This window comes from Vitis riparia, chromosome 16, assembly GCF_004353265.1.
Source record: "Vitis riparia cultivar Riparia Gloire de Montpellier isolate 1030 chromosome 16, EGFV_Vit.rip_1.0, whole genome shotgun sequence".
Taxonomy (NCBI): domain Eukaryota; kingdom Viridiplantae; phylum Streptophyta; class Magnoliopsida; order Vitales; family Vitaceae; genus Vitis; species Vitis riparia.
In genome coordinates this window covers 16,898,108-16,956,758 of record NC_048446.1, presented here as the reverse complement: position 1 = coordinate 16,956,758, position 58,651 = coordinate 16,898,108, and the positions used below count along the sequence as shown (strand labels likewise).

At 33.6% G+C, this 58,651-nt stretch overlaps 4 protein-coding genes and 2 pseudogenes across 4 annotated transcripts; 3 read left to right on the top strand and 3 right to left on the bottom strand.

Annotated features, from left to right (window-relative positions):
* Positions 1-7,694: 7,694 nt before the first annotated feature.
* On the top strand, positions 7,695-9,311 carry LOC117932991 (transmembrane protein 161B). The gene has a single exon (XM_034854335.1). The coding sequence runs from the start codon at positions 7,807-7,809 to the stop codon at positions 9,145-9,147; it is 1,341 nt and encodes a 446-aa protein (XP_034710226.1). The 5' UTR covers positions 7,695-7,806; the 3' UTR covers positions 9,148-9,311.
* Positions 9,312-18,940: 9,629 nt separating this feature from the next.
* LOC117932902 (heat stress transcription factor B-2a-like) lies at positions 18,941-20,857 on the top strand. Its single transcript, XM_034854211.1, has 2 exons — positions 18,941-19,404; positions 19,490-20,857. The coding sequence occupies exons 1-2, from the start codon at positions 19,168-19,170 to the stop codon at positions 20,039-20,041; spliced, it is 789 nt and encodes a 262-aa protein (XP_034710102.1). The 5' UTR covers positions 18,941-19,167; the 3' UTR covers positions 20,042-20,857.
* A 3,262-nt stretch (positions 20,858-24,119) lies between these two features.
* On the bottom strand, positions 24,120-28,255 carry LOC117933124 (leucine-rich repeat receptor protein kinase EMS1). Its single transcript, XM_034854516.1, has one exon. It carries the CDS (start codon positions 28,134-28,136, stop codon positions 24,231-24,233), a length of 3,906 nt encoding a protein of 1,301 aa, XP_034710407.1. The 5' UTR covers positions 28,137-28,255; the 3' UTR covers positions 24,120-24,230.
* An 11,191-nt stretch (positions 28,256-39,446) lies between these two features.
* On the top strand, positions 39,447-40,591 carry LOC117933523 (CEN-like protein 1). The gene is made up of 4 exons (XM_034854910.1): positions 39,447-39,660; positions 39,750-39,811; positions 39,893-39,933; positions 40,017-40,591. Exons 1-4 carry the CDS (start codon positions 39,460-39,462, stop codon positions 40,232-40,234), a joined length of 522 nt encoding a protein of 173 aa, XP_034710801.1. The 5' UTR covers positions 39,447-39,459; the 3' UTR covers positions 40,235-40,591.
* Positions 40,592-40,962: 371 nt separating this feature from the next.
* On the bottom strand, positions 40,963-49,139 carry LOC117933522 (annotated as a pseudogene).
* An 8,241-nt stretch (positions 49,140-57,380) lies between these two features.
* LOC117933338 overlaps positions 57,381-58,651 on the bottom strand; it is a 2,643-nt pseudogene continuing 1,372 nt past the window's right edge.

Genomic DNA, 58,651 nt, shown 5'->3' with positions numbered 1-58,651 from the left:
AAAAACATTTGAAAGTTCTTCCAAAGAAATTTGAACCCAATGAACGCATTGGGAACCCCATTACATCTTGTGAAGTATCAAGCCAAAAACTTTCAAAAACTTAGCTAGACAAACACATGATAGAAAGCTTAGTATAAAACCTAACACAAGTGAAAATATGTACATTAAAGAACTTGAAGATGACACTAGTGGGGAAAAAATGTCACTGATGAGGATGAAGAGAGTGCAACATCAAATTTAACTATAACTATTTTCATATCTCTGCATTTTGCATGCTCCAAAAAAAATGTATCTTTCAAGTGAGCAAGAATGGACACAAGCTACTTACAATTTAAAGTTTTATTCATTCAAACAAGTCATTACTAAAAATGTTTGACCAACTAATTGTTGAAGTAAAGAGAGAATTGTTGAGAAACAATGGCTTGACTTTTTCATTGATTAAGAATAGAATATATACACAAACCTAAAACACAAAAATAGGAAACAATCTACCCAAAACACAAAAATAGGAAACAAACCTAGAATTAGGGAATTACAACAAAAATAGGAAACAATCCTAGAATTGGGGAATTACAATAGAAAATAGGAAGTTACAACTAATCACAAGAATTTGAAAATAGAAATAAAATTTATTGTAATGAATTCTCTAATATGCCCTCTCAAGATGGAGTTCCAGAGGAGACGCCAATCTTGACCCGTAATACTTGGAAGCGGCTTCGTGGAAAAGGTTTAGTAAGAGCGCCGACAAGTTGACCTATTGAGGAAACATGAGTAACACGAAGAGCACCTGATTGAACTTGATCCTGAATAAAGTGATAGTCAATTGCCACATGTTTCATGCGCGAATGAAAGACTGGATTAAAACAAAGATAGGTGGCACCAACATTGTCACAATAGATAACAGGCGGTGTAGGTAGAGTGACGCCAAGCTTTGTGAGAATGGAACAAATCCAATTGATTTCTGAAGTAGTAGTGGCAACTAATCGATACTTAGCCTCTGTGGATGATCGAGCAACTATATGTTGTTTCTTGGATGACCAAGAAATTGGATGACGACTAAGATAGACAATATAGGCACTCGTAGAGGTATAGTCTTCTTTGTTGTCAGCCGAATCTGCATCTGAGAAGGCATGAAGAGAAAGTGTATTTGCCTTATGAAGAAATAATCCATGTGTTAATGTCCCACACAGATATCAAAGCAGTCATTTTGCAGCATTCCAATGTTCAGACGTCGGGCGATGCATGAATTAGGATAGCTTGTTAACAACATATGATATGTCTAGGCGAGTGAGGCAAATATACTATAGACTGCCAACAAGGGTTCTATATTATGTGCAGTTAGTCAGAGCTGTACCAGAATGAAGTGTGAGATTTCCATCTATAACAAGTGGTGTAGCAACAGGTTTTGAAGCAGACATTTTTGTCCAGGCAAGAAGATCAGAGATGTAGCACCTTTGAGTAAGTAACACACCAGATGGAGTGGTAAGAACCTCAATGTCAAGAAAGTAAGACAAGACGCCAAGATCCTTGATTGAAAATCTTTGTGTCGGGAGGTCAATATAGCGTTGAATAATATTAGTGTTGGTACCTGTGATAATAATGTCATCCACATAAACAAGTAGATATATAGTAATGTCACTTGAGTGGAGAATGAATATAGAAGTGTCTGCATGAGAGTTTGTGAACCCAGACTCAATGAGGAACTGGCGAAGTTCAATATACCAAGCCCATGGGGCCTGCTTGAGTCCATATATAGCCTTCTTTAATTTGCATACATGTGTTGGATTGTCTCTATCAACAAATCCCGGAGGCTGGGCCATGTAGACATCTTCGGAAAGATGGCCTTGAAGAAAGGCATTATTAACATCCAATTGTCGCAATTGCCAACCTTTACTGACTGCCAGACTTAGAACAAATCGTATTGTTGTTGGCTTGACAATCGGACTAAAGGTGTCATGATAATCCACGTCAGGTCGCTGACGAAAACCTTTGGCAAGTTTGGCTTTGTACCTGTCAATAAAGCCATTAGGAAGCCGTTTAATATGAAAAACCCACTTACATCCAACAAGATTCTACATAGAAGTAGATGGAACAAGCTCTCAAGTTCCATTCCGAATAAGAGCATCAAATTCATCATTCATGGCTTGTCTCCATTTGGGATCGGTTAGGGCTTGGTTAACAGTATGAGCTCAATGTCTGATGGTTAAGAAAGGACAACAGAGAGATTCATCTTGATTAGGGGTTTGTGGATGTTGTTTTTGGCTCTAGTGGTCATGGGATGGGTATTTTGATGGGTGAATGGAGGTGTATGGTTGAAGCAGAAGAAAGTCTCATAATTGTGTGGTTCTGGTGGTAAACGGTCGATTGGTGAGGAGGAGCGATCGACTGGTTGGGCATTTTGGGATGGATGTTGACATGAGGAATCCCTTTGTGGAGGCGTATTAAGTAAGCCATTTGAAATTGTTAGAGTTTGGACCGGTGAAAGCCAGTTGGAAGTGAGCTCTGGGGTGGGACGAGCTAGATGGGATTGATGAGTGGTAAAGGGAAAAGTGTTTTCAAGAAATTTGACACAACAAGAAATATAAGTTTTAGAGGTGGACAAATCAAGACAGATATAGGCACTTTGTGTTGAAGAGTAACCAAGAAAAACATAAGGAGTGGAACGAGAGTCAAGTTTATGTTGAGAATAAGGACTAAGCCATGAATAACATAAGCAACCGAACACCCGAAGTTTAGTGTAGTTGGATGGAAACTCAAAGAGTTTGTCAAAAGGAGATGAGAGATGTAGTATGGGTTTGGGCATACGGTTGATGAGATATACTGCAGTGGCAAAGGCGTAAGTCCAAAAAGTTAGAGGCATCGATGCATGAGTGAGAAGAGATAAACCGGTTTCAACAATATGGCAATGACGTCGTTCAGAAATACCATTGTGTTCAGGTGTATGTGGTGGTGTAGTAAGATGAGATATATCATTGGTGGAGAGAAAATTATCGAGGGCTTGATATTTGCCACCATTATTTGAATAGAGGGTAACAATTCGATGTTTAAATTTGTTTTTCGACTAATGCCTTGAAGCGCACAAAGACATCATACACATGAGATTTCCGTTTAAGGGGATAATACCAAATATACTGTGTATAATGATTAAAAAAATAACATAGTACTAAAAACCATCAACAGAAGAAACACGAGAGGTCCATACATCAGAAAATAGAAGTTCAAGTGGATGGGATGAGGTTAAGGTAGAAAAAGAAAATGGATTTTTATGACTTTTATTACATGAACAGGCATTACAATGGGTAGAAGAGAATAACGAACTAGACAATGGTAAAGAAAACTTAGAGACAATATTTTTCATAATAGTAAATGATGGATGACCTAGTCTAGAGTGTCACTCGGACGAAGTGGTCTTAACATTGGAAAAAGCAAGCAACGGTGAAGAGGTAACAAAAGGGAATGTAGTCGACCACTCATATACGCCATCATTAGGTTCACCCATCAAAAGGATTGCCCCCGTGTTTAGATCCTTCACTGAAAAGCAAAGGATGAGAATTCAACAGAAACATGGTTATTAATGCAAAATTGATAAATTGAAATTAAGTTATTTTGCATGGAAGGGACACAAAGGACGTTTTGTAAAGTAAAGGTGCAAAAGGAAGTAGGTATGGTGGTAGAACCGATATGTGTGATGGGAAGGGCTGATCCATCGTCGATCATGATATCATCGGATCCTTAATACAGGTTATGAAGAGAGAGATTGCTCAAGTTAGAGGTAACGTGGTGAGATGCTCCATTATCCAGCAGCTAAGTAAGAGTAGTATTGTTGACCAAAACAGCATGATTGGCTCGTGGTTGCTAGGGTGTGGAGGGGCGATATCCTTGGGTGCCTTGAGGACGAGGTGTTGGGGATTGTTGATTAGTGACAAGCTGAAACATCAGGCATCGCTTGGCAATATGTCCTTGAATATTAATGCTTGACAATGACCCAAATAGGGTTTGAGTTGGAGTTGATCATGAGGAGAAAACGCAATGGTAGGGCCTGATTGTTGTGGAGTGATGGCTGGTGGACACCAATTTGGACAATGCCGGAAGGTTGTAGGATTTGTCGTTGATGGTAGTGATAGAGGATATGGTTGAGCGGTCTAAAGAGATGCTTCTTTGTTAAGAAGTTTCTCATGGAGCTCAACAAAAGAAATTGACGTGTCATGGGCATTAATTGCATCAATGACGGATTTGTACTCATCACTTAGTCCTTCAAGAACCCGATCAATAAGATCCCCATCATCAATTGGCTTCCCCAAAATGGCAAGTTCAACGGCACGAGTTTTTATCGCCTGCATATATTCACTAATTGATTTTGAGCCCTTGGTACACCGCTTTAAGTGTTTCTTCAATTGTTTAATATGGCCACGAGATGGTTTGGCATAGGTATTGGCTAAGGTTTGCCATGTATCAAGGGAAGTGGTGGTGCGGGCAATAAGCGGTTGTAGTGAAACAAAGATAGCACCAAGGAGAACGTTAAAGATAAGACGATCCTGACGCTTTCAAGTTGTGTATGCCGGATTTGGAGATGCAACACCAGTGATGGTGACGGTGGGTGGTGGTGGAGTATGAGCGTCATCAATGAAGTGATGAAGATCATAACCTTCAAGAAGAGATTGGATATGAAGGCTCCATGTGAGATAATTGGTGGATGACAATTTGATGATATTGGAGAGATTAATTGTAAGAAGGGGATGTTGAGGATCTTGGGAGTTTTGGATGGTGATAGGATCGTTGGTGGAAGAGAATGATGCACTAGAAGCCATTGAGGAGAAGGAAAAAAAAAAATACGCCCAAGAAGATTAGGCTCTTGATACCATGTTGAAGTAGAGAGAGAATTATTGAGAAACAATGACTTGATTTTTTCATTGATTAAGAATGAATATATATACACAAACCTAAAACACAAAAATAGGAAACAATCTACTCAAAACACAAAAATAGGAAACAAACCTAGACTTAGGGAATTACAACAAAAATAGGAAACAATCCTAGAATTAGGGAATTACAATAGAAAATAGGAAGTTACAACTAATCACAAGAATTTGAAAATAGAAAGAAAATCTATTGTAATAAATTCTCTAATACTAATAACATAAGACCTATGAATATACTTGAACTATCTAATATAACTCAATGGTGAAAAGTTATAATGCTCCTTAAAAACACGTACTTTTTGCTTTCATGAGCTTAACCATAGTGACAAAAAAAATTAATTAAAAAAATTATTAGGAAATTTCTTAAATTAAGGAGATAAATTCCTTAAATTAAGAAAATCAATTTTTAAATCAAAGAAACAAATTCCTTGAACTAAAGAAGTCAAATTTAGATATTGTAAATTAAATTATCTAGATTTTCTTTTGAACATAAGTGTCTTTTTTCAACATGATAAGAGGAAGATGTAACTCTAAAGCCTAATAGAAATATGAAGTTACAAAAGTTAATATCAAACTTTAAACATTCTTCAACAAGCCCATAGAAGAATATCAAACATGACAAAAAAAAATGTCATTCATCCACTTTCAAGAGTGAAGATCAAGGATAAATTCAAAGGATTTTTTTCCATTGTGCAAAACAATTGAATGTTATTTACAAGTTTGGTGAAGAATAAGTCATCCTTAGCCTTTAATTAACAAGTTTCCAAGAACAAGCATTTACCACTCTAAGATCAAAATCAAAATAAGTGATGCACCTCTAAATTGTTGTTGCTTTCTAGGCCACATGAATTCAAATGTGTGTGGTACAAAAAAATGTATGCTAAGTTGATAACTTAAAAAAGACAACTTAGACAAAAGTTAAGATATGCTCACAAGATTAAAAAAAGCCAAAAAAAAAAAAAGTAGTTTTTATAAAAGTTAGTATAGAAAGAGCCTGCTAAGTTGAAAACTTAAAAGGACAACTTAAATAAAAGTTAGGGCATGTTCATAAGAATCTTCTAAAAAAAAAAACCTAAAAAATAGTCTAGGAAAAAATTGGATTAAAGAAATTAAAAGAATAATATTTTTAAGAAATCATAAAACCATTCAAATATAGCGTTTTCAATCTCTACAAATAGAACTGATATCAAAACTTTCAAGACACAAATTAGAAAACGAAAGTTGGGGAAGAGTTATTGAAAGGAAATCCAAAGTTTTTCCAAATCTTCAAATGAAACTTCAATGAATCTTCAATTTCTTTAAAATATTTTCAAATTTATAAGATCTTCAAAGCCTTATGTTTAAGTTTTAAGATCAAAATCTACAAATGAACTCTTTGATCTAAGATCAAGTTGCTCAACATTGTTTAAATCAAAACAAAGTTCAAGTCACAATAAGACCTAAATCAAGCAAAAACTCAAGACATACTAAAGTCTAAGTTAAATCAAGTCTCAAGTCATACCAAGGTCTAAGTGATAGTAACACCAACATCAAGGTCCAAGTTAAACTAAGTTTCAAATCACGTCAAGACTTAAGACAATACAAGATTCAAGTCAACACTCATAACCAAACAAAGTCAAGTCCTAAATTAAATGCAAGCTATTCAAAATCAAATTTCTTTTAAGCACTTGATTAATAACTACGAAAAAAGAGAATTAAAAGGCAAAATAGAGATTGTACTCATGTCATTTTTCAAATCAATAAAAATCTAATTTGACCACAAATAATATTTCTAAAAGAGAAATTTGTGTGTACACAAAGTTAAATTGCATTTAGTCTTGCAATTTAATCTCCAAGTATTAGTCGAATGTCAACTATTTTTCTATATTATTTTCATGTTTTCTCTTCTAGGTTAAAATTATGATTTTAACTTTGTAAGATCAATGTACACAAAATTATGATTTTTCTATATTATTTTCATCACAAGACCTATCATTATCAAAATGCGCTAATAGTTGTTTCATTTAATGATACATTTCATTTAACCAAAGAATTATTAATTTACTCCATTTATCATTATTTGACAATGATAGTTATGTCTATTTGAAGCATGTAATTATTAGTAAAATTATTTATCTCCTTTCATGTTATTACACATCTAGTAAATAGGATACTTTTTTCCCTTTCATTTTTTTTAAGTTTTTTTTTTTTTGTCATTTAATTCTTTATAGTTAAAAGTATTTATATCAAGTAAATAATTGCAGCTACATTAATATATTAGTAAATTACTAAATAAATCATATAGACAATTATACTAATAAGTCTTCCACACCTCTCTCTTTTAAATATTTTAATTTTGTTTCTTAATATGAATATATTTGGGTAAAAGTCAAAAATAATTTTTCTATTTATGTCCAATTTTAAAATATATAATCAAGTTTTATAGTTTACCCAAATTTATAAAATATTTCTTTATTGAAATGAAGTTATATGAAAAAAATAATAATAAAGAATTGTATATCTATTTCATCTCGTAATTAATGGATTCTTTTTATGAATATATGAAAATAATTATTCAAGTTACAAATGAAGTGGATTATCTTTTAATTATTTTTATTAAAATAGTTATATATATATATATGAAAATTATTTTAAAAATATATTTAAAAGTATTAAAAACAAATTAAAAACTTTTGTTCCTGTTCCACAACACAAAAAACATCGTGCAATGATTTTCATAAACTATTAGAGCCCAAGTTTGATATAGGTAGACTTACAGCGCGAATACATGGTCTTCTTGAATAGAACTCTACCCAAGCTTTTCTCTCTGTCCGTATCAGCCGCCTCCATGGCGCATCCCAAGCCTTAGAGATCTGTTTTTCTCTTGTCTTCAAACCCTCAAAAAAAGATGGCAACTTCTTACAAAAATCTGATCTTATACACATCACTCTGTCTAACACTCACCCTCATTCTCAAATTGCTCAAAATCCCAATCTTTTTTCTTCATGGGCTCTTCACTTATATTCACCCGGATGCTGTTGACAACTCCAAGGGTATCAAAGCAGCTATTCGAAGACCCGATTCGGATTCTTCAAGTTTTGAGCTCAAAAAGAGGGGCAGATCCAAAGAGAAGTACGAATTCGATGAAAACAATGCTCAGATCTTCAGGTTGAAGCTGGACGAGGGTCATCTCGAAACGCGAATCTATTTCAAAGAGTATTGTGATGCTTTTAGGCTCTCTCTTGTTGGGGTTTTGTGTTTATTGCTTAAGATTTTTTTAAGTGTTTCGGAGGATTCTGGGGTTTTGGGAAATGAGGTTCTGGTTCCGGTGCTTTTGGGGGTTGTGGGTGTGGGTAAAGTGTTTGTGATTCTCGCAAAGGTATCGTTCGAGAAATCGGCGTCGAAGAGGTCTGAGAAGCAATTGAGTGTTGGTATGGGGTTTTTGGGGTTTTTGTTAGGGTCTATTATTTGTTGTGAATTGGCTCCCTCAGTTTTTGATGTTAAATTTGGATCAATTGATGGGTTTGGGAGGATTTCTGTTGCTCTTTTGATGGGCTGCTTTTCGGGTTTCTTGTTTATGCCTGCAACCAAGTGTGCTCGGGCATTTTGGATTGGAACTGATCAGCTTCGATGGAATTTGTCAATAATTTCATGTGGCTGGATTGCTAGAGTGATCCTTTATGTTAATTATCTGTTAATTGTGTTCACAGCATTGCTCTGGATTAAACCAATGACAGCAGTCCTTGTCAATGTAAACAATAGTGATACTAAAGAAGCAATCGGGAATGCTGACAAATTGGTTGAGAATTTGGGTATATCCCAATCAGATTTTGAGAAGCTTAGAGTTTGGTGTTTGTTGCTTTCGGGGATTTTGCAAGTTGTGGCTTTGCGCCCGAACTTGCAAATGTATTTGAATGAAGCAGTGTTGTCGTGGTACCAGCGATTGCACGCTAGCAAGGTTCCGGACTTGGATTTTAGCAGGGCAAAGGTGTTTCTGCACAATCACTACTTATGCCTTGTAGTTTTGCAGTTTTTTGCACCGCCAGCACTGGTACTTCTCTTTCTTGGCTTGTCTCAGGTTGAGAGTAACTTATTTGAAAATTTCCAGTTCATAAGTAGTTTACTGCCTTGCTCTGCTTCTTTTAAAGAGGTTGCTTTGTTATTGGCTTGGTGGGTTGTCTTTGTTTGGGCGATTTTTACTTCAGCAAGCCTTTTGTTGTATCGGCGTGGCACTTTGTATGTTTCATGATGACACTGTATTTTTTTGTCTTGGCCTAAAATAGTCGGCCATTGAGTTGGGTTTTATTTGTTCCTTTGATAAGTTTTGTGCTTGTATCGATCTTGTATCCGTTTATCTGTTTGATGACTTGCAACTTACAACAATGAAGAACTCCTTAGAGGTTTTACACTTGACATGCTCTGTTTGGTTTGTTGCATATATGAGCTTTATGTTGATGACAAATTGAATAAAGGCTAAGAGCTTTTGAAAGATGCATTTGAGATAAAACTTTGATCTAGGAGCTAAAATAATTGAACTATAAACAGCGAGTACCTGAAGGTGAACTTGTTGCAGAATTTTCCCATTCGTTAAACCCTTCCACCGTTCTTCATTTTGTGAGTGAACAAACAACTACTAGTAGCAGAGTCTGAATCAGGAGCGTTGTCATGAAACGTTTTATTCCCAATAATTGGAGTTGGAAACATAAATCATGCTTTCCCTATAGCGTTTTCTTGGACTTCTGCAACCATTACTTCATAAATCATCTGTAGTTGGAAACCTGAATCACATTTTGCCATTTTAGTTTATCAAAAGAAATTTTCCGTCTTTCTCTTTAGCATGAAATATTCTTTGATATGTAAACTTGTACCTATCAGTAGTTAGCATGCCAAACATGTTTCAATAGTGTAGTAAATTTTTAAATATAATTAGGATGTGTGGAGTCAAGAATTGTGATCAATGTAGAGGCTGTTATAATGTGTGTATATGTCAATTTACTTTGTTTCAAACTTGTATTCGAGTTTGTATATTTAGAAGAATCATAAAATATAGGATCAGTGATGAAGCTAACTACTTTGTAATTTTGCTGTAAAACATTTAAGTAAATAAAGACGTAGGCTTTATAAGTATGCAAATGACGTTTTTTTGTCTTTTTCCTGCTACTGCAACTTAGTTCTTCCAAGGTTTTGGTTGGGCATCTCTGGTCTTAACCTGATAGGGGGTGACACCATTATTGTTCTGAGATACTTTGAATACCTGATCCTCATTTCAAGATGTAGTTTATTGAAGCCATATGTTTTTCAGTGACCATTACAAAATACTTTTGGCTCAAGTTGGATATCATGAGATATAATAACAGTTTTAGAAATATGGCAAGTACTAGGTATACTGGTTTGAAGTCGATCTCAATAATAATTCCCACAAGATATGTAAGAGGGATGGTGTAAAATATCTATTGAAGAGCAGGTTTTCTAGCTGTTCAAATAATCCCATGATTCTAATAACCCCCATAAGATATGTAAGAGGGGTGATGTAAAATATCTATTGAATAGCAGGTTTTAGATAATCCCATGATTCTAATAATCCCCATAAGTTCTGTAGGAGGGATGGTGTAAAATTCTATTGAATAGCAAGTTTTCTAGCTGTTCAGATAATCCCATATGATTCTGATCGTGTGACAATTCTCATGAGCTGCTGGTTGGCTCATGGTACTGAATGAAGTCGACTACTACTTGAGCCATTGTAGCAATCTTCTCCTCATTAGTTCAAGTTTATGACAATAATGGCCTTCCAACACCACTCTAGGCATGGCCTGGGTGTCCAGTTGTGTGGTAGAGGCGCATGGTCTCAGGTTCGACTCTTTTCATTGGGAATCCTTGGATTACTTGAGGCTCGCCATGGCGGGTGTAGTCAGCTCCTCGGATTGGAAGCCATGGATGGGGTTTCTAACTGTCACATATTGGAGCTTGTAGGACATTGATTTTGATCTGATTGCTTTTGGCAGTGATATGGGCAGAGTTTGAGGGTGGTCCTTCATAGTGTTTTCTGTTGTTAATCATTGGGAATTAGCTGATATTGAGAAAAACATTCATTTAAACTATGAGGTATCACACATAGAATAGCGAACTCCTTTGGGATTGATTTCTAATTGAAAAGTAAAATACATTTTCCTCGATGATTAATTACATAATTAGTTGGGAACCGGTAGTTGGATGATAAATATGATTTATAACTATGCCCCTTTGTTAAAAAAAAATGTTAGAAATTTTCTAAGTTAATGCTTGTTTTTTATGCATTGTATCTTTGAATTTATGAATTTGTAATTAAAATATGTATTTCATTGTGGAAAGTGGAAACATTCCTTAATTTTGGGATTCTTAATTTGAGAAAGAGTATTAAATATATTTTTTTTTTCAAAATTAATTAGAATAGTTGATTTTAGTAGATATTTATGAACGTGTGAATTATGCTTTACAGTTCTAATTAAAAAAAAAAACAATGGAAATTGATGATGGCTAGTTTCTTTTTAGTTTTGCTATAATTGTAGTAAATTTATTTATAAATTTATGTTTTTTTAATGTTGTTTATTTTCATTTTTGAAAGAGGAATTTACGAAAAGTTATGGAATTTAATTTTATTAAAAATTTGATGAGTTATGAAGCAAAAAAAAAAAATTATGTAGCAAAATTTAAGTTTTAGGGCCTGTTTGGTTGTGTATTTGAAAATTGTTTTAGAAAACAACTTTTGAGAATAGTTTTTAAGAATAGTTTTTTGTGTTTTAAAAAAAAAAAAAAATTGTGTTTGGGAATGGAATTCTGTAAAACAGTTTTTGTTCTAAAAAAAAAAAGTTTGATTGCATTAATAAAAAAGTTTTTTAGAATAAATAAAATAAGAAAAACACATATGAAAGTTATTTTTTTAATTAATAAAGTGTTTTTTTTCGTTAACTTGATATTATAGATATATAAATAATATTCATATGCATAATTTATTTAAATTAAAAAAAATTATTTCATTTAAAAATTTGTATACCCGTTATAATTTTCTTAAGCAAATAATGATTTTATAATAATGTGTAAGTATATTAATTTCAATAATTTAAGTAAAAAGAAAGGGCTTGCGAGTGGGGGTGTAGTAGTTGGGTGGAGATCATTTTTTTGGAAACATAAAAAGCAGAGGTAGGAAACACAAAAAGAAAGAAGAGAAAACATGAAAAATAATTTATTCTTTTAACAATGAAAAAATAATGAAAATATTGTTCTCGAAAAAATGGTTTTTGATTACACAAAAAACACAAAAAAAACAAAAATATGCCTCCTTCCCCAAATAAATTTTGTGTTTTTTGTTTTCAAGAATAGAATTTGTGGATTTGTTTTATATTAATTTCTCATCAGAATTTAGTGGATAAGTCAAAGGTTAAAAAAAGAAAGAAGTGACTTTTTTCATTAAGATAAAAGTAAAAGAAAAAAATTACTTTTTTTAGTTAAGATAAAATTGTCTTAAAAAGTTTAATAAGTTTCAAAAATAGACTACTCTAAAAATGCTATTCGCTAGAGTGAAACATACAAATAATTCCTAAACCTTTCCTTTATTCACTTTTCTCTATTGTTTTAACAAAAATGTTGTGTCCAGACCCCACAATATTCTAAGATTGTTGCATGACTAGATCTTTAATCCTTACTTGATCTTATTTAGGCCACTTACAATTGGACAACCTCCAAGATTATCATCACACGTTAGTCACATGTGATTTATCATCTCTAACATCTTCCTCCCCATTTGTAAGTGTTTCATACTCTATTTGTAACCATTTTATCATACATTAATTTTCTCTCGTGTACATCCCGAGGATGAAAATATCAGTTTTTATAAATATATTGGTAACTTAATTTTATACATATATTGGGATATATCAAGAAATAATAAGGATATTTTAATATAAAATATTGACCGAAATTCATAAAAATGTTGAGAAAAATTTTTAAAAAAAAAAAATCTAAAAATTTATGATAGACATTGTGAGATTGTTTTGTTAAAGGAATTGATATAATTTGTAATATTTAAAATTTAAAATTACATTTTATAGAGATTTATCTAATTTAAATATATTCAATTATATAAAAAATGATGATATAAGTATTTTTTTATTTTAAAATGTTAATAATTTTATTTATAAATTTAGATTCATTTTATATTTTATTATTATACAAAATACATGATAATTAAAATTAATTTATAATATATGTTAATTGATGCATATATAATTTATAATATAAATAAATATAGGATATTTACATTTCACAATTTGAATATATATGTATAAAGTGTGTCCAATTTGTTACAAGTAGCATAGTTGGCCTGGTAGTACAACCCTTCCCTTTTACACATGAGATCATGGTTTAATCCCATCCCTCTATAAAAACCAAGTTATTTTTCATTTCACCCTTAGAAATTCAATCCCATATCGGTCAGGCACATGCACAACACTTCAAACCAATATTTAGCCCTGCAACCAGACTTTGGGTGGGGTATAGCGAGTTGGGAAGGGCTTTAAAAGGAAAGTGTACTGGAGCGCACTTGGGCTATACAGCTCAAGGCCCTGATCCAAAATTTTGAAAATCAAACTTTATATGCTATGTTTGCTTCCTAGAAAATTTGAAGGAAAATGTAAGAAAAAAAAATATACAAAAGAAAAGTAGAAGGAAAGAAAAATAAAAAATAGATTAAAAATTAATAAATTATTTTTTTGTTACTTCAAATTCATTTTATTTATTTTAAATCATTAATATAAAGATTAAATAATTTAAAAATATATAAGTTTTAAATTAGTTTTAATTATATTTGATTTTCTTGAATATTTTTCATAAGACAACCAAATATGAAAAAAGTATTTTCCTTTACATTTTTTTTCTTTCCTTAGTATTTTCCGGAAACCAAACATAACCTAAGGCTATGTTTGGTTCCAAAAAATTTGAGGGAAAATGTGAGGGAAAGAAAATAAAAAGGAAAAGTGGTAGGAAATAAAAAATAAATTTAAAATTAAAAAAATTATATATTTCTTCAAACTCATTTCACTTAATTTCCTCCATTATATAATGATTAAATAATTTTAAAATGTATAAATTTCTAACTAATTTTAATCATATTTAATTATTTTTTTTAAAATTTATAGTGAAACCAAACATGAAAAAACCATTTTCCTTTGCATTTTTTTTCTTTCCTTGATAGTTTCCGGGAATCAAACATAACCTAAAATATCCATGACACGAAGATAAAATAGTAAAAAATTCGACAAAATATCCGACATTTTAAACCTTGGAACATCATTTTTGGCTAAAATTTGTCCAATTCTAGAATCCAAAAATTGATAAAGAGATAATTGCATGCAAAAGGGTTTACTTGGTGAAATATAAACCTGATGGGAAGTATTAAGACTTGTAGGAGGATTTAGACTAGCTAGCAAGAGACTTTGCACCTTTTGTCAAACTTATATCAATGTGTTGCTTACTTGCTCTTGTGGTCATTAAAAATTGGCATCCCCACCAAGACATGAGTAATGCTTTTCTCCATGGGAACCTTGATGAAGAAGTTTATATGCTGCTGCCTCTTGGCTTCTCTAAGTAAGCTTCTAGTCAATGATTTGCTAAATCATCATCAAAATGACTAGATATTGGTTACAAGTAATAAAAGGCTAGTTATTCATTATTTACTAAGATTACAAAGGATCCTTCATTGCAACTCTTGTATATGTTGATGACATTATTGTTGAAGTTAATAATATTGATGCAATCCATGCCACGAAGCATTTTTTTCGTGCTAAATTGTCGAAGAATTTGGCCTTTTTGCTTTGGATGCTTCCAAGCCTTTCTTTACCCTTATGGAGCATCATCTTGGAAAATTATTGGCAAATTATTCTATCTCACAACTATTCGGCTAATTGATAACCTAATTGTCAAATAAGCCATAACAACCTCACTTTACTATAGCAAATCATGTTTCATTATTTCATGGGTTGTCTTGGGCAAGGATTTCTTCTCTCTTCATCTACCAATAGAGTAAAATGCTTAAAATGATCTAATTGGGTTGGTTATCCAAATTCATGTTGTTACATTACAAGATATTGTGATTTTCTTGGGGATTCACCAATTTCGTGCAAATCAAAGAAGCAATTTACTATTTCATATTCTATGACTTAAATCAAATATCAAACAATGGTCACGCTTGTGAAATCAATTGGTTAAATTTTTTGCTTACTCATCTTGGTGTCTCTAATATGAAGCATACGACTTTTTTTTTTTTTTTTTTGAATGAAAATAAAGTAGCTCTCCATATAGCTACTAATACTATTTTTCACGCACCCAAATCCATCGATATCAATTGTCATCTCCTTCTTAAAAAGATTCGATAAAGACTTATTTAAACCCTTTAACTTTCTTGTACTAAGTAATTAACTAACAACTTCACGATATTTTTTTAATCATTACACCATTTTTTCATTGATTTTTCAGGTTAGATACATGTCAATTTAAGAGGCACAAGGGAGTATTGAAAATCATAGACAACATCAAAATGAAAAGATGAAATATCAATCCAAATCGGCATCGAACTCTTAGGAATGCGCATTTAGAAAGACGGAAAGTCGATCCCTTGGTTTAAAAAAAAAAACAAAAAAATATTACTTATTGTTATTTTTATATATATATTATTCTCTAGAATTCTCCATAATACTATTTATATATATAGAAATAATTCTATTTATATATATATATGCCACGAAGCATTTTTTCATGCTAAATTATCGAAGAATTTAACCTTTTTGCTTTGGATGCTTCCAAGCCTTTCTTTACCCCTATGGAGCATCATCTTGGAAAATTATTGGCAAATTATTCTATCTCACAACTATTCGGCTAATTGATAACCTAATTGTCAAATAAGCCATAACAACCTCACTTTACTATAGCAAATCATGTTTCATTATTTCATGGGTTGTCTTGGGCAAGGATTTCTTCTCTCTTCATCTACCAATAGAGTAAAATGCTTAAAATGATCTAATTGGGTTGGTTATCCAAATTCATGTTGTTACATTACAAGATATTGTGTTTTTCTTGGGGATTCACCAATTTCGTGCAAATCAAAGAAGCAATTTACTATTTCATATTCTATTACTTAAACCAAATATCAAACAATGGTCACGCTTGTGAATCAATTGGTTAAATTTTTTGCTTACTCATCTTGTTAGGAATAGGCATTTAGAAAGATGAAAAGTTTAAAAAAAACAAAAAACATTACCTATTCCCATTTTTGTTGTATAATATTCTCTAGAATTCTTATGAATATTATAGTTTTATGTATATAAATATAAATATAAATATAATATATTTACAAAGTGTGATAGTGAATAATTCTATTTTGTTTTAACCTTTTTATCATGTATTTCTCTTACTATTTTTTCTTTTATTTTATTTGCTATTAGTTTGATTGTTATCATTTGGCTCTTTTAGGTGTATACCATATATTTGCTATTTAGATTAACTTCAAAATTTAGTAATTAATAAAAATCTTTTGTTACCTATTTAGAGTCTATTTGGCAATGTTTTTAGAAAATAATTTTGGTATTAAAACGTTTTTGATAAAAAATAAGGGGTTTGATAAAATTTCAAAAACATTTTTAAAAGTTAAAAAAATAATAATAATAATCATTTATAATACTTCATAAAGAAGTACTTAGAGTCCATTTGTCATTGATTCTAAGAAGCCCTTTTAGCCTAAAAAAAAAAAAAATTAGGTATTTGACAAAATTTAGGAAATATTTTTAAAATTTTAAAAAATCATTTGTAATGTTGAAAAATTATTTATAGTATTTTCTAAAAAAAACACTTAATATGTAATTTTCCTTAAAAAAAAAAAATTCATGAACAACATTTTGAATAGAAAAACTTTGACAATGTTTTTAATCGAAGTATTTTTAGTGAAAATGATTTTAAATGAATTGTTTATCAAGTGTTTCTTTATAAAACATTACAAGTGATCTTTTGAATTTTTAAAAGTGTTTCTCTAATTTTATCAAATACCTTTTTTTTTTTTTTTTCAAAAACACTTTTTAAGTTAGAAGTGATTCATAAAATCATTATCAAACCGACTGTTAAAGTATATTTGGAAATTATTTTAGAAAATCACTACTAGAGTCACTCTTTTCTTGCTATTTAGGACAGAAACAATCCTTAAAGGTTAAACGTAATTTTTTTAAATATTTGAGTGAAACTTTCAAATCAACTCCATCTGAATTTGGTTTTTATACCAGCAATGTGAAAAGTATGCTTTTATTTAATTATTTTATAAAAAAAATATCAAAATCATCCTTTATCTTTGATAAAAGTATTTTAATTCCCAAATATAAAATTCAATCACCTAATACCAATAATTACTTCGAAGTGTACTTAAACCATCTAAAGAATCCACATCAATGAACACCTCAAATAAATCTATTTGCAATATTAAGAAATATTTGTAAAAAAGAGAAAATTAATTCTTACCCAAATCTTACTTTTTTTTCTCTTTATTTCTTCTATTACCCTTCTTTTATTTAGTTTCTTGTCTTTCCACTAGTGGGTATAATAAATATAAGAGTAAATTTTATTATAATCAATTTCTATTTATGTTGTGTTTGATTTTAGAAAAGTTCAAAAAAGAAAAACATATGATAACTTTTGGTTGGCCTTCTTGCTTTGGATGCTTCCAAGCCTGCCTTTGCCTTGTGGAACATCATCTTGGAATGGATAAATGTAATGGTGAGTTACTATCAAATCGTTCCATTTATCATAGATTAATTATTGTATCTCACAACTTCTCGGCCAAACATCTCCTATAGTGTTCAAGTGATAACACAATTGTCAAATAAACCATGACAACCTCACCCTACTATAGCAATTCATTTTTCATCATCTCAAAGATTGTTTTGGGCAAGGAATTCTTCTCTCTTTCGTCTAGCACTACAATAATTCAATTGAGTTGGTTATCCAAATTCATGTTGTTCCATCACAAGATATTGCATTTTTTTTCCTAGGGATTCACCAATTTCTTGCATTTCAAGAAAGCAATCTACTATTTCATGTTCCTTGATTGAAGCTAAATATCGAGCGATGGTCACTACTTGTAAAATCAATTGGTTAAATTTTTTGTTTGTGAATCTTGGTGTCTCCAACATAAAGCATACAACATTTTTCAATGACAACAAAGCAACTCTCTCTATCACTACCAATCCTATTTTCCGTAAGCATATTAAACACATCGATATCAATTGTCATCTCATACCTAAAAGGATTCAATAGTGATTTATTCAAACCATTTATCTTTCTTCCACTAAGTAATTGCTAGCAACTTCACAACATCTCCTAATCATTACACCATTTCATTATTGATTTTCAAGTTAGATAGATGTCAATTTAAGATGGATGGGAAGTGTTGAAAATCACAATATACGTCAAAATAAAAAGATGGAATATCAGTCCAAATCGATATCAAGTTACATTTAGAACGATAGAAAGTTAATCTCTTGGTTTAAAAAATGAAAAACATTATTTGTTCTCATTTTTTCTGTATATTATTCTCTAAAATTCTCTCATATATGACGGTTTTATGCATGTAAGAATAAATAGAACACATGTATAAAGTGTGAGTGATAGTGAATAGATGATATTGTTTTGTTTTGATTTTTTTATCATGCATCTCTCTTACCATTTTCTCTTTTTATTTTATCTAAATAATTTAAAAATTACAAGATTAGAAGTGAATAAATAGAAAAGTTGTTTTGACTGGTATTGAAATAGTAAAAGGTAATATATTATTAGAAGGAGAAAAAAAAAAAAAAAAAAAGAAGTAATTGAAAATGGAGTAAATGAGAAGAAGTTTACCATAAATAGAAGCAATTTTTACTGTTAGAGATTTGACTTTATTCAGAGTGTCCGCACCATAAATGGAGAAACGACCAGGGAAGTTTCTGGAAAAAGACGTAACGTGACTTCCTGTTGCTTCTTTTCTTTCTTTTATCCTTTCATTCTCCCTCACTTTCTCGTCTTTTCTCCCTCTCTCCTGAATCTTCTAGAATTCCCTTCAAATCCACAGCCCCTATTCCCTTTTCTCTCTCCACTCATTCAATATCTGTGACCGTCTTCTTTTCTCTTTGTTTCTCCAAATCCATCATCTTCCATTTCCAGAAAAGTATATCTCTTTTTCCTTATTCTTTTGGTTTCCGGTTTATTGGAAACTCCGGTGATGTCTAGGCCACCGGTGGAGCAGAGCGGCGGCGAGTCACAGAAATCTCTTCCGACGCCGTTTCTGACGAAAACCTATCAGCTGGTTGAGGATCGGACAGTGGACGATGTGATTTCGTGGAATGAAGACGGATCTGCTTTCATCGTGTGGAACACTGCCGTGTTCGCCAGAGATTTGCTTCCTAAGTACTTCAAGCACAACAATTTCTCCAGCTTCGTCCGACAACTTAACACCTACGTGAGTCCATTTCTCCTAACCTATTTCCACGGTTTCCATTCGCTGTGGATTCCGCGTTTTTCAATTGTTTGTTTCGAATCTCTAGGGATTTCGAAAGGTCGTACCTGATCGGTGGGAATTCTCCAACGACTGCTTTCGCCGAGGCGAAAAACGCCTTTTATGCGACATACAACGGCGGAGAATCTCTTCGACGGCCCCGATCTCGCCGGTATCGTCGTCAAATTGTGCTGACGAACGATTGATCTCGTCGAACTCGCCCCCGGCGACCACGACCACACCACATGCCACCAGTAATACTGCCGGACTGATGGATGAAAATGAAAGATTAAGGAAAGAGAACGTGGAGCTTAATCGAGAACTTAGCCGGATGAAGACTCTTTGCAACAACATCTTCGCTCTGATATCGTCAAACTATACTAACAATATTTTCGGAAATGTTTCGCAAACAGACAAACCTCTGAATCGCTTCCCGGAGAAGCAGTTCTCCAGCGAGATGATGATAGAGGAAGAAATGACTCCTCGATTGTTCGGTGTTGCCATTGGGGCGAAGCGTGCAAGGGAAGGAGAGAGCGGGTTTGGTGGCAGACCCGGATCCGGTACTGGAACTCCAACGGCCTTGGTCGGAGGTGAAATCTGAGCCGGCAGATTATTGTCTGCACAATCCGGTAGTTGTAGAGACGCGTGATGTAGATGATCAGCCAGCTGTTTTAGTGCCCGTACAAGGAGAGGCACGTGCGAAATGAATCACGTGGTTCGCGAAACCTTATAGGGCATATTCCGTTAGGGAAAAAAAATGGAAATTAGGATTTTTGGTTTTTTTTTTTTTTTTTTTAACTTCATAACCTGAAACCTCTGTTTAGATTCTAGAATTGTCTTTGGATTTTCATATTTACAACTCACAAACCCTTTCCCAGTTACAAGTTAAAACCAGACAGAACACAATACTTTATATTTACACTACTAACTCAAATTTAATGTATGAGGTAGAGCATTAAAAGCGAATAAATATAATGGTTGGGAGATGGTTTGTTGAGAAAATATAAGTTATTATAGAGGGTCTTAGACGTGCAAGTATAGATTACCTACTTTGAAACGCACTTTATTGATATTAAAGTCTTTCTTTTTGCCCTTTTTATGGAATATGGGGATTTGTTTCTCAAAATTGTTAAATCCATAGAAATGAGAGGCAGGTGGGCAGGCATAAGAGCATGATTGCACGAGGATGGAAAGTAGAAAATAATTTATGGAGAAGGAATCCCTACGGATATCTGGTGCAGGCGTGGATCCTGAAATTTTACTGAGAGCCCACATGCAATGAGCGAGGCCATGGGTTCCACTTGGAAGTTGGAACACATGGTAGGTGGCTAATTTCTTTATGATAAGCTAGTCATTGTCTGTTTTCTAGGTTACTGCCTCGTCTTTTGACTTGTCTCTATGATATTTCATTGCCTTTTGTCCTTGGGTTTTTAATCTGTAGGAGCTCTGTTTTTTGTCTTAGTCTGAGGGCAGCCTATATTGACTTCATTCTCAATAGTCCTAAACTATAGTAGTTTAGTGGTAAAAAATAATAATTTCAAATCTATTATAATTTTTATCGGATGAAAAAAAGAATATTATTTTCTTTTAAAATAGTCTCATTTATATACCAAAGGTCTTTTGAATATATGATTTCTAAAATTTATTTTTTTTTTAAATTTACATACTAAAGTCCTCCAAGGGACGATTTCTTTAAAATATATATATATAAAAGAGAAAAAAGAGATATCATCTCTTGGAAACGATTTTCTGAAAAAGAAAAAAAATTTGAGCCAAATTGTCTCTTTAGGAGACTATTTCCTCCCAAAAAAATTCAATTTTTATGCCCTATAAGTTTTTTAATTAATGATATATTTTTTAATAATATAATTATAATGAATATATATTATAAAATTAATTAATTTTATTTACTAAATTTAATATATTAAAAAATTATGATTATTGAAATATTTATAAAAAATAATGTATATAAAAATATAAATTATGTTTAATATTTAGATATTGATTTAAAAAATATTTTCTTCTTAATCTTCAATTTTTTTTCTTTAAATTAATTCAATTAATTATAACTAATAAAATTAATTTACTTTGCTATTGTTTTTTTATAAGATAAATAATATTTATCTAATATTTTTTTGTTTCTTTTGCTTTGCAATTAAAAAATAATTATTATCAATTTTATATGAAAAATGAGTTTATAAAAAACAAATTTGTTATTGATTTATTAAATTATTATTTATAAATTTGTTATCATCAATTATTATATGAATCGTTTTTCAAAGAAACGATTTTAAAATGTAATAACATTCTCTCTTATTTGATAAAAATTACGATAGATTTGGAATTATTTTGTTCATAACGGTAGATTTTGAAATATTTTTTTCACAACGATAGTTTAGGAATTATTTTTTAAATTGTCGTACTCTTATCAAAAATCCGTCAACTTTCCCCATATCTATTCAACCCTTTATGGTGTCCGCCTCAATCAATTTATTTTCATGTTTCCTATTTTTAATATAAAATTCCGTAACTCTTTATTAATTTGATTCTATTTTCATTTCTATTCAAATGATATCATCTTATTGTATCATATTTTGTTCTCATTGGTTTTAGATCGGATTTCTTCATAACTTTACTCAATGATCTACAACTCATGTTACATATTCATGACTTAAATTCATAGTTTGATGTGAGATTGAGTGGATGCTCTAAAATTGTTCTTAGTCTTGAGTGATGTTTTTTTTCTTTTTTTTAATTCTCAATAGAACTTAAAATTAAATCATTCTTAATAATATTAACTATTAAGTGGTTTAAAAAGTAAAGAAAATCCAAACAAGTTACTTTAGGCATTAAAAAAAATAAATATTTTGATTTTTTTTATTTAATAAAAAAATTAAAAAAAATAGTTGGAACCTCAAAACAAATTATTTTTTATAAAAAATTTAAAAAAAAAAACAAATAGTGCATTAGTGTTATATTGCAAGAAGTATTTCTAGTCCAAAACATTGGTCAAAAAAGATTTGAATGCCAACTACATTTTAGGTGAGATATTATTAGCTACTAACCATGGAGAATTCTGGACTAGGGATAGTAGAAGAAACGAATGCTTGACTCTCTGAATTCTTGTTTATTACGGTTGCCTTCAACAATTGAACGTTGAAAATTAAAGAAACAAGAAACAATGGTCACTATCAAAGAAATTTTCATTGATTTTATGGCAAAGAAAAATACCTAATCTCCTTTGGCTGAACACCTCTTTGGACCCGGCGGTACCTGGTATCTTTTTGGTATTATATCTAAAATTGCACCACTATTTCAGCCCTATTTTTTTATTTTTTAAAATAAAAAAATTTAACAATCAAAAACTATTTTCTATTTTCTTTTTTTTGTTAATTATTTTTATTTTCTATTCTCAATTATTTTTATTTTTTGAAAATAAAAAATCGAGTATTTATATATAACATTTTTTAGTTATTTTCAGTTGTTTTTATTTATTTTTTAGAGTTATTTTAAAAAATAATTATATAAATATTTATAATGATTAAAAATAAAGTTATAGATATAAAAATTATTTTTAAAATGTATTTAAAAATATTGAAAACATGTTAAAAGTATTTTAGGTTTTTTTATAAAATATCAAAAAAACAGTTTTTAAAAGGGTTTTTAAAACTATTTTTCCGTATTTTCAAAGACACTTAACAAACAAGCCCTCGACGAGGGTTTGGCTGAGGCATCCACTGACACCTCTGTGGACCTGGTGGTACCTAGTACCTTTTTGGTACTACATCTAAAATACACCACTATTTCAGCCCCTTTCAACTGTTCTCAAAAATATTTTTTTATTTTTAAAAATTTTAAAATTAAAAAACAAATTTAACTATTTTCTGTATTTTATTTTTTTATTATCAATTATTTTTTATTTTCTATTCTCAATTATTTTTTGTTTTCAAAAAACAAAAAATAGAGTATTTACATATAACATCTTTTAATTATTTTTAAAAAATAAAGTTATGAACATAAAAATTATTTATAAAAATATTGAAAACATACTTTTTATTCTATAAAACATCACAGAATAGTTTTTAAAAACACACATTCAAAGATCCAGATATAGAGTTCTATGGGTATAGCTTATGTAGCTGAACATTTTCCCACCAAATAAACCTATTGCAATAGTTCCTTGTTTAAATATTTAAAAAAATCAATTATGCCTTAATATCTATATTTTATAATAGCCACCATAAAAAAATATAATTTATAATTTTATTATAATATTAGTGAATATTCATATTTTATTGAAAATATTTATTTTAAATTCATTTACAACTACAAATTTATTTTTATTTTTATTTTAGTAAGACTTGAATTGAATTTAATTGATATTCATATAAGTTGAATTTATGATTTCTTTACAAAATCAAAATAAAAATTATTTTTAAAAAAAAAAAAAACTAAAATTTATTAATCAAAACAAGTTTTTTTTCTTAAATACAAACTACCTGAAAACAATTTCTAAAAACAAATTTCAGAAAATACCTTCAAACAAACAAGCCCCAATACCCATCAACAACATATAGAATGCATCACCAGCCCATGCCTTGCATGGCAATCTCAAAGGGCAGCCCATGACTGCCACAAGGCTAAAGAACAAATCCAAGTAAATCAGCAAGAACCAGGAAGATCAGAGAATGAAACTGCATTAGCTGTTTACCAAATTCAAATTTCTTAGCTACTTTACAGTGTTATTAGCACACCATCTTTTCATAAAGACAAAACACTTAACTGTACATTCACTCATCTTTGATCCCTTTCAGAAACTTCAACACATGAAGCATGGTAGGCCTTTTAGCTGGATTTTCAGATAGGCATATTGCAGCAATCTGCAGAATTTGAAGCATTATGTGCTTCAATTCCGCCCTCACAACTGTTGGATCCAGCACTTCTGCAGCCTCACCCTTCCTCATCTTCTCAAACACCCACCCCACCAGATTCCCTCCTTCGAAGTCCTTGAAATCAGGTCCTGTTGGCTCCTTCCCAGTAACCAGTTCCAGCAGAATCACTCCAAAACTGTAGACGTCCCCCCTTGTTGTAGACCTCCAGCTTTGGCCATACTCTGGTGGAATGTACCCGAATGTCCCAGCTATGTCGGTACTCACATGAGTTTCACAGGCACTGATCAACCTCGCCAGCCCAAAGTCTGCAACTTTCGCCTCAAAGTCTTCGTTCAGCAAGATGTTGCTGGCTTTAATGTCACGGTGGATGATGTGGGGGATGAAGCCATGGTGAAGAAATGCTAGCCCACGAGCCGCCCCCATTGCAATTTTGAAGCGCTTTGTCCAGTCCAAGGCTTCAAGAGCCCCAGTGCGGTTCCTCAGCCATAGATCCAAGCTCCCATTCACCATATACTCGTATACTAGGAACTTCTCCTCACCAAAAGAGCAGTACCCCAGCAGGGGTACAAGGTTTCTGTGCTTGACCTTACCTAGAGTTTCCATTTCTGCCAGAAATTCTCGATGACCCTGTGTCTTGGCTTGGTTTAGCTTCTTGACTGCAACTATTTTTCCGTTAGGTAAAGCAGCTTTGTAGACAGTTCCAAAGCCTCCATCTCCAATCACGTTTGTCTTGCAGAAATTGTTGGTGGCTTCAAGGATATCGACTAAAGTCAGTTTTAGCAGAGGCTGCTCAAACATGGCCACGTTGATGCTAAGAGGCTCCTTTGATCTGCTGCTGCTTAAGAAGTAGAGATTTTGATTTATAGAGCTGTTTAATTTGCTTTCCTCCATCTCTTCTGTATCGCTTTGCCTGCTGTTTCTGATAACCCATTTCCGAAGACCAAAAGCAATAGTTAGGGTGATGAGAGTACATCCCACAACAATCCCTGCAAGTACCCAGGTGTTTACCAATGAAGATTTTCTACCAAAGGTCTTGAATTGGCATTCTAAACCAAGGTTTCTTCCACACAAATCTTTGTTACCAGCCAGTGAATCTTTGGATAGGTTTTGGCAAACACCACTTCTAGGTATAGAGCCTTCCAATCTATTTTCGGCCAAATTCAGGTAAAGCAGATTGACAAGGCTGCATATCTTCTCTGGAATTTGCCCACAAAGCCAATTACCTGAAACATCAAAATACTCAAGCTGCATAAGGTCCCCAAGCTCCGTGGGAATCTCCCCAGTAAACATGTTGTGATGAAGATCCAAATTGGTCAAGTATGATAGATTGCCCAAAGACCTCGGCAATCCTCCATTGAAGAAATTCCAACTCAAGTTTACTGTTTCGATTCTCCATGCAATGGAATTCAAAAACAGCTTACTGACCTGACCTGAAAGCCTGTTCTGCTGCACATAGAGCCCAACAAGGTTCACCATGCTCGAAAGAGCCGAAGGGAGCTCACCGTCAAGTTCATTGGAACTTAAATCAAAGTGGGTGAGCCCATTCAAGTTCCCAAAGCTGAATGGGATTGAACCGGACAGCTGATTACCTGTCAAATTCAGCTTTACCAAACTACTCAATCGTCCTAAGCTTTCTGGGATGGTGCCAGTGAGCTGGTTATTCCCCAGATACAAGCCTTGGAGCTTAAGAGAGTAGCCCAATTTCAATGGAATGGAACCAGTCAGCAAATTCCCAGATAAATCCAAGGTTGTAAGGTTGGTTAGACGGGAGAGCGAGCTTGGAATCTCTCCTGAAAGAAAGTTATTGCTGAGTAGAAGATCCACCACCACCACACAGCTCCCTAACTCTTCAGGTATTGAACCAGACAGTCTATTATAGGACAGATCATATACTCCATGGTGCTGAACAAAGCTTGAATCAGGAATATTGACCTGACGAAAATAAGAAGATGGTTTTGAAGGAATGGATCCAGATAAGTCATTGTGAGAAAGAACCAGACACTGAAGCTGTGCCAAATCCGCAATTCTATCAGGAATTGACCCATTGAGAAGGTTGTTTCCAAGGTCCAATGTAGTGAGTGAAATGCAATCACCAAGCTCCATTGGAATAATCCCTTCAAGCAGATTTAAATTCAAATTAAGAACAGAAAGGGATGTCAAATTTCCTATCTCCCTAGGTATTGTGCCCTTCAACCGGTTGTTACTAAGAACAAGCCTCTCCAACGCAACCGCATTGCCAATCTCTGGTGGGAGAGAACCCTCCAGGAGATTATTTGCAGCTGAAAACTCCATCAAACTCACCAAGTTCCACAGACTCACAGGTATAGAACCCGTGAAATTGTTCGAATCAAGGTCAAGAACCATCAAAGGAAGTTCGGAGAGGTACTCAGGTATGGAGCCAACAATCTGGTTATTCACCAAAACCAACTGGGTCAGGTTTTTACACTTCAAAAACGTATCATCTATACCCCCAGAAAGAAAATTACTATCCAAATCAATCTCCATTAGCGACTCTGCATTACAAAGCTCCTTCGGAATTGAACCAGATAACAAGTTATTACTCAAGCTAATGTGATTGAGCATAGAACAATTCCCAATCTCAGGTGGGATCCTCCCAGAAAACCGATTACTTGAAAGCAGAATGGAATCAATCCCATTCCATTTTCCAAGCCAAGAAGGCAATGGCCCTGATAGCTGATTCTTTTCAGCAGAAAATGACAGCATTGGGAGCTCTGAAAGCTCCTCCGGCAATGACCCGGAGATGGAGTTGAAAGAAAGCATCAATGTCTTTAAATTCCGGCACTTTCCGAGCTCCGCCGGAATCGAACCATTGAGCTCGGCATAGACAAAGTTCAGTATTGTCAAGTTCTGCAACTTCCCAATAGATTTTGGGATCGAACACTTAAGTGGGTTATAGGAAAGATCAAGTTTACTCAGTGATTTCAGCTCAGAGATTTGCTCCGGCAATGGACCTCTAATGGAACACGATGGTGAAAAGAAGTTCTGCAGACTCGAAAGATTACCAATTTCCGGTGGTAACTGGCCGGAAAAGTGGTTGATACCAATGTAAAGATCAGTCAGGCTCTTTAAGTTACCTATTTCCGGCGGAATATTTCCGGAAAACGAGTTGTTTGAAACGTCAAGAGAGATTAAAGACTGAAGATTTGTGAAGAGAGTTGGGGAGAGAGGACCTGAAAGAAGGTTGTTGCCGACGTCAAGTAACCGGAGATGGGTCAAGTTTCCGATCTGAGTCGGCAGGTCTCCCGTCAGGGAGTTGCCAGAGAGGTCGAGAGACCGCAGCCACGTCAGGCCTCCAAGCTCAGGCGGGATTTTCCCAATAAACGAGTTAGGACCGAGTTTCAGAGTCACCAGCTGAGTCAACTCACCTAGTTGACGAGGAATCTCACCCGATAGTTCATTATCACCCAGTAACAAGTGCTTCAACCGCCGCAGCCCGGCAATGTCCGGCGAAAGATGACCGGAGAAATGGTTGCCAGAGAGGTCGAGGACAATGAGGCTGGAAAGAGAAAAGAGAGAAGGAGAGAGAGCACCCTCGAGGGATTGAGTAGGGAGGACGAGTGAGGTGACTCGGCCGTTCTGGCAAAGCACACCTTGCCATTGACAGTGAGAAACGGTAGAGTTCCATGAAGAGAGCATTTGAGGGTTTTGTAGAGCATTTTTGAAAGAAATGAGAAGTTTGCCTTCTGGGTCTTCTCCATTTTGGTCAGCAATGGCGTTGGAGACACAGAAAAGAAGCTGAAACACAAAGAGATGAAAGCACACGAGCTTAAACGCCATCATCATACAGTCAGAGAGAGAGTGAAGGCTGTGTATTGGAATGAGAAAGCTTTAGGAAGATGAAGAGAAAGTGGGAAAGAAAATGGGAAATTAGAGATTTTCTAGATCACTAGGAAAATTGAAGATTGGACTAAGAAAGAGAGAGCTTCCCCTTTATGGAAGATAGTCTGTTCAAAAATCTTCCCTTTTTATGACTGCCATTTTAATGCATGTTGGTTGGAGAAATTGGACTCAAGAGCCTGTTTGCCACCTTCCTCTACTACAAAACAAACCATATGCTCCCATCGAAAATTAATATTACATTCCCTACTTTTCGTAACATTAAACAACTTGCCATATTGTAATAGTGGAATAAGTAGAATTTGGCACTCCAGTCACATAATTTATATTTAATTCCTAAAAAATACTAAGAAAAAAAATTAAATAATACATTTTTATATTTAATTTTTCTATAAAATTAAATATAACTAAAACTAATTAAAAACTTGAATGTCACATGCACAATGTGCCCACCTTTAACATTCTAAAGTCTATCCAAGATTTATGGAACTATGATTTTTGGAAGAGTCAAAATAAAGTGATTGTTTGGATATTTTGGCAGTGTGTTTCACTATGTGTTTGTTCGTGGGAAAAATATTTTCACATATTATAAAACACTTCGAACTTTTATAAAATCACTTTGAATATGTTCTTAATTTGTGGTGAAAGGGTTCTTTTTTAAAAATATGAAATGGTGAAGGGTGTTCATGTAAAAAATTGGAAACAATGGAGTATTGTACACACAAATTTCCTCAAATAAATAAAATTGGTTATAAAATTTGTAAATTTGATAATTTGAAGGAACAAACTTCGATATACTTTGATTCTCAAAAACACTATTCGAAGTAATCAATGCTTAATTTTGGATCAAAATGGGTTTCTTTAATAAACAATAGATCATAAAATTTTCAAATAAAAAAATATCTTTAAATCTTCTTTTCTTGAAAGAAAATTTTAAATTCTTTTGAGGGAATTCTTTTAATAGCTTTTCAATTTTTTTTTCTCTTTTGAAGCTATTTATAAGATTGAGAATTTTATTTTGATATTATTCTTTGATTTTTTAAAAGATAATTATCTTATTTATTATGATAATTATTATTAATTTTTAATTATAATAATTATAGTTTTTATTTTATTTGATTTTTTATTAAATTATTTTATATTATTATGTCAATATATTATTAGTTCATTATTGACATAAAAGCAATTAATAAGTGGAACAATAAAATAAAATTTGTCTCCCTACAATGATGATTTTATATTTGTGGGTGCAATTGGTGGAACCCATAAATAAACAATGAACATATGGTGAAATAAGTTAGTGGTATGGGGGTGTGGACAGAAAGAAGAGTCTAGTTTGGCGATACTAGGAATTTATGGAATTTAGAAAAAAAAAAATTTTTTAAAAAAAGGAAGAAGAAGAAGAAGAAGAGAGAGAGAGAGAGAGAGAGAGAGAGAAAAGAGAAAGGAACAAATATGGGGGCAGGGAGACAGACCCTGATGAAAGTGATATAGTGGGGTGAGGACTGAGTCAGGACTCAGGAGTAGTTATTGGAATTATGAAATATGAAAAGTAGAAGCATAAAAAACAAAAACATTACCATAGTCGGCCAGTTTATGGCATTGGCAGCTGCATCCAAAGAGGAAGAGGGCTGATATCATGTTGTACTGTTGTACATGCACATGTACATGTACATGGCTGATGAGACCTCTCAGTAACATGACCTGTCTCTTCCACCCCCCATTTTTATATTTTGGAATTTTGCGAGTGAATGACTGTGGGTTATTCAGTATAGGCAATTGGATTTAAAGTGTTCTTATAATTTTCATCTTCATAATTAGGCCAATCTTTTCTCTACATTTTCCGACCCCCAGTATGATTTTGGATGGGGCTCTATGTAAAGCTAGAGGCCAAATCATTGGACCATAATTTAACCCATACGTGGTTATTTGATTTTAGAGGGCAGGGAAATGTGACATTTAATTAATCAATTAATGAATACCACTTCTTATAGTGTCTTTGTTGTATATTTGCATGTTTTAAGATTGTATGCCAAAATCTTGAATAGTCGTGTGAACATCTTTTTAAAATAAAAAAGAAAATCAAAATTGATAGTTAGTATATTTTAAAAACATTTGTAAATTTTCGATTAAAGCTATTAATTCAAAGTTGGTTTATCTCAATTTCATACTAGTGTTCTAACTAAAGTTCGAAAAGGATTCATATCTTTTATAATTTTATGAATTTAAAAAAAAAATACTAATAGTAATGATTTCTATATTTATATATACAAGAAAAGTTAGAATCATATAAAATGATAAATTATTTATTAAAAGAGAAATTTCAAAATTCATTAGACAAAATATAAATGGATTATTATAACTCAATAGCATATTAGATTGGATTAATTCTCTAAACTAATTAATGTAATTCAACCATATAATGTTTAAAACAATTTCCCCTTTAAAATTTAAAATTAGATAATCTATTTTTATTTTTATTTTATTTTTTATGTTTTTATAAATAAGTAGTTAATACTTTAAATAGAATTTTTGGTACAAAAAAAGCATATAAATGTAAGGGCCATGCGGAGAAACAATAAAATCAAAGGGCACAGATGCAAAAAATTTAGAAGCATATAAATAAAAAGCTGCTATTGCCAGACCTCTTTTGCTAATTAAGGAAAGTTTTGGCCTGTTATACTCATTCCAACAAATTTGTCCAGAGAGAAAAGCGTGGGAAAATGGGGAATAGTCACTCTTCATTTACTGCTCTAAGCATTTCTTGCTCCACGCGCTCTGGAGCACGTGGGCACGGATACTCCACGGATTGCGTTGAGGCGCGTGATGGATAACATTTAGGTACGCGGGTGGGGAATCTCAAAGATTGGCATTTTCTGACGTTCTGATGACCGGGCCTGTTTGGCAACAGTGATAATGGGAAGAAATTGGAGGACAGAAGACTCAGAGAATCAGAGTTGGCGGTTTCCGACTTCCGTAAGTGATTTTCATTGCCAAGTAATTAAAATGACGATTATACCCCTGTTTCATTATTTTTAGGTATTTTCTGACTGTCTCACTGTGGTAATATTAATATTAATATTTGACGCTGCCAGAGAAGAAGGATAAACCATGTAAACAAAAGGAAAAGGGAGGGGCAAAAGAGTCCAAGAAGCATAAAAAACATAAAAACAAAAAAAGAAAAAGAAAGTGGGGATGTGAAGTGTAGACATGAAAATTGCAAGCAGGTTGCAGAAGAGGAAGGCAGAGTAGAGAAAACCAGAAAGGAAAGTGAGTGAGAAATGGGATACCCAATTAGGGTTTTAATGGGGTTTTTGGTTCTGGGTCTTGGGTTTTGGGTTTTGGGTATGGAGTCACTGTGACGTGCACGCTTTGAGATTGTAAATGGCAGTTTCACAGCCCGCAGATTTACGGCCTTTAGGCTTTAGCAAAGAAAAGAAAGAAAGAAAGAAAGAAGATTGAGAAAGATTGTGAAGTGACTTTGCGTGACAAAAGCAAAGCCTTACAGCACTCCCTCTCCTCTTTCACCCTTCCATCTCTGTCGCTCTCGTGATTTATCTACTTTTATTTGGAGTTATGTTTTGATTTGATGAGGGAGGGGGAGAAGGTTACTTTAAAACGCTGCGTTTAATGAGGGGTGATGGGGAAAGTGATTGAAATGAGATGGCTGAGGTGAGGTGAAGAAGACTCCTTTGTTTATTAATGTGATGGTGATTTGTGTCGTCTCGTCTCTACATCCGGTGGGTTATGGGCCTCATGGCCATTTGTGGTTGGTTTTTGACCGTCGGTTGCATCCATTTGCCTGGTGGGTCAAATCATCATCATGTCTTTCATTTGAAAGAGGTTTTAATGTTTTTAAATCTTTAAACAGTCTCCCAAACGAGGCTTTAACTTTGGTAATTTCATAACCCAAGTGTCGACATCTAGTCTATAAGCCCAAAGGAGATAGTAGTGCCTTGGTGCCTTTAAGAACCCTAATAAATCAAATCTTTCAACCTCACATTCTTGTCTTTAGGTATATCACAAGCATTTTTAGGGGGGGTCTAAAAGTTAAATTCAGCTTGAATAGTAATTTGGGTTCTCTCTCTTATCCTTGGAAAGGAACCCATAAAAGATAAAAAGAGTTTAAATCATTTTAATAACTATGTTTGGTTGCATTGTTATTGTTATTTGCCATTTTAGGGTTTTGTGGCCAAGTCCCAAGGGCTTTTGCCTTATAGTGCATGGGCTGGCCCAATTGAAATGTTCCCTGGGTCATAAGCACTGGCCCAGATCTAGGCCTGAATAGGATTGGGTTTGGGCTTTACAAGGGAATCCGTGCAGACCTAACAACCTTCAATTGGGTGGGTCGGAGTCAGATCATAGGAGCAAATTTATTATAAACAGGGCCGCCCTTTGCGCCTTTCAAACTTGGGAGGAGACCATCAAAGCCATAAGGATAAATGTCAGAATATCTCATCAATGTTTCCAATGTATTCTCCATGTTTTCGATCCGTTTATTAGGACATGAACTTGAAACAAATATCCAAAATCAAACGATAAAAAATAATGCTTCCAATTACCTTCTAAAATGTCCAAGAATCTCAATTAATTGTTTCATTGACCAATTTTCTCACTTCAAGTCATGAATGAAATTAATCATTCTTTTCTCACTGTACAAGACCCTTAATATTTATTTTCATAAAGAAAACTAAGAAAAACTTCAAGAAAAGACCTTTATTTTTCCAATTTTTTAGATTTTCAAGGAGAGAGAGTTCTTTTGAAGATTTATTTATTTATTTATTTAATAGTGAAAAATTTTGAGTAGTTTTAAAACTCTTAGAAACCGCTCCCCTTATTTTCCTCATTTATTGGGTTGGGTTGGATTGGATCAGACCACTTGGGCACTTTTTTGTTTTTGTTTTTTTTTTTTTTTTTTTTCTAGAAACCTATTTTATAAAGTAATTGTCAAATAAAACTAAAGGGTATGTTTAATTCCAATAAAATGTTAGGAAGAGGAAAAAAATGTTGGAACATCATTTTCCTTAATTTGGATGATACGGAAAATATGATGAAAAAAAAGGGAAGGCAAAATGCTAATGAAAATATTAAAATATTTTTCTAGCATTTTACTTAAAAGATAAATGAGGAAAATATGCGTGAAAAGGAAGGAAAAAATTATGGGAAAATTTATTGGGCTCACACATCCTCTTCACTCAAACTCTTATTCACCGAAACTCCTCTCCACCAAATATCTTCCCACCGCTCTCAATGATCATCGCCATCGCTCCAACCACCTTCTAATGTCTCCAAAAATCCATCTTCTTTGGTTACACAACTTCCCATGGATGAAATATTATTCTTTAAATTTAGCAAATATGCTCGAATCAGGTGTGAGTTGAACTCCTTTCTCTTAACCTTACTTATATATCTGGGACTTACACAACAAAGCCTGATTTCATGCTTGCTTCTCAATTTGTGGAAATCTAGAAATCCAAATTTTACAGATATGAAAAATCTGATGTTTCTCTTCATAATTGAATCTTAATATTTCCCTTGTGTTTGCACTTTTTAATTCTTTGGTTGTTCATCTTAGTTGATTTAACCAGTTCCCCAAAAAACCACAGGTTAAGTGTTGTTGGTGCAAGGTACTGAGATCAATAACATCAACCAAAGCTCACAGACCTTCTCTTAGAAGCTTCTTCATCTCTGTAAATTATCATATGTAGTCATGGGCCATGATTATTTTTATGCCCCTTGAAGCTCATAAAGCAAAAAAAAATGATATAATTTTGAGGGCAGTGTTATCTTTTGTTTTCAATGTTGAACTTGTTTGTGATGACTCTGCTATATTCTTAGAAAGCTTACCTAAATGCTTGTACTTTTTCATGGGGAATCAAATAAGGGAAAAATCTTATATTTATTTTAATTGAAATGTATATGTCTTTTTCTATAAAAACTCCCTATAAATTTAAAGTTTCCTACAAAAACATTCTCCAAGAAGTTGAAAATTTTAAGTACTTGTTCTGATGATGATCTTCACTAGGAATATTGTGTGTCAGGATATGATGGTTCCCTACTTCCTCTTGTTTGATTGTCTAGAGCTTTACATGGATGGTTTATTGGGTGGGTTCTTCTTGGAACTAAATCTAGAGGATGTTCCTAGTATTTGTTTGTATTTATGTATACCTTAGACTGACATTATATGAATTAGCATTGGCCTTAAAAATTAAGACCCTAATATTGATGAACCAAAAAAGTGTTACATTTGCGACAATTCTTGTTTTAGTATATCATTATTCAAACTATTTAGAGAGGTCAATATCTGATGAAGGAGATTATGAACAACGTGCTTTAATGAAAAGACTTACAATAATGGATAATGATGATTTTCATAATCAACTATGCATATGAAAGGATGCAATTCCAAAACTAGTAAATAAACTTCGAGGAATGAGTCATCTTAGAAATAGCACACATAATAACATAGAAGAACAAATTACTAAATTTCTTCACATTGTTGGTCATAATTTAAGGAATAGAATTATGAAATTTTATTTCAAGTAATTCCAATGAAACTATTAGTTGTCATTTTCATTAGTTATTTAAGACTATAATATATATTTTTAGATGATTCTTTCTTAAAACAACCCAATCTATCAAAGTATCCTTTCCCTTTTCAAGTAATTCCCATGAAACTATTAGTTGTCATTTTCATTAGTTATTTAAGACTATAATATATATCTTTAGATGATTCTTTCTTAAAACAACCCAATCGATCAAAGTACCCTTTCCCTTGGAAATAATGTTTCTTACGACAATGGTGGTAGGGTTGGCTACAAGTAGGCTGATAGGGTAACTACCATTGACACTATTATTGTGTCCATTATTTCAATCATGATATTCATCGTCCTTTTAGAGATTCTTTCAATTACTCTTGGTGGTTAGTCTATCTTGTCTAGTAGTATTGTAGTTGCATATAAGAAATTTTAGCTATTATCTTTCATTTGTCTTTTACTTAGAGGGACATATGTAAGTATCTTTTGGGCCTAAGGCACGTGAATCTTAGCTTAGTAGTTGTCCTAATTAGTGTTCTAGAAACCAAGCGTAGTCCAATGCTAATTTGGTAAACTCAATAGTTGTTGTAGCGGGCATACCAAAAACTAGATGTTATAGCAAAAGCTTCGATCTATTGATAAGAAGTGGTACTAATTTAAGGTAGACTTGTTGGTGTGATATGTTAGTGTGCTAGAGCAACTTCGTGCTCAAGAGCATCGATCTATAGTCTAATTTGAGGAACGAGTCACCAAATCAAAATACTCTAATTTCACTAAACAAACAGTGATGTGTTTGAGTGTTGCTGAATCCTCTTTTCATCAAAATGATTGTGCATGAGTTTTTTTTTTTTCTATATTTGCATGTAGAACTTCTAAATTTTTTGAATTTCCACTAAAGCCAAGACCAAGAAACACTAAAAGTAGACCATAAAAGACTAAATTGGTCACGATAATGGGTGGTCAATTTACTATTGACTCACCTAAGTTAAATTATAGACTAGACTAATACGAGTTGATTAAATAAACAGATGGATGTTACTATATAAATGGACATTGATTGTACCACAACCCTACTGGCTCATTCACCTTGAGAAATTACTTTATTATATTGCATTGGATACTGCTACTTGGGTCATCTCCCAGTTCTGATTCTCCATTGTAGAACTTCATAGCAACCTTTGGAGCCATCACTCACTGCAATGATTAGACCACACCTAATGCTATAGAGTTTTTAGCATGAATTTTGATCTAATGTTCACCCTTTGTTGATGTATGCACCGGATAACATCTATTTGGCTAATGTGGCATAGTCATACTAGAGAAATTCATACTAAATTAATATTTTGATATTGATCTAACTCTTTGATAAAGATAATAAAAATCCTCGAGAAAAAAAGGATAAAAGCCCTTCTCCTCAGACATGATAAAGACTAGATAGTACTCTCTTAATCAATTCATTGATTAAGAACCAAGGGATGTGAACAAATGAAAGATGGTTTCCCTTGATGAAATTCTGACTAAGTTACCCTACTTCTAATTAAGAACAAAAAGACTATGTAATTGGCAACAAAATGATGAATGTAAAAGGTTTGTCAGCTCTTCTTAGATTGTTGGGGTTCCTCTTTCTACAACCTGCTCACTCCTCCATGATCATGCTTTGCACTTCTACTTCTATCAATGACAGTCTATCACATCATTAATTCAAATCTTAAAATAGTTGTCATTGATATAATTATTCTATAATCATCCAACCAATTCTAGTCATAATGCAATTGTCTGGGACCACTTCTCCATAATTTAAACTAATAAACATCATACTAATCCTTTTCTAAATCTCTTACATATTTAACAAAGTTTTCAACCACTTCCTCCATTATAATGATCCATTAATTCACATATAATTGTATTAATTAGAATTCCCTTAAATAATTGTAAACAATTTATTCCAACTCTTAACACGGTGGGCCAGTCGGGCGGTGCCGCCTTAGCTCCTTATTCCACTTCTGCCTCATTAATCCTCTTTAACAGTACTTTATCATTCCTTCTTTCCAAACGTCTTTTGCAGGCACTATTATAAAGTAGAGCTATAATTAGGAGTAGAAGAGTTAAAAAAAGAGGAAATTGGACATGAACTTGGGGAAAAATTGATGGTCACAAGGGGAAATGGGGAAGAAAATCTAAGTAAAATAACCTATCAAATATGAGAGCATGACATTGATGTTTTGAGAAAAAAAAAAAAAGGGAAACCAAAGGAAGATTCTGGTTGTTATTACTAACAAAATCTCCAAAGCTTCTAAAGGTGGAAAGGGGTGGGGAGCAAACATTGGGGTAGGGGACATGTGTCATGTTCATACTCACACTTGGGTTACCCTTTCTCCACTTACTAGCAAAGCTACTCACACTGAGACAGCGACTGAGAGAAGAATCTTAGACTTTGTTATTACTCACTGCATTCTTCCTACTAATATATACTATGCTACTTGATTCTCTCCTTTAAAGTCGATCCACTCTTATTATCATCATCATCATCATCATCTTACTCCCCCTTCCATTGTCCAAGATAATGTTAAATAATACACCTCTTAGGCTCTTACGTAAGTATTCTTGTGTATATAATTTTTCTTTTTCTTTTTTTATGGTAATTTGAGAAATAAAGTTCAAGGAAAAAAATGAAGAAAATGCTATAGGTGCAGGCTGAAGAAAAGAACACGTAAGGCAATTTTGACATATAAAAAGGGTGTTCCAACACAAAAGCAAAGCAAAAGGAAAATTGCCCTGAATTTATGCTGAGATGATTGAGGAGGGACTCAGGAGAAGGCCTGCGTGTCAAACTCTAAGACGTGTCAATCTAAGAGAGGCTTATTCCATTTGAATGGACTCAGACCCTTCAGTTTAGTGCCTGCACCCTCTCAAAATTCCTTTGGTCTTTATCTTTTACCTCCATTAAAGTTGTGCCCAAGACCTGGCTTCCTTACCCGTTTGCCACCAATTACATTTCTGTGACATATCCAGAAAGAGAATGCTCTTTATACTGTACCATCTGATTCTTCACAGCTTAACTATTTTTTCTCTTCCTTTTCTTATTGGGTTTCTGGGAGTGATTCCCATCATAATTCTTCCTTATAAAGTTCTCGAATTTCTAATGGGATATATGTAATTGCAATCATCTTGATAAACAATCACTTTCATCTTAAGAAGGATAAAGTTATGGCCCACTTTGTTGTGAATGAATAAAGGGAAGTAATCAATAGTTTTGGTAGGTATATGTAGGGTTTTCATGCATGCTAAGTGATTTTCATTTCTAAAAAAGAAAAAAAAAAAAAAAGGTTGTTTTCATCTCTACAAAGAATATCATACAGCAAGTTCCAGGAATCCTCATAATTTATGGTGTGAGGGCAGGCATCTTCACCCTATCACTGATGTTCTTCTCTTTGTCAATTCTCACTAGTATTAATCTTTCGGTTGAAGATATGATAAATTCCAAACACAATCACTAGATAGTTTCAAGTAAATCCAAAATATTCATGGTTTAAAATAAAAATACAATGATCAAGTTAGTCATGCTTAAATGGTATAATCCAATGAGAAAACAACAATATATGCAATGAAAAGGCAGAATCTCTGCAAGTTGGAATTATGGCAGCCGTTGTTAATTTGATTCAGTACAGTGCAGTCAAAACAATTGGCAAATGAGGTAAAGGTCCCAAAAGATGTTCTGGAACCTAAGTAAACAAAAGTTTAGTTCTAGCCTGGTAGTTCCAATGCTATCCTCTCTCCCACATTTGGGAAAATTCTCCAAAGGCTGATGGAGTAAATGCTAAGCCACTTCTATATATTAATCACTTAAATCCTAAAATTATAGGACCCAACAACCAAACAAGTTCCAACTACAGATATAGAAAATCTTTCTTTCTGGCACCAGACACAAGAAATTAACATTTGGAATACCAATTTGACAAATTTCCAGGAGGTTGGTAAAATTCCAAGAGACCTCTTTACTTCAAATATTGGACACTTTCTCATGTTTGATAAAAAGAAGAGTAATTTTTTGATTCATCACTCACATAGACCAATGAAAACATAAAGATGGTATAGTTCGTAATCTACGCTTATCATGATACCAGTTCAACCCAAGCATCAGTCTGTAATAAGATAACAAAGTTGCAGTTCTCTTTTGCCTTCCGTTAAATTAACTACACGTTTGATCAATTCCCAAGCCTGTTGATAAGATAGTTTTCCTTTTTCATGTGAGAAAGCATGTGTATGGAGAGAAGCACCTTAAAAGGCAAATTCCCATTTGCACAAAGATATTGTATTAAAGTGGGAAAGGTTGTATTATTCTATATTCTCCCTGAGCCAATAAGCCAAAGACAAGACAGATTATTCATATATTATTGTATATGTAAAGCTTTAAGCTTTGTGTGGGATCTCCTAAGAAAAACTCAGCAACCCCATCGCTCTAGTGGCCTTCTCTCCAATTTTTTTACAATGACAATGATCAGTTTGAAAAACTTTTCAAACCTCTCCTTTCCCTAAATAGAAAACCTTTGCCCTTCTTGGTATGTTGGAGCATCTCCGAATCTTTGAGCTTCTAACCCAAGCTCTCTCCATTGTACGTCCCTTTCTTTCTATGTCTATAAAAAAACTTTGGTCCTCTTGCACCCAATATACCAAAAAACAACTGCTAAGAACCTCTTTCCCTCTATCTCACAACTTCTCCATTTGGTCCTTTTATGTCCAGGAACATGGAGCCTCTCAGTGTAGGGAGAGTGGTGGGAGATGTAGTGGATGGTTTCACCCCAAGTGTGAAAATGAGTGTCACTTACAACTCCAATAAGCAAGTTGCCAATGGCCATGAGCTGATGCCCTCTGTTGTTACTGCTAAACCTAGAGTGGAGGTTGGTGGTGAAGACTTAAGGGCTGCTTATACCCTAGTAAGTTTTAATAACAATGTACTATTTTCCTCTTTTTATCAAACACTAGAACTACTCTATTAAACTGTCTCTGGTTTTTCTATGATTAGATCATGACAGACCCGGATGCTCCAAGCCCTAGTGATCCATACCTTAAAGAACATCTTCACTGGTAAGTATCACAAACTGAAGTGACATGTAAATCATCATATGGGGTTCTCAAAATTCTAAAGATACAACAATTATTTTCCAGGATTGTGGCTGACATTCCCGGTACCACTGATGCTTCCTTTGGTGAGTTTCTGATCTTCAATTCTATTTACCTTTTGTTTGCGGGCCATTTTTGCTTAAACCCATCTTTCTTTCATTCCAAACAGGAAAAGAAATTGTGAGCTACGAGCCCCCAAAGCCGGTAATTGGCATCCACAGATATGCGTTCATCTTGTTTAAGCAGAGAGGAAGAGAAACCGTGATGCCACCAGCTTCAAGAGACCATTTCAACACAAGGAAGTTTGCAGAAGACAACGGTTTAGGATCGCCAGTGGCAGCAGTATACTTCAATGCACAGAGACCAACTGCAGCAAGAAGACGATGACTCCCAAATGGATAAGGAGAATGCTATTGGGTAGCATTTCTCATGATTTTAGGGTTTGCATGTGTGTTTACTTTTGAGGTCGTTCTGTACTTGTACTAGGGTCTTAGGTAGGTAACTGTTTCTCTACCAGGTTTTGGGACACGTGGGTCCCGAATCTTTTTAGGTTTCTTTAAGAATCTGATGGATGCAGATCCCAGCAGGGCTATCTCCTGCAATTAGTAGCGTGGCAACCCATGATTGTGTACTGAGATTGTGATGGGGACCATCTTTGTCACCCAATAATATTGGACACGTTCAACATTTGTGGGGTTTTAATGATAACGAGAATAATTCTATTCGCTTGTTCTATCTGGACCATTCATAGTTGAGGAGAGGGTTCTTCACTGAAACTAGTTGAGTGTTAGCATTATCGATTCCCTGCATTGCGTTCTTTTCTATCACCATACATAAATAAGTTCTTGTTGGACAGTTGGCTCCACAAATATTGCTAAACTAAAAGATTTTACTGAAATCCTACCAGTGCTGGACAACCTGGGCTATGAGATGAGAGATCAAACTAAGATCGGCTTCTTTGCTGTGCATCCTGGTGTGGTGCCCAAACCTGAAGAACCTTTTTAGGAATGGAACCTGTAGAGAATTTCAGATAGTAACAGCCTTTCTTTGACCACCAAAATTTCCCTATTCTGCTATAAATAGAAAAAGACTAATGTTGAGAACCATTAGCAAACTAATACCAAAACAAAGAATTAATACCCAAGAAGCTCAATGTGATTTTGGGGCAAAATATTTGTCCTTTAGATGATATTCAATTACAGCCAAACTATACTCTCAACAGACAAACTTTACAAACCTTTCTAAATATCTTAAATACTCTAAATGGTGGGCAAAATGACGTAATCCCACACCTGGATCCACCACTATGTAACCAGCCAAGATGAACCGGAAGCAAACACAGATTTAAAAATTTTCAGTGTTTGAGACTTGCGAGATCAAACCACAACACCAGGAAGAGCACTGCTGTTTTCAAAATTCTATTTGAGTAGGAAATCAGAATGGATCATCCACCAAATCAGTCAAGCATTTATTTCGAGTTGCATTGATGCTCCCTGCTACAGCTTCTTCTGCCCCAAAACATGCTTGAACAGCTTGTTCTTTCCAGTCTTGCTCCTTCCATTTTATCCTGATCTATTGATGTGGTTTGTGAACGACGAGGAGACTCATCTTGTGTTTCTACCTCCCGGGGTTCAAAAGATGGGCAGGGGCCGTCATCACAGGTGCACAAAGGGATGGTGACAGAAGGAAATGGGCTACAAGAGACAGGGCAGAGAATATCTGAAGAAACTGAAGCCACACGATTCTTTCGGATCTCGGGAGTACAAGCAGGTGATGGCCGGTCTGATTCACGGGGGTGCAGCATGCATGGGGTGCAGAGGCCAAGAGACAGGTGTAGTTTGATTTCCTTTGCTGGGGAACCAGGCAATTTGACGAAAGAGGTAATCCCATGTCGACATAGAGGGCATGGAATGGACCCAGGTGGGCCCACCATTTCGGATGGGATGTTGCTTGTTGAGCAAAGATAGAGTGCACATCTTACACAAAGCTCATGACCACAGCCTGAAAGTATAAATAAATTTATATAACTATTTAGTGTGATAGTAAATACGAAAATGATTGCATTGCTAGATGCTTTGAACAATTGCTTTAAGAGTGCCCTATGTAAGGAAGATTGGAGAATAAGAGAATAAGATTTTCAAGGTTTCAATAGTTAATCCAAAAGAGATTTCAATAAAAAAAAAATTGAAAAGTAAATAAATAAAAGAAGTCTAGTTCATATTTGTACATCATTGAAGAAAGCTGAGGGTAAACTATTTACAGCTAATCTCTTAAAGAAAGACAAACTCGATGCTTCTTTGGTTGTTAAGAGAACAGAAGAAAATAACAAGCATATGATTCCACAACAGTTGGATTGGGTACATAAATCCAAATTTTCTTCTCTTTTCCAAGTTTCCATGTCAAGTGAACAAAGAACTAAGAAAATATAATAAGAAATCAACTGGGCTTTCATGCCAGCAAGGTGGAGCATTGAGCTGGACTCTGAGTGCTAGATTGATGTAAAGGTTTAAAAGAAAGACATTCACAAGGTCCCTATTAACTAGGAGAAAATGTAAGATGGCTCCCCAAAGATATAGCTTTTAGAAAAGAAGAATGTACCAATGACTCAATCAAAGTACATTAATGGTGGAATGGCAGCCTTAGGATAAGCAGAACTGAGCCAGAATATATGAGCTGTAAGTTCAGTAAAAGGTGGAGTGAAAACTATGAAATAATGGAGAATGATAACTATTAGATAATTGAAAGAACCACCAGAAAAATCGATTAGAAGGGGTGGATTTAGGCAAACTTCGACCAAAGTTAGAGATGAATAGATGAGGTGGGGACGTGTTGAATAACTGACAAACACCCAATGATTTTATAGGAGAATTTTCAGAAATGGTAATGCTAACTGCTCTTGATAATACAAAATGAAAGGCTAGCTCCTTTCATCCTCTCCATGGTTGATTCAACTACTATATTCCCTGTTTATCTATTTATTTTTGGTCAATAATTAAAAAAAAAAAAAAAAAATGAAAGAAAGAAAGAAAAGGAACAAGGACATGCAACAAAGCCAACAAATTCAAAATTAATAATTGATTTGTTGTGCAGGCACTAAATGGACAAGAAGAAGGATTAAAATAGCATTGCTTAAGGCTGTAAGAGGAGATGTATCTTATAATTTCGCTCAGCTTATGTCAAGGGAATCATATATCTTCTCAATTATTATTGCATTTTCTTGCTGCTGTTTCCATGCTTAGCCTTCTACACTACTCTCTCATTGGTTTCTATTACACGCCTATGGATCAAGAAAATTTCTGTCTTCATATTTAATCAGAGAAAAAGAAAATCCATTTCTTCATATAAATTTATGTTGACAACATTAGCATGTCTTATTTACAGATTGTGTTATAACTTCTTCCTTCCCAGTTAAATAATTCTACTTATGTCCTTTGCTCCAATTTTTGTTCACTTAAGTTTTCAACTGATATACCACATTAACTGCACACAAATTTCCCAAATTAGCTTCTTGTGTGCCTCAATCGTTCAAGGAACCCCCAGAAGGGAAATATTGCCCCGAGAAGATCATTATTGCCATTAAAGAATTGAGATGAAAATATATAGCCCTCTCTTCATGAGTTTATATAGACCTCTCTGCATTTCAAATTCTTCCTTGTCCAAGCAGTCTAGAATCTAAATCAATCTTCATAGTTAGCTCAGTTAATGAAACTATAGTCCTTCTAATAATAATAATCTTATCAATTCCATAAATTGGCTCAGTTGGCTGTCTTTTGAATATAATTTACACAAATAAATAGTAAGAAAGGAACCCATCCAATTTAATCAACATCCTAATCCTAATCTTTTGTGGAACCAATTCAATTCTAATCCACATCCTAACTCTAATTGCTGCAAATAATCATCCAAAAATCCACAGGGGTATCAACCACAAATAAAATAAGCAATAAAAGTCCTCAATGAATGACTAAAATCACCACAAAACAGATTTCCAGATCAAGGACTACACTTAATATAGCATGTAGATAGAGCAGATAATCTGAGGTTCTTCCCACATATTTAGGGTCGAAGTAATTTAAATAGAACCAAATTGTATAGAATTGAGCATACCAGGCAAACCTTAAATGCAATTAGCCATGTTAGAAAGCAAAAGAAGAACAAACCTTCAGCAGCCACTGTACATGCTCTCTCAAGGCAGACAGCACAAATATCTGTTTCATCAGAGGAGGTTGTTGAGGACTGCAACCCACACTCTCTGCAGAAAATTTTCATAAAACATTATCTAGTGTTGAATTCATTAACAGTTCAGGTCAATAAAATTTTGCTTTGATATAACACAACTCTCAGCAAGCAAGCCAGCCTGCTTTCTTATTATACATTGAGAAGCATAAACAAAATATGAACTATCATAGAACCTCCACAAATTGAAAAATAACATAAAGACAGAACCAAAGGTGTGAGAATGATGCAGGTGCCACAGCTGCAGAAGCAAGCCTTAAGTGATTCAGGTCCCCCAGAAAGGTGTAAATTTCCAAAGATTCAATGCTCACAAGGAACATTTTTACAGTCCCAAGCTCCCCATGAACACTAATTGTACCTTGCTTGCTTGGTTGTTTTCAATAGGCAGCCAATTATGCTCAATAATGGATTAATAGGAAAATACATGCCACCACTTGCAAGTTGGAAAAGGAATCAATGGATAAATTCTTCTAAAAAGGAACTCCAACAAGTGAGGAGAAAAATCTCTATTATAAAGGAGAGGATTAGGGTTTGTTTGGTAGCTATTTTTTAAAACAGTTTTAAAAAACAGTTTTTGAGAACAATTTTTTAAAAATGTTCTCCAATGTTTTTTTTTTTTTTTGATAAATAAGCACGAAATAGAATAATAAAAGGCAAAAAGCCACAAAGCATAAAATGTTCTCCAAATATTTTGTAGAACAAAAGTCTATCTGAGAACCTAAAATGTTTTTAACCTATTTTTTATATTTTTAAAAATAAATTTTATATGTAGTATATTATTTTTAATCATTCTCTATATTTGTATCATTATTTTTTAAAACAACCCTCAGAGAACAACTTAAAATAACTTCAAGATGTTCTTTGAAAACACTCTATTTTCTACTTTTAAGAACAGATAACTAATTTCTATTTTCTGGTGTCAAATGTATTTTCCTGTTTCTTTATTTTTTAAAACATAAACCTATTTTTCAAAAACAGTTACCAAATAGGGCCTTGGATTCTTCCACATTCTTCTTCTATTTCCTTTCCTTCCATACACTCCAAATGAATAAATTTCAAATTTTAAGACCTCATTCACAAAGGAAGCAATAATAATTTCATAACTACTAGAAGAACATGGTATTTGAATCCTCATCCTCTTTGAACATCTAGGGCAACAACTTAGGCAAATCCAACCTGTTCAACCCAAGGTTTCAATTGGCATGAGCAAGGTAAACAAGTTAGGGTTAGGTTAGGGTTAGAAAAATACCAACTTGAAAATATTAGGGTTGACATAGGTTGAAGGTGCAAGCAACCTGCCCTGGAGGCCTAGCTCAAGTGGTAAGAGGGATGGAGAGGGTTTGTGGGAGCTTCTAGGTTCAAGCCCCAATGAGGGCAAAAATTTACCTATAAAAAAAAAGGTGCAACCATGCAAGCAACTCAAAACCCGCATATTATTATTTTTTTAACTATATCATTTATCATATTATTTAAAATATAAAAAAAAATACAAAGGATAATGAAAGAACTCTAATCTTTTTCATTTTTTTAATTATGAGACTAAAAAGTTCATCATTTTTTGTTATTATTAAAATATTTTTAAATATTGTAACTTGAATTGAGAGTTCTCATTTATATTAAATTAGTAACTAATAATATATTTTATTACTTTAAGATATATTTCGCTTTTAAAATTCTATTTATAATATGATGTATATTTTATAGCTTTCAAATAAGTATTTTATTTGTTAGGAGATTCCATTATGAGCCTTTTGTTTGATAACCTCTAAAATCCCATGGGAACCCATAGGACCCTGAGTTGCCCACCACTTTTGGTGCGGTTTCAGAATTCTCTTGGGTTGGGTTTGGCATAGTTTGGTGATATTGATAGGCATGTTTGATGCAGGTTAGCATTTTAACCAAATATCACACACACAAGTGATGCAACATGTTCTTGATCTTCTATTTCCTTAAAGGATATCGAGGACATTGCAGCACCATGAATTCATACAAATTCTTCTACATAACTCCACATAAGCAAGTTCTGCCTTGTATTTGCAGCAATAACAAGAGAGCTTATGAACTCCCTGCACCCCACCCTACCCTTCATGAACCAAGTGAGCTTTTACATTTTATTTTTCTTTCTTTGACAGAATAATCCATTTGCAGCTCCTCAATCTTTTCCCATTCTTTCGTTTTTCTTTTATTCTTTTTCCTTTTCCACCGTGATATGATAACTTGTATTAACAAATTTAATTGTGTCCCACTTTTTTTTTTTTTCTGTAATATAAAACGTCATAACATCCAGCAAAAATGTTATCAATTACCCCTCATATTTTTTTGACATAAAATGTAAAAGCCAAGCATTAAAGTATTTACCTTTTCAAGTCTTTAGAGTTCCATATTTCATTTTGAAGTATTAAGCATAAGTTTTCACCTTATTAGCACCAAGGGATATGGTCAATAGAAAATTTACCTTGCTATATTAAGTACACTCATGAGAGGCAAAGATAGGCAATTGGAAGGAGGAAACACTGGTATTATTGAATCAGAATTGGGTGCCAGCAATGGTTCAAGCCAATGACGGCCCCACATTCTGGCAACATCAAGAGGCAGCCACCTGAAAAGATATGCAGATTTCAATTAGTCATGTCACCTACAGCAACAAAACATTAGCTACATGAATGAACACAGAAGCAAACAACAGAAGACCATCCATCTGCAGGATCATACCCGTTGCAGTTTAAAGTCAACCGACTGGCACCTCTTGCAAGGAGGATCTGCAGAAATAAGAACACATCATCTCAAATTGTGATAAAACACAACTAGGGAGAGAAACAGTTTAAGTTATAATAGTTCTTGCCTGACAGCACTTTAAATTTCCTCCACAAGCAGCATAATGCAAAGGAGTGCTTCCTGCTCCTACAGAAGAAATAAATGTACATACATATATATATTGTAGCAGTTGAGATCAGAAATTGACCAGCAATGAAAAAAAAGGAAAAAAAGAAAAAGAAATACAATAAATAAATAAATATATAAAAGCTGTTCAAAATAAAGAAACAGCATACCTATTAGATCCATTGACGTCCCATAGTGAAAAGTCACAGCTGACACGTTTGCATGGATATCAAGTAGGAGCTGTACACAATCAAAATACCCATTCAATGCAGCCATATGAAGAGCAGTGATACCCCCATCAGCTGCCTTATTTACAAACTTGGCCAGAGCACTGCAGCAAGACAAATTAATTCGACAATGAACAGTTAACAACACTTGGTTTTTTTAATAGGCAAGGTTGAAATAACTCTGAAGCAAGCAGAAAATCACTAAAATTGGGCATATATTAAACTCCTTATAGCTTCTTTCTAAGGAATAAATCTATCAGAAGTTACAAGGGTTGCAACCCCTGTTTACAAAATCATCAAAGGCCAACTTTGTGGCACCATGTCATAAGGCATCAGTTGTTCATATATTTTTATTCAGAATGTAACTTATTCATGCTTGTAATAATTTTGAAAGTAAGTTTCCAAAAATCAGGAATGCTAGCATATAATAACTCTTAGTGTCTATGTTTATATTTTAGTTTTGTTATTGACATAAGTTAGGAATCAGTTCAGAATGGAAAGAAAAAAAAAATGAAATAGAAACATGCTACATACCTCTGATCGTATTTGTTCTTTAAATTGGAACCGTCGCCTCTATCACCATTATTTTGAACATTTATAGCTTCATGAGGAGCACTTGGGACAAAGTCAGCCACTACAAGTCTTATGCATCTTACATGCCCATTTACTGCTGCAAAATGTAGAGCTGTCCTTCCGCTCAAGTAGTCTGCCCTTGTGACCTAAAAGTAAAGAACACTTGTGGTAATAAACTAAAACCAATTAACCCTTAAGAAATAAATTTAAATAACAGAAACAAAGACCTTAAAAACCAATCACCAGCCTAGTGGCTCACTGGTAGTCAGCTACCTCTCAATTACAAAGAATTAAATGATTCACACTAATCCTCCTCCATTTACTTATTGAGAAAGCTAAGGAAAAGAAAATAATGGAAACTTTGAAGCTCATTTCTTATTCTGTGTAGGTTATTCAAAAAAGGGATAAAAAAAAACAAAAGAGAACTGTCATCAGATAAGCCAAATTCTGTACTGGGTTGTTATGCAATTTGCAGAATAATGAAAATGGTAAGATTGTAAGTTTTAATCTCTTTGTTCTCCTAGTTTTTCTCAGAAACCAAAAAAAGCTTTAGGTTTCAACTACTAAAGAAAAAAAAATAGGTGAAGACATCAAAAACCAAAACTCACATTGCATCTGAAGAGCAGAGAGTCTGAACAACTTCCCAATGCCCATATCTACAAGCTTGCATCAATGCCGTCTTCAAATACAATTACAAACAAAAACCAGTCCACAATCAGATTCAACACAGATCCATCAATTCTTTGCTCTATAAAGAAGACAATCAGATTATTTCTACGAAACGAGCTACGATATCAAACAGAATCCCGAAAAGATACTCTCACAATAACTTCATCACAAATCGAAACTGAAACACATCATGTCATTTTGCCATCAAAATCAACCACGGTAAAGCAAACCCAGATCAGAAAAACACCCACAAAAAGGTGAAAATCATACCTGGCCACAGTAATTTCTGGAATTCACATCAGCTCCATTCTCCAGCAGCAAAGCAACAATCTACTCAACAACAACACAAACCCAGGAAAAAAAAAATCAACACAAGTACAACACTTAACCGGGTCAAAAAAACGATGAATCAGTGAGTATCAAAGGAGTGAGAAGCGGAAAACGACCTCATTGTGGCCCTTCGCGGCTGCGAAATGGAGAGGCGAATTGAGTCCCCGAAGGTGGAATATTTGGCTAAACATGGATTGCAGTCAAGAAGCATCTTGGCTTCCACCAAATCCCCGTCTCTGGCCGCCGAGACAGCCGTTCGCCGGACGCCGAGCACCCAAATGAATTCCCCATTTCTCTCTCAAACCACCACTTTCTCTCTCTAAGTCTTCCTCTCTCTCTAGCTTCCCTTGAGAGAATTAGGTCAACTGCAATTGAAAAAAAAAAATCAAAAAAAAAAAAAAAACCACACAAAAACATAGAATTTGGCCCCCAAAAAAATGTAGTACAATCAGGAAACAAACAGAGATAAAATTATACCATAAAAGAGAGAACCGGCAATGATGGCACCGCTACGGCGGTGGCGGGAGGGTGGGTGGTGGTGGTGAATCTTTGTCTGAGGTGCAGTAGTGAGTGGTTTTTGGGAGGAAAAAAATTGGTGGGTATGAAGAGATTCAGAATTAGAACCGGCCCGGAAGTAAAAACTTTACCCTTGTTTGGGTGTCCCCACTTTTCCCTCACTTTACAACTCTTTTCCCTGCCCTCTCTCCAATTTGTACTTTTTTTTTTTTTTTTTCCTTCAAATTTACTTTTCATCTCCTTCCCCATCATACATTGTTTTTAAACCACTCGTATTTTAATACTAATAATTCTAATTTCTTTCCAATTTGTAAATGATTTTTCTACATCTAAATAGATTTTCAATTGAAATCTCCTAATTTATTATCCCGATTATGAGAAGAAGCTTCTAAATTTTTACATCCAAATAGATTCTCAGTGAAATCTTCTAATTAATGATCCCGATTATGATAAGAAGCTTCTAAATTGAACCAATTATTTTTAATTATATAAATATATTTTAAAATCATGAATATATATTCTTGTAAAACTCGATAAATAATATATTTTATTATTTTTTTTAAACTGAGATATTAGTTACTTTTGAGGGGATAATGCCATTTTTTTTCTTACTTTGAATGGTTGTGATTTATGAAATATAAATTTATGTTTAATTTATAGATGAAGCAGAGCGAGGACAATTTCGAATCAGGGGATGTGGAGATCTTTGACCTTTTTAAGCCTGACACGGCATTATTTTCTTGGAAACTAGTGGATGAGAAACAGCCAAACAAAAAAAAATTCCCACCACCCAAACAGACCCTGAAAGTCCGTCTCCGTGTGCGACCTTTTTCAGAAATAATCAGGCGGCCCGAAGATCAGGGTGATCATGTCTGCACGTTGGACACGTGGACTAGTTTAACACGTGGAGGATCATCAGTGGTCCTGGTTACTGTTCGAGTAATGATTCGAGGAGTACTTTTAGCAATGGTGTGAGTAAATACACCCAAGATTTCTCATGAATTACCTCGATTGCCACGCAAAGGATTAGGTCTTGGTTTGGTGGGGTGTGGACCCTCCCATTGGTTGCATTACAAAAAGAGTTTCAGAGGTCCGTAGACCAATCATATTGTGCCACGTCATTAAACTATTGCTCCTTTGTAACTACACGAGATCTTTGTTGTAGAAAACTTTTATTCAAAAAATAAAAGAAAATTTGTATAATTGATGAAGAATATTGAAATAAAAGTTTTTTTTCTTACTAATATCATCTAAATCATGAGTTTTGAAAAGTTAAGTTAAGAGTTTTTTTTATGAGAAAACTTTTTTTTTAATTTAGAAAATACAATTTGACAAACTTCCCAAACATTTTTTTTTTCAAATTTATATATTATTTTAATTTGGTGTTCGAGTTAGAAAATAAGTTATCAGGAATAAGAATAATAATTTAAATAGGGAGGAAAAGAATAAAAGTTTGAAAGAAAGTACAGGAAAAGAAAATGTTAGAAAAAGTGAAAAAAATAAAAAATAAATTAGAATTTGATAAATTATTTTCATATACCATTCCAATTTTGTTTACTTATATTAACTTTTTTAGATGAAGATAAAATAATTTTAAAAAATATTAATTTTTTATAAGTTTAATTATATTTAACTTTTTTTGTTTTTTTTTATAGTAAAATCAAATATGAGAAAATTATTTTTAAATAGCTTTTCTTTACTTAGTATTTTTAAGCCAATAGTCTTAAATAGTCTTATGATAATTAAAGACATATTTTGGTAACTGTTTTTAAAATAAGTTTCTATTCTCCATAACAAAAAAATTAAAAAAACATGTTTAACAACCAAAACGATTGTTTCACTGGTTTTTTGTGATGATTGTATTCAAACTATAATTATATAAACATGGTTAAAATAAATTATTAAATAAAAATTATTTTTAAAATATTTCTAAAATATTTTAAAAATTAAAAATATTTTATATTTTCAAACATACTTTTATTTTACAAATTATCAATTAGAGACGTTTGGAAAACAGTTACTAAGCAAGCCTAAGGTTTTCTTGTAATCTAAAGGGGAAAAGATCAAACCTCGAGACTTTTTTTCCTAAATTTCAGGCCCAGATAATTACTTTGATAACTTTATATTATACAAAAAAAAAAAAAAAACTGGTTTTCATATTTAAGCTCTTCAATCAAATTTTGCTCTAAAAAATGTTGAGAATTTTTTCTCATAAATTATTTTAAAAAAATTTCCAAGAGCCAATATTATTTTTCTTAAAAATAGATTAAAATTTCAAAAAAAAAAAAAAGCATCATGTTTTCCATGACATAATCCCACATTAACCAGAATTAAAGGTGCTTATGCATTCCATCATTTGATAACAAAAAATTATTAAATTTAAATACTGGCCAACATACTCATACAATTGACAAATTTTGTTAAATTGAAATTACAATCTTTATAAAACACTATGATTATAGGAATTATTCACAAAAATAATAATAATTAAATTAGTGGGTTGTGAGACAACCCAATGAAGAATTAAAGACAAATTTTATATAATCAATTAATTAAAATAATAAAAAATTGCAACTGGTATTATAGAAATAGTCTTAAGGATTGCTTCATTTCTTCCTCAAAGCAATATCAATTTGGTGAGAATTTTTCTGTAAGCAAAAGACTATCATTTTCTATGGCTTAAAAAAATGGAAGCGATACAAAATTGGAGAGGGTTACATTGAGTGTAAGGTGGGCAACTTGCCCTTTTATTCCTTCGTCTTTTTGCAATTTATTATTATTATAGGTCTATTATTGACAATATGAATGCGACTCCAAATCCGTTTGCATCTTAGGATTTTGGAATATCCACCCTTTTTTAAGTATTGGTTGGAATCGTTATAATCACAATCACTAAATTAATTTTATTATATTATTAAAAAAGGTGTTCTCGTTCATCCGAAGAAAAATATCTAAGAAGAAAATAATTTTCATTCTATTAAAGATTTGATACTGTTAAGAAACATGATATGCATATCGAACCTAAATCCTTTAAGTTTAAGCTTTTAAAAAAATTGATAGTTCAATATGATATTAAAACTTAATTTGGCGAGGGGTGTTGTGTTCAAGTTGTCTCTCTCCATTTCACCTAAATACAAAATCTATCTTTTTATCTGTAGTCTCCATTTTCTCTGCAATTTAAATTTTTTTTATTTTTTTTATAGTGAATCTAAATTATATTTATCTTTTCATATACGGTTTCTATTTTTCCTGAATCCAAATTTTGATTCTCTTTATGTGCGGACAGGAGCCTTAATTTTTTTTTAATAGTAAAACCATATATAAGGAAAACAATTTTTTTTTTTAATACAAAACATTCGTTGATATTCCAAGTTATACAAGAACATATTTTCCATGAAAAACATGTACCATAGAAAGAGAATCATTTGTCAAAATAAGAAAATGGAACATTTGAATGTGTCATTAAAGTTGAATTATTGCTCTTCCTACGTCATTGGGTGAAGTGCAGTCGAACCATTGCAATAGTGCAATGAATTAGTTCCTTCCAAGTGCTACGTAACATGCATTGACAAAAATAAAGAAGAAAAAAAATGTGTCCAACATGGTCATCACTCATTAGCAACCACTGTACTATTGTTATAAAAATAATATTACTTTTATAGAATTCAATCTCCATCACCTTTGGACACCTGGGTGGTAAACAATTTATTAATCAATTGGTTGGAGTTGTTACCATCACTACTCACATCAATTCTACCTTTAAGTTTATTCTATTACAACAAAATATTAAAGATTCTTCGTGTTGCTAATTCTTTATTTTATATATATCCTAATAAAAAATATTATCATAAATAATTATTAAGGTTTGACCGGTTTGTGAATTGTTTTTAAAACAGTTTTATGCTATCTCAAATAAAAAATACAGAATAAAAATTATTTTTTTATTTTTTGCTCTTAAGATGTTTTTAGAGAACATCTTTTAATTATTTTTTGTTATTTTCATTTATTTTCTTAATGTTATTTTAAGAAATAATTATATAAACATATAGAATAATTAAAAATAATATATTACATATAAAATTTATTTTTAAAACATATTTAAAAATATTAAAAACAGGTTAAAAAGCATTTTCGATTTTCAAACAGATTTTTGTTCTTCATAAATTAAAAAACGGTTTTCAAAAACCGTTTTTTAGAATTATTTTCAAAAGCAATTACCAACAAACCTTTAATTGAATCATTAAATTTGGTTAAATGTGGCTAAGAGTGCACACTTGGGAAGTAAAATATCTTTTCAAGTATTTGCTTCTTAGGGCCTAAATGAATGAAAATAGAGTGTTTTCTAATTTCTTTGTTTTTTGATATTGTTTTAAAAAATAATTATTTATAAATGAAAAATAATCAAAAATAAAATATTACAGTTAAAAATTATTTTTAAGAAATATTTAAAAATATAGAAAATAAATGGATTATATTTCATTGCCTGATAAGCTTTTGTACTATAAAAAAAACGTGACAAAATTATTTAAGAAAAAGAGATTTCTAAATTTAGATTTATTCATACATTAAATAAAATTGATTATATATATAATGAGTCAAAAATAAACAATATTAAAGAAATATGAATGAAGGGGGTAGAGATGACATGGCTTACACGTCTAGAATCCACTGAGATGATTAATGGTTGCTGGCAATCAATACAATTTTGAATATAATATCATCAATGATGTCTTTGTAATCACAGTTATGGTGGATGTGCCTTGGACTCAAGTGCATGTCCCACATCTAATTGAATCTGCAATCTCACCTCCAAAGCAATTACAAACTCAATCATTTTTTATCATTCTTCTTCCCAACCTACAATTCACACAAACCTGCTGCTAAACAACTATCCTCCACCAAGCACAGAGCTGTGACTTGGATGGGTTTGACGGGTTAGCAGGCTAAACCCTAATATAGACTATGGATGGTAGATGTACAACTTGGTGGTCCAGATGGAAAAAAAAAATGTGGGGTAGATGTGGGATTAGGGTGATGGGATATGCAGGGATGGATTTTTAAGTTGGACCTACCAAACCAGAACCGACTTGAATCCCTTGGGGCATTAATAACTGAGGTTTAATGGGGTGATGGGAGAGAGAGAGAGTGAAGGTGTGTGGGCTTTGTGACCTAGTAATGGCTTCCAACCTACAATCAACAAAAGAAAGCAATAATCTTAGTATGTATGGGGGCCAGGGGCCAGGGGCCACAGGCCAGAGGACAGAGTGAGGTTGATGGTGTAAAGGGTCATGTTGGATTTCCAATACCTTTTATGGCATTCAAAAATGATTTCTATCACCATGTTTGTCAACTGTCAAGTAAAGTGGTATTGCAAAACCGGCCCACGGTTCATGGTTGGGTTGAATGATCAGTTTCATGCATATACTGGTTACTACTAGAGTAAGCAAACGATTCAGAATGAGAACATTGCGTGGCTGCCATGAAATACTTGAAGCTCATTGAAGACCAAGACCAAACAGTGAAGTGAAAGAAGTGTCTTTTGACAAATTAAGCTCGTTGGGTTACAGCCCGACTCATGCCCGATAAGGAACAGACTGGTCCCTAGGCCTCATTTGTGGTCCACAACCCATCGGGCCAACCCGGGCTACCGCTCATAGGGGTGTCGATAAAAGTTTGTCAAAAGGAGGGGCCAGCTTGCTATTACAGTTCTTTTAGATTTTTTGAAAAATATGATAGTTGACATAAAGAAGGGAAAGAAATTTGACGACGATGATTATGACATACTGACATAGTACTCCACAAAAGCCTCTTTAGAAACCTTAACCTAGGCAATGGTGAGCCTGCCAACATACAATCGAATTACTCAATGCTAACGGCCCTTAAAGAAAAAGTTCGATGGAACCTCTGCTACTAGATTGAGCTTGTCAACCCTCACGTTTGACACCTTATTAGATGTGTTCATCAAACTATGAATCGACATTTAAAATGATGTCAATTATGATTCAGAAACTGAAAACATCTGGAAATAATCTCACTGATGAGCAACAAGTCCAAGTTGGAATTCGTTTCCTTCCCAACTCGTGAGAGCATATGACGATCGATATGACATAACAAGAACATTAAAACGTTTGATGACATAGCATCATCATGAACTCAAAGCCAGGCACTTGGAAGCTACAAGAGCAAATAGCTCTGCCCACACAGTAGAGGGAAGCTTGTGCAAAGGCTTCAATAGAGCTATTTAGAAGGAAAAGAGTAAGGAACAGAGGTTGTTAAGACTAAGAACACTAAGCACAATGGGAAAAAGGAAAAAAGCAAAGTTGGTAAGGCATGTTTCAACTGTGGCAAGGAAGGAAACTTGGCTTATGATTATACTAACCCAAAGTAGGTACACCCAAACTAAGATTCTCATGGTATTTATTTCTAATCATGTCTTAGCAACTCATATTAGATTGCGTATTCAGGAGCAACCAAACATGTAGTGAGCGTTCGAGTTGACTTGGTAGAATATCATTGAGTAACGTACTGGTTGGAACCCAGAAACGTACTTACAACTACAATTGTGTGGTGATCACACTCTATTGCTCCATGATGCAAACAGACGAAACTTATTGTCAGTTATAAATTCCTTAGACTAGGCTTTTGGTTCATCTTTAAGGAAAACTATGTTAAATTGTTTTAGGAATAATTTTGGTTTATCAACTCAATTCCCCCGACACTAGGAAGCTTACAATGTGAGTGGGTAAGCTGTCTGTGGTCCTTTCCTTTTCTCCTTGTTAGAGGTGTATTGGATCTTGCCTTGCTCCTCCAGGGATGGCTTATTAGGCATGACAGATTTGTTGGTAAGGGTAGAAAGGTGTGACAGATGGCTCCTGCATACTTCTGTGTGATAAAGAGTTACACCCCTTTTATATGCATAATCATTTGCCTATACAAAAGATAGAAATAAACTCACCTGATAAACCAAAATTTAAGATCTTCCAACCAAATAATCTTAAAAGACAAGGAAAATGAAAAAAGATAAAATACATAAAAATAAATCTTCCAGCCAGGAATGAAACATTTCACTTATACTATAAGTCCAATTACAAACCCTGTTTAGCCCTTCAGCTTTAGAAAGCAAATGTTATAACTGAATAAGCATACCACCAGTGTTGCAATCAAAACTTGGGGAGATCATTACAAAGCTTTAACACCAAAGTAATTGAGATGCATGCAGTGCCAACCTTGATCTCAAAAGGGTGTCCAACTTATGAAGGCAAATGCAAACTAAAAACATACAAGACTTGGAGATAAATGATGATTCTACTCGTTTAATCGAGAGGGTTTAGTTATGAAGATATATTTATTCCAGAAAACTGATCATTTCTGTCCATACTTCTAACTTCTAAAGCCCCCATAGATGCATAGTTCAAAGCTCATTCTCCAAGTTTTGAATGCCTGCTATGAGATTGCTGATCTATTTCATTGCTAAACTACTTAAAGATTCAGTATCTAGAATAGTAGAATCAATCAATAAAATTAAAACTACTCAAAAGATTCAATGTGTGGAATAATGTATGTATTCTCTTCTCAGCATATGCTTTGCCATCAAAATGTCAAGTTCATCTGAATTTGATCAAGTTATCTGACAAATCTTACAGAAATACATGGGAAGCTTGCCTGAGCATTACCACTTCAACAGATCTGGGATTTCTTGCTTAACTTCAACTCCCTTAGATCAGTAAAATTCCTCTGTTGAACTTCTTTGGCATTGATACAAAAAGTAATGGCAAAAATGGGTTGGACAAAATTCTGTTAACTCCGCATCAAAACTCAACTTCATCTCAAACTTGAAACAGTATTCAACTTTGCGAAGAACAAATCCAAGGCATTCAAGGTACTAAACATTTTCATCCTAAATCAATGTCTTCATAATAAACCAATTCTCATTCAGGTGCTTTGACCATTTAAGGAAATACCCAATTGTCCACTAACATTCATACATTCTTAATAAGCATGGTCAAATTCCTCTTCCACGAGCCTCACAATAATTAAGCAATCCAAGTCACATACTTCTTCAGGAGACCCAAGTGTTAGACAATGTGTTGGGTGGTTTCTCCCCCATGGTGATGCTTCAATGCAAAAGGGCAACAAATGATGACAACCACTAAGATCCACAATCAAAACTCAGCATCTACTGTTTCCTCACATTTGTTATCCTCATCTGAAAAATCAGAACCAGCATCACTATCCAAATTCAAGTCTGAATCTCGTCCTCTCTCACCATCTTGCCTAAAATTGTTTTCATCCACAAAACCTTCAAATCGACTCTCAACATAATCACTTTGAATCCTCACCATTTCATCATCTTCCCTGTCCCTTCTATAGTTAACCAATTCCCTATCCACATTTGCTTTCCTAGGACTCAACAAGACCAACTCGGCCAACTTTCTCCTGGCCAAATACAAATCATTTGGCTCTATCAATTCACCCTTCTTATATGCCTCCCGAAGAAAAACTGTATGAAGCTTCCCAAAATTCCTCTAGTTGAAATATAAAATATTCCCTGATGCTGAAGAAGAAACTCCTTAAGCTTCTTTGGCAAGTTCATTGCTTGCCGAAAATGAGCAATCCTCTCCAAAGAAATCTTCTTCTCCACAGTCAAAGACAACAACTCATGAATCGTTGCAATGGCCCTCTTCTCCATCCGCTTCTGTGCTTCCAATGACCTCAAATCATACCCAGACACATCCTCATATGGAGACCAATATGGAATCCGTTGCCATTTCCACACTGCAATTCTATAATACTTACCAATCTTAAACCCTGGTGGAAAATTCACAATAAATGAAAACCTTATATCCTCGGCATCAATCCCTTTTTCCCTATACTCTTCTTCTCCCGAAGCTTCTCAATTGCACACACAGCTAAAGTCGGGTCACTCTCAACAATCTCAATGTACTTATTTCTAGTTTCCTTGGCATCAAACAATCGAAAAAACTGGGGGTTCTTGAGAATTACCGAATACTCAAAGTCATCAGGAAGACCAATTCGCGCCGAGCAATTCGGATGTGTTCCAGCCTAAGCCGACCCGTGTTCGACATCATTAGAAGCTTTCGGAGGCGAGTGACGGCGTCGGGAATTTGGTCATTGAGAGCCCGATTTTCTTGTTCAATTTGGAGGTGGGCTTTGCGGGTAAGGCGGCAATAGAGGATACGTCGAACTGGGTGTTCATATATCTCAAAAACATGGGGGAATTTGAGGATGAATGCACCAGCTTCGTGTTGAAGTCGAGGCGACGAGCGAGGGTGTCCAGGCGAGAGACTGGGAGGGTTTGATGGGTTGGCAGAGAAAAGGTCTTGGAATTTGAGGATTTTGCGAAGCTTCTTCT

Excerpts from the sequence above, each read along its gene's own strand:
- LOC117932902 (XM_034854211.1), top strand. The coding sequence starts at position 19,168 with ATGTCTAGGCCACCGGTGGAGCAGAGCGGCGGCGAGTCACAGAAATCT. Across the intron at positions 19,405-19,489 it reads TCCGACAACTTAACACCTAC|GGATTTCGAAAGGTCGTACC; the intron begins GTGAGTCCATTT and ends TCGAATCTCTAG.
- LOC117932991 (XM_034854335.1), top strand. The coding sequence starts at position 7,807 with ATGGCAACTTCTTACAAAAATCTGATCTTATACACATCACTCTGTCTA.
- LOC117933523 (XM_034854910.1), top strand. The coding sequence starts at position 39,460 with ATGTCCAGGAACATGGAGCCTCTCAGTGTAGGGAGAGTGGTGGGAGAT. Across the intron at positions 39,812-39,892 it reads CTTAAAGAACATCTTCACTG|GATTGTGGCTGACATTCCCG; the intron begins GTAAGTATCACA and ends ATTATTTTCCAG. Across the intron at positions 39,934-40,016 it reads TACCACTGATGCTTCCTTTG|GAAAAGAAATTGTGAGCTAC; the intron begins GTGAGTTTCTGA and ends CATTCCAAACAG.
- LOC117933124 (XM_034854516.1), bottom strand. The coding sequence starts at position 28,136 with ATGATGATGGCGTTTAAGCTCGTGTGCTTTCATCTCTTTGTGTTTCAG.